This window comes from Dermacentor andersoni, chromosome 10 (assembly GCF_023375885.2).
Source record: "Dermacentor andersoni chromosome 10, qqDerAnde1_hic_scaffold, whole genome shotgun sequence".
Classification (NCBI taxonomy): Eukaryota; Metazoa; Arthropoda; class Arachnida; order Ixodida; family Ixodidae; genus Dermacentor; species Dermacentor andersoni.
This window is the reverse complement of record NC_092823.1, coordinates 69,934,490-70,006,361: the sequence shown is the minus strand read 5'-3', so window position 1 is coordinate 70,006,361 and position 71,872 is coordinate 69,934,490. Positions and strand designations below refer to the sequence as shown.

General features: G+C 45.9%; 3 protein-coding genes across 3 annotated transcripts; 1 reads left to right on the top strand and 2 right to left on the bottom strand.

Moving 5' to 3' along the window:
* Positions 1–40,905: 40,905 nt before the first annotated feature.
* Positions 40,906–47,336, bottom strand: LOC140213648 (BEN domain-containing protein 5-like). Its single transcript, XM_072284898.1, has 4 exons — positions 46,203–47,336; positions 43,773–43,843; positions 41,975–42,197; positions 40,906–41,102 (listed from the first exon to the last, which is right to left on the bottom strand). Exons 1-4 carry the CDS (start codon positions 46,228–46,230, stop codon positions 40,990–40,992), a joined length of 435 nt encoding a protein of 144 aa, XP_072140999.1. The 5' UTR covers positions 46,231–47,336; the 3' UTR covers positions 40,906–40,989.
* Positions 47,337–47,493: 157 nt separating this feature from the next.
* Positions 47,494–56,018, bottom strand: LOC129385509 (uncharacterized). Its single transcript, XM_055072135.2, has 8 exons — positions 55,746–56,018; positions 55,010–55,101; positions 50,291–50,606; positions 48,875–48,958; positions 48,026–48,076; positions 47,879–47,941; positions 47,739–47,798; positions 47,494–47,640 (listed from the first exon to the last, which is right to left on the bottom strand). Exons 1-8 carry the CDS (start codon positions 55,927–55,929, stop codon positions 47,498–47,500), a joined length of 993 nt encoding a protein of 330 aa, XP_054928110.2. The 5' UTR covers positions 55,930–56,018; the 3' UTR covers positions 47,494–47,497.
* Positions 56,019–57,578: 1,560 nt separating this feature from the next.
* LOC140213647 (uncharacterized) lies at positions 57,579–63,947 on the top strand. The gene is made up of 3 exons (XM_072284897.1): positions 57,579–58,705; positions 60,126–61,317; positions 63,286–63,947. The coding sequence occupies exons 1-3, from the start codon at positions 58,583–58,585 to the stop codon at positions 63,906–63,908; spliced, it is 1,938 nt and encodes a 645-aa protein (XP_072140998.1). The 5' UTR covers positions 57,579–58,582; the 3' UTR covers positions 63,909–63,947.
* Positions 63,948–71,872: the final 7,925 nt, after the last annotated feature.

The window sequence follows — 71,872 nt, the reverse complement described above, 5'->3', positions numbered from 1 at the left end:
TTTCATTTCATTTATTAATACTGTTAGCCCATCTTTGGGCCGTTACAGGGTGGAAAATAGTTGTTGCAATGCAGTAAATGCATTGGCAATCACAGCCTTGCAGACATGCAAATAAAAAATAAAGTTAGCGCACACAACCTGCGGTTCACAACAAAATACAAATGCGGTAGCAGAAGCACACACAGCAACATTCATATTTTCAAGTAGGTGAAATGTGCTAGAAACGAGCTGTCGTGGTTAATTTGGTAGGTCAAAGTAAAGGTGTATTGATTTTTCAAACAAACTGACAGAGTCTGTTTGCGTTATGTGCTGTGGCAACGAGTTCCATTCTTCAAATGTTCGTGGGAAGAATGAGTACTTGAATGTGTTGATCCGAGCTTGGAGGGTTGTAAGTTGTTCGTTGTGACTGCTTCTTAATGTTCGGGCCGAGCGCTTCGTTAAGTACAGTCCGGTGTTTATGTTAAAGAAGTTACCCCGCAAAAGATAGAGGTACTTAAGTCGAGCAACTCTTCGCCGCTCTAGCAGTTGGGGTAATTTAAGTTCTGACAACATCCCCGAGACTGAATCCGTGGACTTATATCTAGACAGAATAAATCTAGCCGCCCTTCTTTGTACTTTTTCAATCCTTGCTATCTGGTTTTTTGTGTAGGGGTCCCACACGATACAGCCATATTCCAAAGTTGGTCTCACAAGTGTCAAATAGGCGGTTAGTTTCACTGTAGTGGTTGCCTGCCCAAGTTTCCGGCGTAAAGTCCACATTTTTCTCTCGGCTGCACTACATAAGCTATGAATGTGCCTATCCCAATTTAAATTTTCATTTATTGTTATGCCTAGATACTTGAAGTAGCTTACTTTCTGTAATTTGTGTCCTTCAATTTCGTATTCAAATGGAAGAATATCTTTTATTTTGTTTGTTATTCTTATAAATGACGTTTTGTTATGATTTATTTTCATTTTCCATTTTGAGCACCAATCATGGATACTAGTTAATGCCGAGCTTAAGGTAATTTGATCTTCTTTGGATGTTATATGTGAGTAAAGCAGGCAATCGTCTGCGAATAACCGAACCTTAACACCTGAGGAAACTGTCTCTGCAATATCGTTGATATAACACAGAAATAAGACGGGACCGAGCACGGAGCCCTGGGGAACACCTGATGAAACACCCAGAATGCCGGATTTCGCGTTGTTGATTTCCACATACTGCGTTCTATTCTTAAGATACGATTTAATCCAAGCGACAATAGTACTATTAATTCCAAAATTCTTTAGTTTCTTTATAAGTTCTATGTGTGGGACCCGATCGAATGCTTTCGACATATCAAGACAAATTGCGTCTACCTGATGTTTATCGTTGATTGCTTTTGCTAACTCATGGACTGTTTCTACGAGCTGGGTGATCGTTGACAATTTTCGTCTAAAGCCGTGTTGATTAGGATTAAGCAGATTTTGGCCCTCAAGGTAATCGAATAAACTTGCTGATATTATATGTTCTAGTATTTTGCAGCACGTGGACGTGATTGAAATTGGCCTGTAGTTTTCAACACAATGTTTGTTTCCGGTTTTGTGGACAGGTATAACTTTCGCTCTTAACCAGTCGGAGGGCAATTTTCGCTTATCCAGGGACAAGCTGAAAATAACGTTTAAGTATTTAGACACCCATTCTGCATAACGTTTTAAAAACTCATTTGGGATGTTGTCAGGGCCAACAGACTTTTTTGTGTCAATGTTTAGTAAAAGCGATAATATTCCTTGCTCAGATATAGTGATATCCGGCATGCCTTCCTGTTCGTGGATGCTTTCTGCGCAGAGGTCTGCGCTTTGAACTTCAGGAGGCACGAATACAGAGTGGAAGAAATCGTTACCGCGAGGCCTTCTTACCGCGAGGCCTTCTTCTTCCATGACAGTGTCATTCTGCTCGGGCCTACTTAATGAGCGACATGCATATGCGATCACGTGTTCGAGGTCACGCTAGCGTTGAACTAGGACGGCACCAATTCCTGTGCTACTGGCATCCGTATGGAGTTCCGTCGGAGCTGAAAGGCTGAAGTGTTGAAGAAGTGGTCGTGACCTCAGCAGAAACTAGAACTGATGAAAACTATTTTCGCACTCCGGATTCCACTCAAAGGAGGTGTCTTTTCGTGGCAGGCATGTCAGCGGATACGCGACGTCGGAGAATTTAGGAATAAAGCGGCGGAAATAGGAACAAAGCCCCAGAGAACTACGGAGCTCATTGACAGAGCACAGCGCACTGAATGCTTCAACGGCTCTGTTTTCTGCGGATCAGTGCGGATGCCATTCTTATCGACGAGGCGCCCAAGCATAAGGGTTTGGAGGTCTCAAAAGTGGAATTTCTTGTCGTTCGAAACTACGCCAGCGTTTCTAATACAGTTCAGGACAATATCCAGACGCGAGTTGTGTTTGCTGAAAGTGCGGCCAAAAATGACGATGTCGTCGATGTAGCACATGCAGATGTTCCACCTCAAGCCGGGCAGAGCAGTGTTCATAAATCTCTTGAAAGTTGCTGGAGCGTTGCACAGCTGAAGTGGCATCACATTAAATTGAAAGAGCCCGTCAGGGGTTACAAAGGCAGTCTTCTCCTTGTCAGGGTGCATCGGAATTTGCCAATAGCCGGATCGTAAATCTACTGAGGATAAGTAAGAGGTGGAATGAAGACAGTCTATTTCGCCATCAATACGTGGGAGTGGGTACACGTCCCTTTTTGTGATAGCATTCAAACGGTGATAGTCGACGCAAAATCTCCAAGATCCATTTTTTTTATCAAGAATCACTGGAGCTGCCCACAGACTCGCCGACTCTTGTACGACTCCCTTTTTCATCATCTCGTGTACTCGTTCGTTGATACTCTGGCGCTCTGATCATAAAATACAATATGGTTTTTGTCTAATCGGGTTTGTCGAACCCGTGTTGATGGTATGGCGCGTTTGAGACGCGGTAATTGCATGTGTTTTGTCCTTCTGCGTAAAGTCGAAAACCGAAACGTGCTTCGAAAGCACACGCATTACACTTTGACGTTCACTCGTGCTGGGCTATTTATTTACCATCGACAAAGGGCCGTTTCCGAAGTGTGGTCATCAGGCTCTTCCGGCACATCTGTTAGTTTAGCCACTGATAAAATGCGTTTCACTAGCGAAGGCTAGTGTTATGCCGATTGGTACTATCACGGTACTCCTTAGAATTGGTACTCCTTAGAACAGTTTACGGTCCATCAGCCAGTGCGTCCTCCTTCTATGGACACCACACGTTGTGACACCAACACATTCTTCGTCACGCGGTTAAAGTGCTTCGGTTCTACGGTGGCATCGAAGTTGTCGGAATGTGCGCCGAAACAGACGACGGGAATACAAATGGTAGATGATGCATGTACGAGCGTATCACAACAAACACACAATGTAGTTTCGCTATCTACAGGGTTCTCCAGGAGTCCTGACGGAATCCTACCACTTATGAACACCTTCCCTGTGCGGCAGTTGACAGTAGCACCACACTACCGCAAGAAGTCCACGCCGAGAATAACTTCATGGGTCGACCGAAGAATAATTACAAATTCTGTCGTTTTTTAATTTCCATCCAAAAACGCGTCAGCACTACACACCCCGATAGGTCGCAACGGCTCACCACTCACTCCACAGAACTTTGAATCTTCGTCCCATTTAAACAAAACCTTGCGCCCTGACCCGTGCTCAAAAAACACACTCATGACCGAAATTGTTGTGCCTCTGTCCACCAAAGCCATCACAGGGATAATGTCCACAACAACACGCACTTTGTTTTTCAGAATCAACACAGGATGTATCTTTGTCACTAGCACGTCTCTGTCATCGACCGCGCTAGCTAGTTGTCCGGTGACGAAGGGGACTTGGTGCGACGCAGCGTTGAGGGAGATTGCAGAGCATGACGTTGCGGTGGGGGTGTCAAACTTCTGTCAGATGCCGAGGAGTGATTCCGGGAGCTGCTCGGCCAATACTCGTCGCCAGATGATACATGTGCTGGCCACGGGGCACCGTGTGGTCGTTCGAGGCGCGTAGAAAACTCTGACGGCTGGCCAATACCGCGAAACCGCAAAACCGCAATATATGACCCGGGACACTGCAGGAATAACACACACAGAGAGACAACACATCTCTTTAATTAGGAGTAATCGTTTGTCTCTGATCATCGTGCCGTGCCCCGGCATTCTAGCGCTGCTTGTATGTGATTGTTCCTCTGTATGTCTCAAGCTTATCAAAAAAGGTGATGTAGAGTTGAATTCGGCCCCGGTTTGACTATAGACGAAAAACTCGAACAGATTTTCCAAACGTTGAAAGGCCAGAGCAAGACGTTCAGTTGCATTAAACGTGATCAGAGAGTAGTTCAAAAAGAAGTGAAAGTAAATGGTGCCCCATAAAACATATTGAAGACCGCGTAGGTAAACTTGAGTCTTTTTGGAAAATTGACGACACACAGCGGACGGTGTCCCGTCTGATTGGAACAGTAACAGTGCTATCTAAAAAAGTTGACGATAAGGAAAATCGCCAGCGCCGCAATAACCTTATCATCTTCGGTTTCCCCGAACAAGACAATGAAACAAACGCATATTTATCGAAGCTGCTAAAGAAAAATTTATTTTCTGCGATTTGTACTTCTCACCGCAGCATTGAGCGCATGCACCATCTTGAAAACAAAGCAGTCAAAAGCACGACCATGTATTTTCGGGCTGTATGATTTCAAGGAAAAATAGCAAATCATGCCCAATTCTCCTAAGTTGAGAGGCAATCCCTAGGCAGTCTTGCAGTTGCGCGTGGGCTAGGCGATCAGTAGCGCATTGGCGACGGTGACCATGGTCGATGTTCGCCAGGAGTAACGGGGATTTGGCGCATGGACAAGTATTCTTCGATCTCTGCTGGCCGTTCACCGTTTCAGGAGCATGGTGTACTTAAGGGAAAACTCCTTAATCCAGCTTGACGGTACGGGCAGAACCTATACAGGTGACTCGCTTCTCCGCAGTGAAAACGCAGAGGCATGCGCTTGCGGTCACGCCAGACGTAACTTTTCCAGGCCCTTTGTTCCAAAAACTGAGGTGCACTGCGCACTGTCGGCGGGTAGAAAACGGACGTCGCAACTGCTCCACTACTGCATAGCGCGGGTTCCCTGAGTACGTCAGCGTACGTTCGGGTGCGCCGCATTGGCTGTTGCTGACGCTCTGGGTCGCGTACGACCTGCCTCACTTCGTGCCGGACGACGTCGACGATAGATAGTGCAGTTGGAGTCTGAGGTCTCTGCAACTTGTTGAGCTTTTCCCTGATCACTGACCGGGTGAGCTCCCGCAGTGCTTCAAGGTTGCTTGGCATGCCTCCCGAGAAGACATGGCCATATGCACAGCTTGCTTCACGGTTGTATTGCCGAGCCCCCTGTTCCACAGTCTTTTCGATGGTGGTTCCTTCGTATCGGAACTCGGCGACCGTGCGTGGTGGGTTGCGGACAAGAACTGCGAAAAGTTCCTGCTTCACTCCACGCATAAGACGGCGAAGCTACTTATCGTCACTCATGCTTGGATCAGCACGCTTGAACAAGCGGGGCATGTCCTCGATGTACATCGCCACGTTCTCGTTTGTGAGGTGGTTCCTAGCTTGAAGTGCAATTTCCGCCTTTTCATTGGGACCGTGCTGGCGTATGTTGCTAGCATTTGTCGTCAAAATTCCTCCTAAGATGACAAGGAGGGTTCGTGATTTACATACCACGTTTTTGCGAAATCCTCCGAAGCGAAATATACGTTACGAAGATTCTGTCTCTCATTCCATTCATTAAAGCTTGCCACTCTCTACAACAGTTCCAACTAGTCTTGCACGTCTTCGAACAAGTCGCCTTGGAATGTTGGCGGCCAGCAAGGTTGGGTTACGACCGGCTGTGCCGGTGTTACCTGGCTAATCATTGTGGCGGCGTCCGTTGTCTGAGTTTCCCTTGGTATGAAGAGAAGAGGGCGTAATTCGGGCGAGTCACCTCGAAGACGGCGGGTGGTCCGCCGCTGTACAGATGTCAGTTCCACGGGATGGATTTGCTGGTGGTCGGGGCAACGCTGATTCCGGCAGTGGGTCTTCGCCTCATACCCCGCACCTCCACAAGCAATGTAACGATGTTAATAAAACAATGATGTTTATTGAGGGCATAACTTTTGTCCACAACTAAAGTCACTGCGGTCGTGAAGAATTGCCTGGCAGTCGCTTTCTCAAACTGGCCTCGAACCGTCGGCTTCGGCCTTCTCGCGCGAACCCTCGTGCGCGTAGCGCATGCGAGTGATCGGCAAGACAGCAAGCCAGAGACAGCAGCAACGCAGATGATACGGCTTCAGGCGAGAGATCCGAACGATTTGGACGCTGCGGTAATGGCGGCCAATAGCCGAGCTAACAGGAGCAACGCGTTAGTTTGCTGCAGACGTTCTCTCAATCATCGTGCACGGGCCAAGATTCCTATGAAGGAAATAGGGGGAATTCGTCGCCTGGGCGGAACGAAATGAGACGACACGTGGCATCACCACGGACATTTCGTTTGTCTTGTATGGTCGCAGTGATGGCGCGTGCTGCTTCATGACATTGGGCGAAACGGGTGGCGAACTCTTCGGTAAGGGATGTGGATGGGACAGACAGCGCAGAGGGTTAAATGGTATACAGAACGAATGGACAGTGCATGATCGTACGCGAGCAATGTGGAGCTGTAATTTGGAAACTATTGTTCGATGAATAGCAATATTATAAGCAAACGTCCCGAAAAGAAGTATAGTGTCCCAGGTTTTGTGTCCAGCTTTAACATACGCAGAGCTCATGTCAGACAAAATTTGATGGAAACGCTCGGCAAAACCATGTATTTGGGGACGATACGCCTCTTATGGATGGTGTTAGAGGCCTCCAGGGCCATCAGGAAGAGTAGCCTAGCCACGGTCACTCAGAACACGAGGCGCGTCGTGGCGCAAGATTATGGCGCGCAGGAGAAACTCGGCGAATTCAGAGGCAGCACTAGAAGGAAATGCTGCCGTCTCTGCGCAGCGAGTCATATGGTCCGCGGCGGAGACAATCCAGCCGTGACTCGTGCGTGTAAGCAAAAGGAGTCCGTACAAGTCTATACGTGCCATTGCGACGGGAAAAACGGGCGCCACAATCGTTTTAAAGGGCCGGGGTGAGGAGATGTGGAACGTTTTCGGTGTCGACATGACGCGCAGGAACCGACGTACTTGGCAGCACTAGTGTACAGGCCAGGTCGAAAACAGCGACTCTTAAGGCGATCGTAGGCTTTGTTAAACCTAAGTTGTCAGCCGTGGCATCACCGTGAAATGCTTGTAAAACTTGTAGTTGAAGTTACTCTTTGGTTGTGAACTTACTCAAGTAATTATGCACCGTGCAATTTAACACGTGCAAGTGCGTTTCATAAGGGGATGTTGGGTGGACGGGATAGGCCAATGAGCCGGTCCATAATGCTGGGGCTGTATGTATCTGCACGCTGAAGGGAGCCTAGGTCCGCTGAGGAAAGAATGTCTACCGACGTAACGAATCTTATCCGGCCAACAGTCCTCCTATTGGTCGGTTGACTTTGCGGTGTCGAACACATGGAAGGAGAAACACGGGCGTTTGGCAACAGGGGGCAGCGCGACAAAGCGTCATGGTCTTGGTGCTGGCTGCCAGACCTATATCTGACTGTGTACTCATACTCGTGTAGACGAGGCGCCCTGCGGTGAGGAGTCCCGACGAATTCTTCAGGGAGAATAACCAACAGAGAACATGACGTTTTCGGTCACAATTGTGAAGTGGCAGCCACATAAATAAGGGCTATACTTTAGTAAAGCCCAAGGAATTCTTGTTTAGTGATAGCATAACATCGCTCAGTAGGAGAAAGAGTACGGCTCGCATAGCCGACGATTTGCTCTTCATCGCCTGGCTCCACTGCAGCGAAACAGCGCCGAAGCCATGGCCACCTTTGTCAGTGTGTAGAATAGGCTGTGGGATAAAAGGGAGGAAACACCTGGTGTAAGACGTCGCGGAAGAGTCTAAAGGGCGGCTTCATAGTCATCCGTACGGAGAGACGGTGTGGTCCTGGTTTGACGCTTGTGCAGAAGAGCTGCGATAGGAGCGATTTCACGGACAACGGCGGAAGTACTTTAGGTACTTACGCCGCATTTAGGTACAAAGCGGCGGAAGGTGTTAAGTGTTTGCGTTTGGTAAATGCAGTACAGCAGCGACATCGTTGAAAGCGTGCTCAATGCCATGTTTGCTGACGACGTCACGCATTGAGGCATTGATGCTGACGACGTGGTAGTCACGCAGTAGTTATGGGTCTTGCTAGTTGTAGACAAAGAATGACAGAATACAAGATCAAATTGAGGCGGTGCCAGCCTTTCTCTAGAGTTGAAAACTAGAGTTGAAAAAACGCACTTTCACTCGATTTAAATCACCTTAATAGTGTTCAAATATGTTTGTCCGCCCCGCCACCGCTATTACACACTACTGATCATAGTCCCCTGTATGCTATGGATGTTGAAGGGAAACTGAAGAAAAGTACTAAGCCGAAGTTTATGTGTAGATTATTCACCAAGAAGTCTCTTATTGCTTTTGTGTCCTATGATATGACTGTTGTTTGAAGAATTGCCACCCAAGGTCCCACTGTTGCTTCTCAGCTTCAGTTTATCATACCAAAATGAATGAGTTGACATGATGTCCGCGTGACCTTCCCCTTTGCCGATCTTCGTAAATCAATCAGTGCTTACGTTGAATTATTGGTAACATACTTGAAAATATTTGGCGTCACTCCAACTTTCCAGCTCCAATATTTTGACGCTTACATAAGCTCTGTTGGCAATCTGAATCATGAATTCTTTATTACAGGAACGTTATCTTTTACCCTAGCTCGACTGAATATTTTGCACAAGTGTCCCTTTACAGCTGAAAATTTATTATTATTGCGCATCTGAAGAATTGGTGAGGAGCATTACACAATCGGAGCGACTACTTTAATCTAGAGCCAGCATTTCCAGCAAGAGAGGCAGACCTTGAAAACGGGCAAAGGCTTTTAGTGCAGATGTGTTACAGAGTGCAGTTCGTCTCCGTGCCGATTGTAATGTCACAAATGAGTGTTTGTTTGCACTGTCGACATTCGCAGACTATTGAAGGCCTCCTACTAACCCACTTGAGTGAAACAGCAGAGCAATCAGTACGAGCGTGGGCACATTTTTCTTACCTTTTCTTTATTGAGTGCTCTCCGCATGCCACATCAGAAAAACACCTTTGTTTGCCACTGCAGTTATTCATAATTGCAGATAGCTTTTGCTTCCACGAACTTTAAACTAAAACGCTTGAGCTTAGTTTTATTGGCAGCTGTGTTTGAAGCTATCCTTTGCTGGCTTTTTCATTATCATGTGCATGTTCGTGCGTTTCTTCAAGCATTTTTGTTCGTTGTTGCCAGTGTTAAAAAGAGGTACCGTGTGGTGCTTAGTTAAAGTGGACCCCCCAATTATTAAATTTCTACCAACTGCAACGCAGTTATGTCATCAAGGCAAGCGGATTTTTTTATTGCATATGCGGCTGTGTGTCCTATCAGCCATTGTCTTTTTTATAGATAAACAAATGTTCCGGATTCCTTGACTTTATTACCATCTAGATCTCCCTTTTAAGAGTACTGTACATTGTATGCCTTTTTTTTATTGCGTGACATCTTATTTTTGTTTGAGGGTGTTTTTGTACGCCCGCAAAAGCAGCTACATCCTTATTTGCTTTGCAATCAACATGGGCATTAACTTTTTCGCTACAACACTTATTGTGTTTATTTTGCTGCATCTGTAGAACATAGTCGCAGGCTCTCGAATGGACACAATGGCAAAACGGCATCAATTTGTGTACCTAATTGCTCGTCCAGAAACATCGCAACATCTATCTTAACATGAGGTAGTTCATGACCAGATTACCGCGGCAGCTGAAGAGCACCTTCCCCTGGGTCGCCGCCGTCTCACCGCTCCACCCGCCTTGTCCTGCCTCCAGTTCAGTTTGCCCCTCGTCATTCCAGAACGTAGCTGCGCCGCTCTCCTAGGCTATGTGTCTCATTTTCCCTTTTCCCGCGTAGCTCCTCGTGCACTTCACTTCTTTTTCTTTCATATATTGTATTATTTCGTTCGGAAGCTGAATTCTTTCTGTCACTATTTTTTCCACCGACACCTCTTCCTTTCTTGTCATCTTCTTATCTTCTGCTCTTTCTTCTTCTTTCTTTCTTTATTGGCTCATTACACATTACCATTTGTCATGGCACTGTTGACCACGCCTGGCCTTATCGCCATAAAACACCCCACATCATTATACACAACGCTGGTATTTCAGTCCCTGGTGGCTATACTCAAAGAAGCATGTTACGGTGGAAAAGAGGACAAAGTCGTCGACGATAAATACGACAAACTGTCAACAGGCTCTCGGGGTTCGGTGCTGCTGCATATGTACGCGTCGTGTAAATACATCGTGTAAATAGTTTATACCTGTGACATTTTGGTGGACGTGCGGGGTACGTGTCTTCGCCACGGAGCTTCGCAGCGGACGTCTCACCCAGCCTGGGACCATGCTTCGAGTTGAAGGCACCGCGTGCGCAGCTACGATGCCGACCACGCATACCCAGTACGTTGCTCTACGTCAGCCACAAGACCCAGGAAAGTTCACCGGCCTCGAAGGCGTTGACGTGGAAGAATGGTTGAAGATGTATGAGCGCGTCAGCAAGGTGAGCAGGTGGGATCCTACCATAATGCTGGCCAATGTTGTGTACTACCTCGACCGAACACCGCGTACGTGATTTTACACACACGAAGGAGAGCTAACTAGCTGGGACTTTTTTAAAGAGAATCTGTCGGCCGTCTTTGGCAATCCGCCCGGTCGACAACTAGCTTCCAAGCAACAACTCGCCACGCGTGCCAGAACTGCTACCGAGTTGTATGTCTCATACATTCAGGTCGTCCTAGCCCTCTGTCATAAAATCGACACGTCCATTACAGAGGCGGACAAGGTTGGACACATTATCAAAGACATCGCGGACGACGCATTCAACCTTCCGGTCTTTAGAAACTTATCGACTGTCGAGGCCATCGTCAAGGAATGTCGCCGTTTCGAGCAGGCGAAGAGTCGTCGCATATACAATACGTTTACACGGCTTCCAAATACTGCAGCGACCTCTTCCTGTACCGATACCACCGGCCAATCTAGCTCGTCACCACCAAGCGAAAACGTGACCCGAATTGTACGCCGCGAACTCGAAGCAGCGTTTCCTGCCTCGCCTCTAATATCGCTAATATGAGACTTGCCAGCGCCTGCTCCTTAAGTCGCCCTGACACCCGCCCTGCTCCTATGCCTCGGTCATATTGCAGTCCACCTCACAGTGTCCGTCATCCCTACACTACCAGGAATCCATCGGACTGGCGTACACCTGACGACATACTGATCTGTTTCTGCTGTGGCCGAATCGGTCTCGTTTCCCATCACTGCCGGAGCTGTTGGCCATCCCCTCCTCCAAACACCTTCCGGAATGCAAGTTCGCCCCGAAGTTCCTCACCCCGTCGCTTCTATGAAGCTTCCGACGCCACTACGTCGACTCACCGCTATGCTCGCTCGCCCTCACCTCAACGTCGTCAGACACGTCCGCCCCAGCTTCACCGCTCGCCGTCGCCGACCTGCCCAGGACCGTCCCAGCAGGAAAACTAGGCAATGCGGCACCTCGAGGTGGTGCTGCAATCTCGCATTCGTCGCAAAATCCTCCTTTGACGCTGTTTACGAGATATAACCTTCTTGAAGTACAAGTTGATGGCACACCCGTCACAGCACTGATATATACCGGAAAACACATATCCATTATGACCAGCTGTTTATGCCGCCATTTAAAGAAAATTGTTACGCCTGCCCTTACTCGGTTCATACGAATCGCCGACGGTAGCACGGTAACCGTGGTCGGAATGTGTACTGCACATGTGAGCATTTCCGGCCGCCATACTGTCGTCCTTTTCACTGTGCTTGACCAATGCCCCCATGACCTCATACTCGGCCTAGACTGCGTCTCCGCCCATTCAGCGCTTATCGATTGTTCCTCAAGTACTCTGCGTCTTGACCTGCCTCTGCTGGACGTTCCTCCGACACCACATGAAATTCGCCTAAGACTGATTGATTTTGTTCACGTTCCACCACAGGTCTACACATACATTGAAATGTCGCCTTCTACGCCAGTTCCCGATGGTCATTACATCTCCTCTCCCATAACTACCATCGTTCTCACCCACAACAGACAGTAGCACGTATCTCCCTGTGGTGAATTTCGGGCTCGCTGAGCAAGTTCTGCCGAAAAATATCACCCTGGTTACAATCACTATTTTCGAAGTTTGTTCTGTTGACACCTTCACCGTCGATGCTACCTGTGAGCCTTTCCGGTCTGCTAAATGTACTGACAACGACATTACGATAATTATCGTCCCGGATCTCACTCCTGCAGAGACTGAACAGCTCTGCAGTCTAGTGCTTTCCTACAAGGATATATTCCACCTGAACAACCGAGCCTTAGGCCAGACATCACTTGTCAAGCATCGTATACATACAGCCGATAATCCACCCATCCATTGGCGACCCTACCGAGTGTCAGCTTCGGAGCGTCATGTCATCAAATCCGAAATTGAAAAGATGCTAGCGAAAGACATCATTGAGCCACCGCCTGTAAGTCTGGTCAAAAAGAGGAACGGTTTATGGAGGTCCTGCGTCGATTAGCGCCACCTCAACCGCATAACGAAGAAGGACGTCTACCCGCTACCTTGTATCGATGACGCCCTCGATTGCCTATACGGGGCACAGTATTTTTCGTCGATCGACCTGCGGTCCATACATTGGCATATCGCTCTCGATGATCTAGATGGTGAAAAGACCGCCTTTATAACGCCTGATGGTCTTTACCAATTCAAAGTTACGCCTTTTGGGCTATGCAACGCTCCGGGTACCTTTTAGCGTATTATGGACTCATTACTCCAAGAATTCAAGTGGTCGACTTGTCTTTGCGACCTAGATGATGTTATTGTGCTCTCGCCCTCATTCAGCACACACTTTGAGCGCCTTTCAGCTGCACTTGCCGTTTTTCGCAAGGCCGGTCTGCAGCTCAACTCAAAGAAATGTAACTTCGGCCATCGTGAGATTACTGTTCTCGGACATGTCGTCAATGCGACTGGCATCCGACCGGACCCAGAGAAAATTCGCGCCATGAAAGTGTTCCCTGTCCCACGGTACGCAAAACATGTCCGAATTTTCGTGGGCCTTTGCTCTTATTTCCGCCGCTTTGTTAAAGATTGTGCCACGATAGCACGCCCTCTCAATGATCTCCTGATGAAAAGTGTGCCATTTGCATGGGGATCCTCTCAGGCCACCGCCTTTTCTCGCCTTATCACCATCCTCACAACCCCACCGATTCTAGCACATTTGGCTATTTCAGCCCCTACAAAGGTGTGCATCGATGCCAGTGTCCATGTAATCGATGCCGTCTTGGCACAAGCTTAACACGGCCATGAGCGTGTCAGCACGTACGCTAGCCGTCTTTTGTCACCTGCGGAGCCGAACGTCTCTATTACCGAGCGCGAATGTTTGGCCGTTGTGTGGGCAGTGACGAAAATTTGCCCCTTATTAATATGGATGGCTATTTTTTATTGTAACGGACCACCACGCCCTCTGTTGGCTTTCGTCCTTAAACATCCCACAGGAAGGCTTGCACGATGGGCTTTGTGTCTACAAGAGTATTCCTATTCGGTGGTGTATAGGTCTGGACGCCTGCACAAGGATAGCGATTGTTTGTCCCGTTATCCTGTACACACGCCCGCCAACACCGACATGGACGCATCCCCAAGTGTTCCTTCCATTTCCTAGCTTTTGGAAATGGCCAAGGAGCACCGCCATGACCCTACTTTGAGGACCTTAATTGACCGTATGGAATCTGCTCCTACTCATTCACCGTTACGGTGGTTCATTATCAACGACGGGATATTGTACCGACGCAGTTTTTATCCTGACGGTCCTCCCCTTATCCTTGTCGTTCCTCAACACCTACGCTCAACCATGCTTCAGGAGCTTCATGACGCCCCAAGTGCGGCACACCTTGGCTTTGCTCGCGCTTACGACCACGTGCGCCGCCGCTTCTACTGGCCCGGCTTCGCACGCCCTGTACGACGCTATGTAGCTGCTTGCAAGCCCTGTCAACATCGCAAAAAGCCAGCAACGCTTCCTTCCGGGTACATACAGCTGATCGCCATTCCACCTGAGCCGTTCTTTGGCGTGGGTTTGGATATCCTTGGCCCTTTCCCCGAGTCCTGCTCCGGCAACAGGTCGATCGCTGTGGCTACTGATTATGCGACGCGCTATGCCATCACTCGGGCACTTCCCACGAGCTGCGCAGCCGACGTCGCAGATTTCCTACTCCGGGATATCATTTAATACATGGCGCCCCGCGACAGCTCCTTACCGACCACAGCCGCACTTTCCTCTCCCAAGTAAACGCAGGTATCCTACGATCATGTTCTACCAAGCACAAACTGACCACCTCCTATCATCCCCAGACCAACGGCCTTATTGAGCGACTTAAGTAAAACTCTTGCTTGGGCTAGTTGGTTCATGCTTGAAGTAGGTAAAGGCAAGGCGCAGAAGACCAGGACTTAGGAAGAAGAACACAAACGACAAGACGGGCGCCCGTCTTGTCGTTTGTGTTCTTCTTCCTAAGTCCTGGTCTTCTGCGCCTTGCCTTTACCTACTTGAGCGACTTAATCGGACTATTACTGACATGCTATCGAGATACGTTTCAGCCGGCCATAATGACTGGGATGTGGCACTGCCCTACATCACGTTCGCCTATAATTCATCTCGCCACGATATTGCTGGGTATTCCCCCTTTTACTTACTTGTCGGTCGTGACCCAGTATTACCACTGGACGCTTCCCTCCCCTGGATACAGGATCCGAGGACGGAGTATGCAAGCGGCGCCTTCGCCCACGCTGACGGTGCGCGCCAGCTTGCCCGTACGCATCTGTTGGCATCGCAGGAATCTCAACGACACGCTTACAATCTCCGCCATCGTGACACATATGTTTCACCAGGCTCTCTCGTGCTACTTTGGTCCTCTTGCCGCCGAGTGGGCCTCTCTGAGAAGCTGCTCCCGTGCTACAAAGGCCCTTACCGTGTTCTACGTCAAGTGACCATTGTCACTTACTAGATCATTCCCGGGACCTCCGTCATGCCACACGCTTCCACATCACCTGACGTCATACACGTCTCTCGGCTTAAGCCGTACTATGCCCTTACCGATGGTCCCACCTGAAGCACCGGGACAGTACTTTTTAAAGAGGACAAAGTCGTCGACGGTAAAGACGACGAAGTGGCAACAGCATCTCGGTGTTCTGCGCTGCTGTTTATATACGCATCGTGTAAATATATCGTGTAAATAGTTTATTCCCGTGACAATATAAAAAAATTATTTAAGCCACAGTCCACTACGATACATGCAATTAGGGCACTTGAACCAATCACTTTTTGTGGCACTCTAGACCACGACCTGTGATGTTAATTTGCGCGAAGTTTCATCATCATCGTCAGCCCGGTTACACCCACTGCAGGGCAAAGGCCTCTCCCATACTTCTCCAACTACCCCGGTCAGGTACTAATTGTGGCCATGTTGTCCCTGCAAACTTCTTAATGTCATCCGCCTATCTAACTTTCTGCCACCCCCTGCTATGCTTCCCTTTCCATGGAATGCGTACCGTGACCCTTAATGACCATCGGTTATTTTCCCTCCTCATTAAATGTCCTGGCCGTGCTCATTTCTTTTTCTTGATTTTAACTAGGATGTCATTAACCCGCGTTTGTTCCCTCACCCAATCTGCTCTTTCCTTATCCCTTATCGTTACATCCATAATTCTTCTTTCCATAGCTCGTTGCGTCGTCCTCAATTTAAGCAGAACCCTTTTCGTAAGCCTCCAAGTTTCTACCCCATTCGTGAGTACTGGTAAGACACAGCTGTTATACACTTTTCTCTTGAGGGATAGTGGCAACCTGCTGTACCTATTTGAGAATGCCTGCCAAAGGCACCCCAGCCCATTCTTATTCTTCTGATCATTTCAGTCTCAATTCCAGATTCTTGATCACTACAGAGACAACGTCTAGCTACCACCCTCCTACCAACGGCCTAACAGAGAGATTTCATTGCACGCTGTGCGACATGTTCTTCATCTATATTCAACCTGACCATCGTAACTGGGATGCGAGTCTTCGATTTGTAACATTTGCATGAAACACGTCTATTCAACGGACCACCGTATACTCTCCGTTTTTCTTAGTATACGGCCGCCACCCAACCTCATCACTCAACGTTTCTTTCTTCTCTGGCCCCTTCACCGCTTCACCATTCATTTGCGACCGGTTTGTGTCTCGTCTTGCCCAATGTCGTCGTCGCGCCCGTATGCACACTGAAGCCCGCCAAGACGATCGCAAACATCGGTACGACGCCTCTCACCGCGTTGTTTGCTAGCGTCCTGGCGACGATGTTCTCTTATGGACACCTGCACCAACACCCGGTTTGTGTTAGAAGCTCGAGTCTCGATATACTGGCCCCTACAAAGTCATAGAGCAGACCTCGCCGGTGAACTATCGCGTTACACCTGTTGATGCCCCAACGGACCGACGCTGCCGCGGAACAGAGATCGTGCACGTTTCCCGCGTGAAGCCCTTTCACCTCCGTTCCACTGTCTTATGTGCGGTCAGGCTGGCCGCTTCCGTCCACGGGGGAATTTAGTGTAAGCCTTTATGCGGACTTCATCTGCAGCTGTACAACATCTTCAGCAATCATCGGCTCGTGTTCGTTTTCGCATCGACGCCATTTTTCCTTTTTGGAATAAAGGGTCGTCTCGACCGTGGTATTCCAATATATATACGTATATATATGTATATATGTATGTATATATATATCTATATATATATATATATATATATATATATATATATATATATATATATATATATATATTTATATGTGGGTGTGCGCGTGTGTGTATTATAAGACAAGGTTTATGCAGCCAATCTTTTTATTCTTCCGAGTGAGAGCCCCACCACCTAGCCCCAAAACGGTGATTATGAGTATGTACTGGTGAGAATATGAAGCGCATGAATAATGCTCACACTAATTTCCCCGCGCGCGCGAGCGGCCGGGCAGGCCGCGACTTTGCCCAGAGGTAAGCGCCGAACCAATTGTTTGAGGCCCGAAACCACGATAGCGATGGTCCGAAGAAACGCCTACTGTAGTAACGCGATTGTTCACGGGGGATGCTTGTTCAATAATAATGTAGGCTCGAAGGAAGTGGGATTCCAACTGCTCACATATACCGCGCGTACGAATAGGCGTTCAAAGGACCACTTCCTCTGCAGGACGAAACGATATGTCGTAGCGAGAGTTGTCGTAACGTTGCTTTGGTGTAGCTGACTGACTTCTGTGCTGAAGCGAGTATGTCCACGGCATTAATGAAGTCTTGAGACGAACTGTTCGGGTATACTGGTCGACGTGTTAGTTGGGGCATTAGAAAAAGCGGCGTTAATGTTGAATGTCGGTGAATGGCAGTAAACTAGGCAGAAATGTAAGTACCCCGTAGTTCGTTGGATACCATTATTGTGCGCAAACGTCACAACTGTAAAAGTTTGTCCCAGTTGTCATGATCTGGCCCGATATACACTAATATCATATCTGTTGTGTGCGATGAAATCGTTCTATTATGCCATTTGTTTGAGGGTGATATGTGGATGTCGTCTTATGAACTGTGCCACAAGCTCCGTATACTTCTTTGATCATTGCTGACATGAAAGTCTTGCCGCGGTAACTTAACAGTGCACGAGGTGCACCATGATCCAGCACAAGGGCATCCAGAAAGAAGGTAGCAACGTGTAAGGCCGAACTAGAGCGTAGAGGCTCTGGCTAACGTGGAGCTGTTCAACAGCTTTCACAATCCATCGCTGACCTCCCGGCGTCATGGGCAGAGGGCCTATCAGGTCTACCCAATGATGGCAAAGGGTGTGTCGGGACCTGAGATGGGTTATAAAAGCCCAGCACGATGCGAAGTTGGCCGTTTGCGCCGTTGACGCTGGACGCAAGAAGCGACGTACGTTTTTGTTTTTATTTTTTATTTATTTATATTGGTATTTTTATTTATTTATTTATTTATTTATTTGTCCACGGTGCCACAGTGGCATTACAGTGGAAGGGTTTTGGTTGTAAAATTAAGAGCAGTCACAATCACAATGCAAACACTTCATTGTCAGTAATATTAAGAAGAAATGAAGACAAAGCATACCATTTTTGAACACTGTAAGGAAAAAACTACATCTTGAAGATATTCGTTTTTGACATGAATTCGCGCACTTTATGATTATGATGAAGCCGCTCGGATCTGTAACGTGGATGTAATATGTGCGTCTGTCTAGGAATAGCTATGCTGTTGTAGTATATATTATAAAAAAATTAAGCCTAGCTTTCTCCATCTTACTTCAAGGGATTCCCATTGTAATTGCTGTTTTATGCCAGACACACTAATGTATTTACTATATTTCCCAGTAACATAGCTGGTCGCAAAGTTCTCGATTGTTTCTAATTTTTGTCTCTCGGACTTCTTCGGCGGGTCTCACACAGTACAAGCATATTCCAGCGTGGACCTAATATGCGTTTTACATAGTAATTCCCTAGAGTCCTGCGGAAACAGTCTCGTGTTACGGCGCAAAAAAACCTTGTGCGAGCTTTCCCAGCAACATAGCATGTGCATGCCAACATAGCTTTGAGGTGATGTAAACTCCTATATACTTAAATTCGAGAAGAGTTTCCAATAGGTGCCCGTTTATGTTATGGACGTATTTAGGTACACTTTCTTCCTCGTGACACATATGTACACTGTTTTTCGGAAAGATATCTTCATTTGCCACTGTTCCCATAACCAGTGCAATGAATTTAGGTCTTCCTGCAAAGCAAGTTAGTCCTGGAAATTTTTCACTTCTCTGTAGAATACACAGTCATCAGGGAAGCGTCGCATGTAGGAATTCGTATTATCTGATATGTCATTAATGAAAAAAGAAAAAGCAACGATCCGAAGACTGACCCTTGTGGGACGCCTGACTTGACGAAAGTTGCATTTGATTTGACTCCGTTTATTGTGAAACACCGACACCTTAAAGTTAAGTATTCCCCAATCCATTCAACAACATTAACAATAATAATAATCTTTATTTCCATCGGGATGATGGAGGAGGTTGTGGGTAAAAGCTGCTCGTAAACGGCAGCTTTCCCGTTCTACAGGGCAACAACAGCAAAGCAGGGAAAGACACACACAAATATGCATATAATCTCTTCGCAATTTAGCAGAGCCAAAAATAACAGGATCATTTCATAAATGAAATAGAAACAAAGAAAATAGAACCACGATCAATACAATAAGTGCAGAGGGTATAAAGCTGCACAATAAACACAGGATTAAGTATACACATTATAGGAATACAGGTGGAGTTACTAGGAATGTGTTCAATGAATCTGTCGTAATTCACGTTTAGATATTTTAAGTAGGTCAGTCCCGGATTTTTTGCAGTTGTTTAATAGAGTTGGAAGTGTGAAGGATAATTTTTCCATTGTGTAATTGGTTCTAGGAATTGGTACAATCCACTCCTCTTTATGACGGGTAGTGTAAAACACAGGGCTCTTTTTCAGTAATGACAACTTACGCAGATATTTAAGATGATTTTTTAGTTCGCGCTGGAATGCAAGTGCAAGCTTAAATTGTAAAGATTGAACACTGGTATGATGCATGCTTTGGAGAAAAGACCTTGCCAGTGACTGTTGTGTGGTAGATTCAAAAGTACTCTGATAAGCTTTTTTTGAAGTATAAAGATCCTTTGCAAATTTGTATACGTGGTTGTGCCCCAAACCAAGAAACAGTAATTAAGATGAGAGTAAAATAGGGAATTATAAAGCAGGATCTTTACTTGATACGGGGGATATGATCTGTAATGGGAAATAATGCCGACTGCTTGAGCTAACTTAGAATAGCATCAATGTGGCTATCCTATAGCATGTTCTGAGAAAATGTAACACCCAGAATTTTAATATTATTTTTTATTTCTATTGGTGCGCCACCATAACTTAGTCTTACATGAGAATTTAGCTGCCTCAATTTAGGTTTAAATATTACAGCTTTCGTCTTATTAACGTTTATGTTCAGATGGTTTACTATTGACCACGTTTTAAGCTTAGTAAGGAGAGAATTCGCGTCATTGTGTAAGATATGACAGTCTGGAGCAGATAGAAATATACAAGCGTCGTCGGCATACAGAACACATTTAGGTTTAGTAGAGAGGTTAGTGAGATCATTGATGTAAATGTTAAAGAGAAGCGGACCAAGAATGCTGCCCTGAGGAACACCTTTAACTATGGATTCTAAATCAGAACGATACGTTTCGATTTGAACGAACTGCGGTCGAAAACTGAGATATGATTTAATGTGTTCAAGAAAATGACCTCGGATTCCATAAATTTCCGGTTTCTTCAGCAAAGTTAAGTGATGAATACAATCAAATGCTTTAGAAAAGTCGACATAAATACCTAGTACAAAGTTCTTTTTTCCAAATTCGGACAAAACAAATTCCTTCTGTTCCAGCAAAGCTAATTCGGTCGATTTGTTCTTCCTAAATCCATATTGAGCATCTGAAATAAGTTTGTCTAAATCAAAGAACGAGCAAAGCTGATAATGGATAAGCTTCTCCAAGCCTTTGGAAAATATGGGTAAGACAGAGATGGGTCGGTAATTATTGATATCATTAGGATCCTCCTTTTTGAAGAGCATAGTTACTTTAGCGATTTGCATTCGCTTTGGAAAGCATGCACTTGTTAGGCAAAGGTTAAAAATATAGGTTAAATATGAACCTAAGACATCCAACACATATTTCACCGGACGTGTCTGAATTCCTTCAGCGTCGCAACTTGAACTATTATTTAAAGAAGAAAAAACTGATGTAACTTGATCCTCTGCTACAGGGCTTAGAAAAGCAGATGAATTATTTCTAACGGGCATAAAATTGTGAAAATCTACTAGTATACCTTGATCAGAATAATAAAGTAAATACTCATTAAAGGAATCTGCAAGGGCACAGCCAGACACTTCACAGTCATTTATTGACAACTTCTCGATTCTAGGTGAAAGTTTCGTGCGTTTAAAAACAGTGTTCAACATTTTCCATACGAGGTCACTTTTCTTTAGGCAACTGTGGAATTCAGAGTAAATGTAACTAGATCTGCTTTTTTAACCTCCTTGTTTAATTTATTTCGGCACGCCTTAAATTGCTTTAAGGTATCAGGATCTTTTGTTTTAATAAACTGATGGTAAAGCATATTTTTCTCGTTGATTTTCCGGCGCAGTTCTGGAGTTATTGAAGGTTTGCGGATTTTTTTACCTAGCTTAAAAGCTTTTATTGGAAAATGTCGCTTATAAACCTGCAGGAACTGGTTGATAAATTTTTCTTACCCTTCGTCGGCATTTTTTATCTTCATTACCCATGTAAAATCTGACTTAAGTAGTTTAGTCCTGAAGCTGTCTAAATTTGACAGAGTAATAGATTGAAAAAAAAATGGGTGGTCGGCTTTTCCATCCTTCTAAATTCTGCTTCTTTACCATAACAAACATCGGAAGATGGTCGCTAAGACCACATGATATAGCTCCTGCTGTGATGTCTGTATTATCAAAATTTGACACAAAAAGGTCTAGCAGTGTTTTATTGTCTTTCGTAATTCGGGTCGGTAGTGTGATTGCATTATCGCATCCATTTGATATAATAAGCATTTTCATGTTTCTTTGTTCGTTAGTGCTTGCTAACACATCTATATTAAAGTCACCGGCTGACGTGACAGAGTAACCATTCTCATTCACATTTAAAGAACGCAACTTGCGGACTAAGCGACCATGACCGACTACGTCAAAAGCCTTATTAAAATCGATGTATATGCAGTCAATGGTGCTACAACGGTCCAAAGATTCGCATACCTCACGAGCAAACTCGGTTGCTTGAGTAACACAGTAAGTTCCCTGCCGGAAGCCGTGCTAATTTGGATTTAACAAGGGATTGATATGATTCATTAGGTTCGTATATAGGATGTGCTCAAGACTTTTAGAGACATTTCTTATTAAGGATATAGGACGGTAATTAGAGACTAATTCCAGATGCCCGATCGTATGTATAGGGACCACGCAGGCAACCTTCCAATATGTAGGAAGAAAACTGGTGAGCAAAGATTTATTGAATAGGAGACTTGGCCACAAAGGATGACATGCCTGGCCAAAAGAAACGGCTCCTAACGTGGTGGTATGTTTTGTGGAAACTCAAATGACAAACGCGCACGTCGTCCTGAAAGGCTTGAAGGAATTGTGTACGCAGCGGACCTGATAGAACAGGCACCCAGCGGTGTCCGTCGGAGCTGTGAATGTAGCGGTGCTGTACATCGTTGTCGAGCTTAAATACTCGCAGTAGTCTATATATTGTGGCATTTGGTGGAGAAGAAGTATCGCAAAGGCGTTGGATAATGCTGTTGCAGTAGGGATCAGAACATTGACACAATTCGAGTTGAGTGACGCGGTCGGAGTATAACGTGCCTCAACCTCATCATCATGGGACGGGCGATGGAGAGATGTACTCGAAAATAATAGCAACAGGGGGCAGCGAGAGAGGGCATCTGCATCTTGATATTTTTCCCAGACTTGCAGACAACGTCGAAATCGTATTGTTGCAAGCGGACCACCCCGTGACTAAGGCGTCCAGACAAATTTTTGATTGACGACAATCAGCATAGGGCGTGGTGGTCGGTTATGACCGTCATGTGGCGTCCATAAAGATATTGTCGAAATTTTTGTGTCGCTCAAACTACTCTGAGACATTCCTGTTCTGTGATCAAGTAGTTTTTTTCGGCATTCGTTATTGCGCCACTGGCATAGGCACCAACTCTCTCTCGTTAGGTTTAGGTTGCCATTCTCTTCTTTATTCATCCGGGTGAGAGCCCCACCACCAGGCCCCAAGACGGTGATGATGAGTATGTCAGGTGAGAACATGACGCGCATGAAGTATGCTCACAAGATATATATATATATATATATATATATATATATATATATATATATATATATATATATATATATATATATATATTGGCACTCAGAAACGCGTCCGGCTCAGTGGAGCGTCAGACACAGAGCGCACGATGCCCTCTTCATCAGCGGGCCGGCGATGATTGTGCGTCCATAGGGCGCGCCAATCTTCTTCGCTACAACTGCCCCCTGGAGAAGAAGGAGCCATCCTGGCGACTCAAGGAGAAGTGAGGACAAGCGGGTCGTAATAGTGTTTAAGCCTCTGGACGCGCACTGTCTGGTGTCCCCGAGGACCCATGTCAATAGAGGGCGTTGGCGGCTAGAAGACGCAGTTGACTGGAGGAGTTTAGAGCATAGACCAGAGTTGCTTGAAGGTATCCACAGCCAGGCTAGTGAGTCCGGCTGGTAGGTGCAGGGAGGTCGGTTATCATCACGACGTAATTTTTGAGACTGTTCTTCCGCCATGAACGAATGGGCCAGCTGACGGCATTCCTTGGCATACTTGGAGGCTTGAGATAGAGGCGTGCGCTTTGATGGGTCAGGTGGGAAGGGGAGAATGCTGTCGTGCGTACAGGTAGGTTTACTGCCATATACGAGAAAGAATGGCGAAAATCCCGTTGTAGCCTATGAAGCGGTGTTATAAAAGTACGTAACATATGGCAAAAAAGGTCCCACTTGGTTTGATCAGATGTAACGTAAATGGATAGCATGTTGCGCCAAGTACGATTGAACCCTTCGGTTACGCGGTTCGCTAGCGTCTGATTAGCTGTAGTGGTGCGATGGACGGTATAGCACGCGGTATAGCACGGTATTGCACGCGGTATAGCACGCGTAATTTCGACGATAGAGAACGCCATCCCTCAACTCAAAATGAGAAGCTTGGTGGAGGATAGCGCGTGAAGGGTGTGTTGTTGAAGTGTCAGAAATTCAAGCCATAAGTGCCACAATCTAGAGGTCTGTGTTGCTCCACGGCCATATTGACGTGCACAGGCGACGAAGGCGCCGATTCTCTGACTGAAATGCAAATCATGTCACTTGGTGTGGGCGAGCGAGAGAGGGCATCCGCGTCGGTGTGTTTACGGCCAGACCGGTAAATCATGCTAATGTTGAAGTCTTGTAACCGTAGAGCCCATCGGCAAGGCGACCACATGGATATTTTAAAGCCGATAATCAACATAGAGCATGGTGATGTTTAACGAAGTCGAAGGGGCGGTCGGAATTTTAAAGGTCCCAGATGATAGTCAGGCACTCTTTTTCATTGACGGAGCAGTCTAATTCTGCTTTCGTTAGTGTTCGGCTTGCGTAGACTACTACGTATTCATCGTACCCACTTTTTCACTGTGCAAGTATAGCCCCAAGTCCTACGCCGCTGACGTCAGTGTGGACTTTCGTGGGGCCGTGCGGTCGAAATGCCGCAGTACGGGAGGCAAAGTGAGCAAACGTCGCATTGTTTCAAAAGCATTGTCGCAAGCTGTGGCCCAAGTCGAAAGTTCTGTATTGCCGCAAAGCCGCTGAGTCAAAGGAGCAGCGATAGAAGCGAAATTTCGGATAAAACGACGTAAGTAGGAGCAGACCTCAATAAAGCACCGAAGTTATTTTAGGGACATGGGATTCAGGAATTCGGCGATGGCGCGAAGCTTGGAAGCAATAGGTAGTATGCCATCTTCCGATAAGACCTGTCCGAGTATTGCAAGCTGCTTGGCTCCAAAGCGACATTTCTTCAAGTTCAGCTGGAGCTCTGCCTCGGTGATGTCCTGCAGGACTTGCTCGAGACGGTACAGGTGTGTGGGAAAATATGGAGAAAAGACGACGACCTCGTCAAGGTAACATAGGCATGTCTTCAATTTTAGCCACCGAGGGAGATTTTCCGCCATTCGTTCGAATGTAGCCGGGCGTTGAACAGCCAAAACGGCATAACGTTGAATTAATATAGGCCGTCTGGCGTCACGAAGGCTGCCTTTGGGTGATCGGCAGGATTCATAGGCTTTTAACAATAGCCTGAGCGTAAATCGAGCGGAGAAAATTACTCTGCACCTTGCAAACAAATCAGAACATCGTCGATGCGCGGTAGATGGTAGACTTCTTTGCGAGTTATCTTAATAAGACGGCGGTAGTCGACGCAAAATCAAATCGAGCCATCTTTTTTTTAACGACGACTACAGATGACGCCCAGGGACTATTAGGAGACCGAACCACTCCACGCTCAACTATATCGCTTACTTTGTTTTCAATAACACGGCGCTCAGCGGGTGAAACATGTTAAGGCATCTGGCACAGTGGTGCGTGGGAACCAGTGTCGATCTCGTGACGTACAGTCCATGTGCGGCCTAGTGGGGATTGTTGACAGTCGAACGCAGATTGGTATTTCCGTAGAACGCTGCGTATGGCTCAGGAGGGCATGTACTGAGCTATGAAAGACGTCTTGCGTAGGCTGAGAACAAAGCAACCTGTAATAAGTCAACGAGTTCAGGTCTGAACACGTGTTCTCTAGAGGGGCGTTAAGGATAGTTACTGAGTCGGCAGGCTGAAGACGTCCAAGGCACTCGCCACGACGTAAGACGAGGGGCGTGGCCTTAGAGTTGAAAACTAGCATTCGCGTGCAGCCACCTCTGACAGTTAGTACAGCGAAGGGAAGGGAACATCATCAGCGAACAAAAATGTCCGATTGGAAAAATAGGGGATTAGTGTCAGTGGCGAAAGTGGAGCAGGCATTCGCAATAACAGAAGAGTGCGGAGGGATTGTGGTGTCCTCTATAACGACCACTTTGCCGCCAAAATTTTCAAGGTCACGTAAACAAAAAGTGGCAAGCAGAGAAAATTCAATTTAGGTGCGAGAACAATCATTGATGGCCTGATGATAAGAAAGGAAGTCGCACCCCAAGATTACGTCGTGTTAACAGGATGAGAGGACGTCGAACTGGACTGTATACGTCTATCTTTGAGCGACGATGCGGGCGGTACATGCGGCACTGGGGTAATGCACTCAGAACTAGCTTTCCGGAGTTACAGCGCAGACAAGTGCGTCATTGCTTTTTGAACCTTGCGGCAAAGTTGTGCCGTAACTACTGAAACGGCGTCGCCTGTGTCGACTAATGCCAGTGTGGTGAATGCTTCTACAGACTATTCGATTACGTTCGTCGGAAGGGAGCGAGGCTTTGTGTGGTTCCACTGGAACGCAGTTCCCGCCTCTTGAACTGCGGTAGCTAGTTTTCCTGCTCCGATCGGGCTGGACGCCGCAGCATTCGGGATAGGTGAGCGGAGACGAGGAATGGCGTGCGACAAACACAAGCAGAAGGAATGACGTTGCTCGTAGACGGCAAATGGGAGTCATTTGGGGGCGTCAATGACGAGAGAGAGAGAGAGACAAAATGATAAATGAAAGGTAGGGAGGTTAGCCAGGACTGAGCCCGGTTGGCTACCCTAGGCTGGGGAACGGGAAAGGGGGACGGAAAGATTAAAAGAAGAGAAAGTCCACTGGAGATATCAGTCGGTCACTCAGTCCGGATCACAGACGCTGACTCAATCCGGTCGGCTTCAAATATCGCAGCAGCGCTTTTGTGGCCTTTTGTAGCCGCGATATGCGAGGCCATGGTCCCAAGATCTTTTTTAAGCTGAACAGCCTTCCATCTAGTTGATTGAGAGCTGTGCATGGGTCTTGCCTTTCATTTTCAAAAGATCGGCAGTAGCACAGTATGTGTTCTATGGTTTCCTCGACACCGCAGGCATTGCACTCGGCGCTATCAGCCATTCCAATCAAAAATGCATAAGCGTTGGTGAATGCGACGCCCAAACGTAAGTCGCACAGCACTGTTTCCTCATTTCGCTGAAGACCTGGTAACAGCCGCAGTTGCATAGAGGGATTGAGGAAATGCAAGCGATGTTGAGTGAATTCAGGTGTGAACGAAGCTGGCGAAACGTAGGGGCGGACAAGTTGGTCATTACCTTGAAGCCATAAGCGACGGCGACAGTGCCATGCCACGTGACCAGGCGTTGAACAGAAGAAGCATACAGGCCGGTTGCCGGGTGTAGGCCAGGGTCCCGTGCTAGCTGGAGATCTGGTGGTGTGCACTGGAGGGATTGGACGTGGCTGTGCAGCAAACGCTGGCGTTGAAAAAGTCGATGGAGGTGGTCATGCTGCAACCTCGGCGTAGCTTAGATGTACACGCAATGGTGGCGCTGCAAGCGGGGACTGAATAGCTTTGGACGCTTGTTCGTGGAGCATCTGGCGGAACGTAGGAGCCAAGGACGGCGTAGGCCCTGGGACGGCGGTGAACAGGGTTAGCTGGCGCACCGCTTTGGAGCGTATAAATTCCTTGATTTCTCTGAGCAGATGGTCGTTGTTAGTCACAGCGGCTAAACATGCAATAGAAGTATCGGGGATCGAAGAACGTCGAGTGAGTAGACGTTGCCTCCTGAGTTCGTCGTAGCTTTGAGAAATTTCAGAGACTTCGACCAGGGACCGCGGGCTTTTCGAGGGGAGCATTTGGAATGCGTCGTCCTCTATGACCTTCATTAGTTGACGGATCTACTCAGACTTAGTCATTGATGGGTCGACACGCTTGCAAAGATCCACAACGTCTTATATGTACTTGGTGATGTTTTCACCGGGTTGCTGGGAACGGCTGCGCAAGCGATCTTCGGCGCGGAGCTTCCGCACCGCATGGTGACCGAAGACTTGCGTAATGCGCGCCCTGAAATCTGGACAGGTGCTGAGGTGGGATTCGTGGTTGTGGTACCACACGCTAGCGATACCTGTGAGATTGAAGTTCTCATAACTGAGCTTCGTTGCATTGTCCCATTTATTGTGGGCACTCAGCCGCTCATATATCGAGAGCCAATTTTGTACGTAGTATTCGTCGGAACCGCAGATGGGAGGATCGCTTTGATGCACAGTGCCAGGTCAAATCAATGTTGGCGACGCCGGTGGAGTTGTTTGGCTGGTGCCGTCAGGCATGATGTCCGGCAGTGTTCGATTACGTAGTTACAGGGTGGTTGGGAACTATTACCCAGCACAGCTCCACCCAATATGTAATGCGGTTTAGTGAGCAATAAGTAACGCGACCGTCGCAGACGAGCGTCAGACACCGAGAGCCTGAGCCCCTCTTCGATGGCGGGCGGATAAAGATAGTGCGTCCATAGGGCGCGCCAGTCTTCTTTGCTACTATATATATATATATATATATATATATTATTACGACATTATGGGTAGATACCCGAGAGACGAGCCGCTGCGAGTACGACGACGAAGTGGGCCTGTGCCCTTGGCGTGAGAAAATATCGGCCTGGCGCTCTGGCGCCAGCCAAGTGTTAAGAGCCTGTAAATAGCCTCTTCCTTCTGCGGCTTTCTACACGTAACATTCTGGTAGAGGTGAGCGATCCCCGTCCTCGCCACGTAACTCCGGAGTGGTCAGTACATCGAGCTTGTCACCATGCCTCCCGGTGACGAGGCCACCTCTGAAACGGCTTCGGCTTGTCCGACTGCTCCCGACGTCACGGTTTCCCAACATCGCGACCCTGGTGTGTTCTCTGGCCTGGAGGGACAGGACGTTGACGAATGAATCAAGCTATATTAACATGCCAGCGCTAATACCAGGTGGGACCCAACCATTATGCTCGCCAATGTCACCTTTTATCTCGGCGGCACCCCACGCGTGTGGCACCAGACGCATGCCGACGAGATGACCAGTTAGGACAATTTCAAAGAAATGCTCAGGGAACTGCTCGGTGACCCCATTGGACGCAAGGTTGCCGCGAGAAAGGCTCTTGCGTCTCGTGTGCAGACATCTATAGAGCCGTACGTTTCATACATGCTCGATGTATTGGCTCTATGCCGAAAAGCTGATGACGCTATGTCCGAAGCAGATAAAGTGTCACATGTCCTAAAAGGCATCGCCGACGACGCTTTGAATTTGCTTGTTTTCGGCAACGTCTCGACAATCGACGCCATCATTAAGGAATGCCGTCGCCTAGAACAGGCTAAGAGCCGCCGTATCACCCACCATATCACGCGGCTACCCAACACTGCGGCTACGTCGACATGTGAGGGTCGACCACGTCAGGCTACCACCTGTGACGACGTCACCCGTATTGTTCGCCGCGAGCTCGAGGCCGCCTGTTCGCCAGCTTTCGCCGCGACGCCTCCCGATCCGCCAGCAACCACGTTTGCAATGATTCAGGCCGTAGTCATACAGGAATTTGAGAACGTGGGTCGGAACTCCGTGTGTACAACGTTTGAACCCAACGTCCCCCAGTTTTCTACTGGCCCTCCTCGTCCCCGGCAGTCCTTTTCTGCCTTATCTCGCCGCAACCCGTCCGAATGGCGTACCCCTGATGACAGGCCGATCTGCTTCCACTGCTGTCGCATCGGCTACGCCGCTCGTCTCTACCGCAACCGATGGATACCACCTTCTCGGACATACGCCGCCACTTATTCCCTCACTTTTGGACCTTCTGTTCCATATGACAAACGCCATGAACCCACTGTTGCGGCTGCCCCTGCCCCGAACCTTCGCTACAGCCGCTCGCCCTCACCTCGACGCCATCAGCGTCGTTCGCCCCAACCCCGCCGCTTCTCTTCGCCGCCTATCACGTCCCGGACCCAGCCGGAAAACTAGGCACTGCAGCTTCATGAGCTGAAGCTGCGTTGTCGACCCTGCACCCAAATCCTCTGCTCATGTTACCATCGAACCAAAACCTTCTTGACGTTAACGTTGACGGCTATCCTGTCACTGCACTCATCGATACATGCGCACATCTTTCTATTATGAGTGCTGCCTTCCGACAACGACTCAAAAAGCTCCTCACCCCAGCGTTGGCACGCGTCGTGCCCGTTGCGGATAGCGGTACTGTGCCTATCGTCGGCATGTGTACGGCACGAGCCAGCATTGCCGGCCGCTACACCCCTGTCATCTTCACCGTGATTGCCCATTGCCCCCACGACCTAATTCTCGGCCTCGACTTTCTCTCCGCGCATTCTGCCCTTATTGACTGCTGTGCCAGTACCTTTCGCCTTGAGTTGCCGATTCTCGTAGAAACTTCTGAAGCACCCCAGTGCCGCCAACGCCCCACCGGCTTTTTTCGCCTGCCGCCAAAATCAATAGCCTATTTTGAACTCTTGTCTTCCCCACCAGACCCTAATGGCGAGTACCTCGTCACTCCTCTGCCCGACATTCCACTACAGTATGACGTCACCGCGCCTGACAGTATACTGACTATTACTGCGAACCAGACTCGAATGCCTGTTTGCAACTTTGGATTGGCAAAGCAAAATCTACCGCAAGGTATTTGCGTTGCCAACGTTGTCTCGGCGACCATCACGTGGCACCGTTGTCAACAGATGCTTCCTGCGGGCTTAACAGGCCCATCGTGCCAGCCTCGGCCGCCGATCCCAAGATACAGAAAATGGTTGCGACGGACCTGCCCTCTGCGTGGGCTGAATACCTTTGCCAATTGTTATCGTCCTACCGTGATATTTTCGACTTCGACGATCGCCCTTTAGGCCGAACGCTAGCGGTCAAGCGTCAAGCTGCGCACCGCGTTCATCACACCTGATGGTCTATATCGATTTAAAGTAATGTCATTTGGATTAGGCAACGACCCTGCCATCTTTGAGCGTACGATGGACTCTTTGTTCCAAGGTTTCAAATGGTCCACATGCCTCTGCTACTTTGACGACGCCATCGTCTTCTCGCGAACGTTCGACACTCACCATGAGCGTCTAACATCTATACTTGATGTATTTCACAAGGCGAAGCTGCAACTTAACTCATCCAAATGTAGTTTGGGCCACCGTCAACTTACTCTTCTTGGCCATCTCGTTGACGCTTCCGGAGTACAGCCTGATCCCGAAAAAACTCGCGATGTCCGACATTTTCCGGTACCGAAGACAGCTGCAGACGTCCGATGTTTTGTAGGACTATGCTCGTACTTTCGTCGTTTTGTTCCAGATTTTGCGACAATTGCTAGACTCCTCACTAATCTTTTGAAGAAAGAATACAATTCTCCTGGGGCACTTCAGAAGCCGCTGCCTTCTCTCGTCTCGTCACTCTTCTAACCTCAACACCCATTCTCACCCACTTCGACCCTGTTGCCCCTACAGAATTGCGTACAGATGCCAGCGGTCATGGCGTAGCTCAGCGTCAGCGGGACAGGGATCGCGTTATTGCTTATGCAAGCCGCCTCCTAGCACTATCGGAGCGCAACTATTCCATTACGGAACGAGAGTGCCTCGCTGTTGTCTGGGCCGTTGCGAAGTTCCGTCCTTACCTTTACGGTCGCCCTTTTTCCGTATTTACTGACCATCACGCCCTCTGCTGGCTCTCATCGTTAAAAGATCCTAAAGGCCGGCTTGGTCGATGGGCTTTGAGGCTACAAGAATTTTCATATTCCGTGGGCTACAAGTCTGGCCGCCTGCACCAAGACGCTGAAAGCTTGTCGCGTTACCCGGTTGACGATCCTTACTCCTCCGATATTACCAGTGCTGCTTGCGTATTCTCTGTATCCCAGCTGTTTCATTTCGCCGACGAGCAACTTCGTGACGCCTACTTCAGAGCACTCACCGACTGTTTTGAACACTTTCCGGCCGATCCCACTCTACGCCTCTTCGTCCTCGACGACGGTACTCTGTACCGTCGTAACCTTCACTCGGACGGCTCTGAGTTCCTTCTTGTCATACCTAAACACCTCCGCTCAACCGTTCTAGAAGAGCTTCACGACGCACCAACGGCAGGACACCTCGGCGTATCTCGAACCTATGCCCGTGTACGTCGCCGTTTTTTCTGGGCGGGCCTTGCCCGTTCCGAACGAGGTTACGTCGCCGCTTGTCAAGTTTGCCAACGACGCAAGAAGCCTTCCCAGCTACCCTCTGGTTACCTGCAGCCGCTCGACATCCCTGCCGAGCCCTACCATCGTGTTGGCTTAGACCTTCTCGGCCCATTTCCGGAATCTACATCACAAAACAAGTGGGTTGATGTCGCGGCTGACTACGCGACCCGCTACGCCATGACCCGCGCTCTTCCAGTACAAAAATGATTGTTGATTAACCACTGAGATATCTTTGGGCAATTGTTGAAACAACGGACTTCAACAAGTTTTCAAGGGCAATTAAGTTCACTCAAACCTTGCACAACAATATTACCATTGAGTGTTCTCTATAAACAATTTATTGGGTAATTTGTGTTGATTTTTCTAGTTGTTCTTTTGTTCTGTAGCAGTTGAGTCCAGTATCTAATAATTAGGACTCGCATATGAAGACATTCCAAACCTTTGTTGCAATTGCTATCACCTTGTGGCAGGTTGGTTCTTCTTTCGCCACGCTTTCATTAAAAGAAAATATTGTGTGGAATCAAACGTCGGCCGTCGAGCCCGGTACTCTCACCAATAGGCCACGAGCGCGCGCATACTCCTCTCATTCGAAAGCCAGTAAGCTCTGAAGTGCTTGGCGTGTGCGCCGCGTGCCACTTCCTGGTACTGTCGCTACAGCTGGCGCTTTAAAGCGCCTATCTCCGGGACCGCCCCACTTTCGTAGCCATTTTCGCTACGTAAAAACTGCAACGTTAGACTAGATTCATGACCGCCCAAGTTCATACCGATTTATTTCTTCGCCGGTGTACAAGTGCCCATCGTCATTTTAACATACACTAGATGACATAACAATTGGTACGATCCGAAATGAGCACGTTTCGGGGAGCAGAAGAATGCGAAATTCACTTGCAAACAGGGTGAATACGCGCATGTGGAGTTCCCCAAAACTAGACACGGCGGCAAAGCGGCCGGCGATAAGACACGTGCCGACAGGCGACGACGCTACCTTCGAGCATCGGACGCGCTGTGGGAACCGTAGGATGCAAGCGTCTTCGAATTTCCTGCGACGTACCCTCTGTCCGTAAAGGAAATATAGTTTTTTATCCAATGTCTGTGGTACTAGAGATCAAAGAACGAACGCGCTTTGAGATCGCAGCGCGCAGCCGCTATAACCATTGACTTCAAAGAGCTTCGGATTCAGCAACAGCCGCAACAGTATCACAGCTAATCGCTGTATCTGCGGCTGCTCCCGTCTCTCGCCTTGCAAGAAGCACGCGATTTATTTGAGCCTCGCCGAACTGTCTTCTCATCTCCTAAGCCTGCAGGTCTCGTATGTTCAGTTAAGAACACCAAAGGGAAATAAAAGAAATATAGGTAACGGACTCTTATCATACTTTACTTGTCACCTCGCCATCTGCAAAGGCGCTAGAAACTATATTAGAACCTTTATTTTTGTAAAAATAGCAAAACTAGTAGTAATGTTTGTTTCTAGGTGGCGCGACAAACGTCAAGGTAGCGTTCGGGTGTGTATGTGTGCGCGCAAGCGAGTGCAACCTCACTTGGTTTTGCGCACTTTAGCAACAGTACACAGGATTACCGCTAGTTTCGTAGCCGAATTTTTTTGGTCGTACTATGTATTGTCTACGCTACAAATAAAGTTGTTCTGAAAAATTTATGAAGGTTAGTTGATGAAAAATATTGCTAATTAATTAGCGGTTTTTAAGTACCGTTATATTGTGTTTGAAATGTTTTATAACTGAATACGATAGCGAAGCTGTGAACGGCTTTCGGACTCAGTTATTCGGTTGCAGTTGTGCGGTGGTTCACGCCTTGTGCTGTTTGATGAAAGTATTTTTTTTTTCTTTTCGCAGATCATGACGCACATTTTAGGTAAATGCTTTAGCGACGATAAGGGGGACGTTTATCCGTTGAAGTGGTTGGCTCACCCAGCTACTAGTCTTCTACTGATGTGCGAGCCTGGTTGTTTTGATGAGTTGCGCGACAGAGGTCATGATGCCTGTTGGAGAGAAGGCACCCCGAAACGGTCGCAGCCACATTTCTGAAGATAGGTAAGTAATCTCGTTTTTCTTGGGCACGTAGCCTTTGTTTCTATTTCCACATTGACGAGCGTGAGATGTTAAGCACACCGTTCACTTTCTTCAAGCAAACCGCATGCCCGGAGCAAATGCGCGCGATGCTAACTCTCGCTGCCGCCGTCACTTCGTTTGAAACAATGGTAGGCGAAGAGGCAGCGGCGGCCCATGTGCGTAAAATTGCATTGCTTCACTTGTTCCTGTCTAATAACGTTTCCTTCATTTGTGTGAGAGAACCTTTGTATGAGAGAACACAATTGGAACATAAGGATCGGCTTCTCTGCGCAGTCTTTATTTTCTACAGTGGCCACGTCATCTTTCATGGGGGCTCACATGGGCCGTCTAAGCGCTTGTTATCGCGATCCGATACGTGAGAGGCGCGCTGCCTTTCAAGGTATTTAAGCAGCTACTACGAGCTTAGGAGAACCGCGACAATTAATAGTGCAGCAGGTGTGCAGCTGTGCTACGCTTGTACCACACTCGTACCGGAAGGCACTGTTCCTCTTCACGCTTACGCATTTCGTAACTATGGTGGCCGCCGTGGCAACTATGGTGACCGCCCCGCGGCGGCTGCATTCCAAAGGAGCGGAATGCAAAAACGCCCGTGCATTTTGCATTGTATGCACGTAAAAATTTCCAGGAAGTCAAAATTATTACGGAGTCCCCAACTACGACTTGCCTCATAAGGAGATCGTTGGTTTGGCCTGTGGAACATCGAAATTATTTTTTTTTCCGTAGTGGCTCATCGTATACCTTACGGTTAGTGGGATCACCTCTTGTGCCATAGCGGTTAAGGGCGCCTCAATTTAGGTTGCGGCTAATGATGCGGCGCACCGCGAAATATATTTCGCACCTTTGGGATTTGCGGAGAACGGCCAACCGATTAGTCACAGCTTGCGCGCGGTGACTGCACACGGATACACAGCGCAAATGAACAGAGGTGTGGTAATGAGGTCGGCAAAGAACACAGCCGCCGACGGGCTCACCTTATTGCCTATCACCGCCTAAACTACCGCAGTAGGCATCTTTACCCGCCGTGGTTGCTCAGTGGCTATGGTGTTGGGCTGCTGAGCACGAGGTCGCGGGATCGAATCCCGGCCACGGCGGCCACATTTCGATGGGGGCGAAATGCGAAAAGAGCTGTGTGCTTAGATTTAGGTGCACGTTAAAGAACCCCAAGTGGTCGAAATTTCCGGAGTCCTCCACCTCATAATCAGAAATCGCCTCATAATCAGAAAGTGGTTTTGCCACGTAGAACCCCATAATTTTTTAGGCATCTTTATCTAGCGCGGTGGGTTGCCTTTGAAAGCGTACGGTACAATTTCTTCAATTCCTTCAATTTTAATAGGCGATAACCGAATCATGCCACCGTTCTCTGCTGCCTCTTTGAGTTAGACCGATACGAATGTGCGTTGCTTCCAGAAGCGAAAGGAGCGCCAATCGGCGTGTTGTCGCCTCGAGCTAAGCGTCGCACTCGAGCACCGTTTGCGCAGTGAAGAATGACGCGTGCATGAAGCTAGCTCACTGCGCGGACGCTACCGCGCTAAACACGCAAGGGCGTGTACGCGACGTTCTGCACACAAATCGCGCGGGATGATCGGAGCCGCGCCGGTGCGGCTAGCTTCAAAGAAGCGGTACATGTTCTCACTCGTACAGGCGCGCTCACGCTCGCATCGCTCTCGGCTATCTTTAAGTCATTCCTCCTCCTGGACTTCTACCCAAAGATTCGATGTCTGCTTGGTATCGGCTAGGCACTGTCGCGAGGTCTTTGGTTCTGCGAGAGAGCCGGGAATATTTTTCCCCGCTGTGAAACATCGGTGTGCGTGTTTTAGCTAACATTTACCGTATCAACCCATTTCTTCTTTTTCTCGACGGCACTCGCAAAGAGTCGCAAATTTTTACTTGCCTGTATAGTGTGTACTTCTATTTCGTGCGTAGCTATGTGCAGTGTGTGGCAGATTCTTAATCGTTGTAATCTCAATTTCTGTCCACATTCCCTTCTCACAGGTTATGCATGCGGCAAATTCCCAGGTGCTAAAGTGTTCTACGCCAAAAGCACCTTGGCGTCGTGCAAGAGACGCCCGTTGATATGTGGCTGATTCACTGGCAAGCTCGCATCTCTGTTGCCACTCTCAATCAAGTGGGATTTTCAACAATTTTTTTGCTGCTCTGTGGTGTACTAGCTGCCGCATGGACGCTGTGAAGGCTTACTTTCGATTTGCTCTGGCGTTTAGTAGTCAAGGATGGGCTACCTTTTGAGGGGAGGTATTTACTTTTGTTTGCGAGAATGTTTACCAGCCTAACTAAGTGATACGTGCGTATTGCAAAGAGCAGCCCGAACAGAGGCGGTCGACGGACGACGAAATAGGTAGGAGCACACACGAGCACACCCAGTCAAGAAACCCAACAGGCTGTCAGCCTGTCAGCTTGTCGGCTATACGTAATTTTGGCTTGTAAGTCTGTCAGCCTGTAAGTCTGTCAGCCTGTAAGTCTGTCAGCCTGTAAGTCTGTCAGCCTGTCAGCCTGTAAGTCTGTCAGCGTGTAAGTCTGTCAGCCTGTAAGTCTGTAAGTCTGTCAGTTTGTAAGCCTGGCGGCCTGTAAGTCTGCTGGTACCTACTATTGGCTGCCGCCGCCTGAGGCAACATTCTCCGACGATCACATTGAGCGATAGCTTCACTTTTGCGAGATTTCACGATTCAGCTGTCAAGATTCTTGCTTTTGCCCGACGCTTGTGTGCAGCTGTCCATTGTTGATCCTCGCAAAAGTGAAACTACCTCTGAAAGTGATCTTCTGAGAATGCATCCCTATAGTGGTCTGCGTACCAAGCATGCTTGACTACGCTGATAGTTGCTGTATAGAAAATACACCTTTGATTGATCATTTCAAAGTTTTATTACACAGTAATACACCCGGCCTTAACAGAACTAGCATATTCATATATATCTAATACAGTTGAATCCCGCCACAATGAATATACCGCTACAACGAATAATTCTTAATTCCCCGTCAGTATCCCATAGAAATTATAGCCCCAAGTTTCTCTGCACGAGCCATTTTTGGCGAGCGTTTCCGCTTCAACGAAATTTTCGCAGTCAAAATCAAAACCAGAACAAGTGTTATTGGCAAAAGTTTAAGTTAAATCCAAAGCCATAGTAAGCACGAAATCATGTGATTGCAGTTTCGCCATTTTGGGTGTGTTTTTTTCCGTGGTCGCGTCACTCGCAGCGTCTCTTCGACAACTAGCTTTCATCCATGCGTGGGAGGAGATGTCAACGCAAAACCCTTTCCCTCAAGCAGAAAGCTGAAATCATCACCCAAGCTGTGAGTGGAAGGAAGGAAGTGGCAATCGCTGAAGACTTTGGGATTCCGGCCAGTTCGCTGTGTACGATGCTAGGAAATAAGGACAGCGTAAAAAAGGCACATCTTCCAAGCACAAAAAGGTGACGCGGCCCCTCCATGAAGTGCTGGACAAGGCTGTGCATGCGTGGTGTGTTGAAGTAAGAGGCAAGAACGTCCTCCTCAATGGAAGCATCATCCAGCAAAAATCCATGAACCACGCCTGCCTACTCGGCATTGACGATTTTAAAGCCAGCGTTGGCTGGCTGAACTGTTTCAAGGTCCTCCATAACATCATCGGAAAAGTGTTGTGCAGCAAATCGACGTCCGCAGACGTTGACGGAGCTTTGAAGGTGAGCAATGTGGCCGGCATTTTAGGCAACTTCACGCCAGCAGACATCTACAATGCCAATGAGACTGGGCTATTCTACGAGATGTTGCCGGCCAGGATGCTCGACATTAAGGGGCAGCGCTGTCACGGGGGCAAACAGCAAAAAATGTGTGACGGTGCTGCTTTGCACAAACATGGATGGCTCCGACAAGCGTCCTCCATTAGTCATTGGAAAAGTGCCAAGCCACACTGTTTCAAGGGATCCCATAGCCTACCTGTGCAGTACAAGGCGAACAACAAGTCATGGACGACCCGCGCTATTTTCACAGAGTGGGTGGTGGCATTAGACTGCAACATGAAGCGGCAGGACCATAAAGTTTGCTTGCTTCTGGACAATTGTTCAGACCATCACTCCGAAGAAGTCAAGCTCACTAACACGGAGCTGATGTTTTCCCCTACAAATTGCACATCTGTCCTACACCCTCTCGACCAGGGTGTGATTCTGAGCCTGAAGCGCGCTTACCGCGGGAGGTTAATTCAGCGGCTGCTCTTCAACAGTAAAACCGGCCAAGACACGAAGGTGGACATGTACGTGGCACTGCAAATTATGTCTGCTGCCTGGAACACACTGGGTCACTCAATCATTGCAAACTGTTTTAGGCACCCGGATTTGCCGAAGATCTATCCTTAGACTCTGACGTAGTAGTTCTGCGGAAACCCGCAAGGTGGAGAGAAGGAATAAAGGGAAAATGAGACATCCACCTGTTCGTAGCAATTGCTGCAAAGGAAACCCATACGGGTTCCTAAAAAGAAAAGCCTCATAGTTGAAGAAAAAGTCCCTGACCAGGACGAATTTTTCTTCAACTATGAGGCTTTTCTTCTGAGGAACCCGTATGGGTTTCCTTTGCAGCAATTGCTACTAACAGGTGGGTGTCTCATTTTCCCTTTATTCATTATCCTTAGACTCTGCTAGCGCAACACCGACGAAGAGGCGTCAGCGGCACTGGGGATCACGGCCGCCTGGAAAACACTGGAAAAAATGGGAAACGTGTTGCCTAATCTCGAGCTTGATGAATACATCGGTGCTGACGATTGTGCTATAGTTCATGAAGAGGTGAATGATGAGCAGATTATCAAAGCCGCCTGCAATGATGAAGAATGAAGACTCTTCTGATGTCGAAGATGACGTACAGGATGTGCCTGCTGAGGCAACTGCCTCACAGGTGATGGACGCTTTCGATGTAATGAGGAATTTTGTTCATGTCCGAAGCGGTCGCAAGTACGGGCTCCCACGTACCAAGATGTGAAATCAGCTTTACTTCGCTGGATGCAGAAAGCAAACGCAGCCCACCTTCCCGTCAATGGGACGATACTGCGGGAGATGGCCAGCGATTTGGCTCTACAACTTCGGCACGCAGAGTTCAAGTGTAGCAATGGATGGTTCAGCAGTTTTAAAGAGCGCAATAGTTTGACCTTCGTAGCAGTCTGTGGCGAGAGCGGCAGCGCAAACAAGAGGGTCATCGACGCCTGGAAGGAACACACGTTGGCTCCATTGCTTAGCGAGTACGGTACAGACGATGTGTACAACGTTGACAAGGCAGTCATTTTTTACAAGATGCTGCAAACGTTTGCAGTGAAGGACACCGCGGTCAAGGGTCAAAAGCAGGGCAAGGAAAGAATCATTGTTCTGTTCGGTGCGAACATGTGTGGCAAACACAAGCTGCCGCTACTTGTAGTTGGAAAGAGTGGGAAGCCTCGCTGCTTTAAAAATGCACGGCTGCCGCCAAGAGATGAGCTTATCATACCGGCACAGCAAGAAAGCTTGGGTCACAGGTGCAATATTTGAAGATTATGTTCGGCAGGTTGGCCGCAAGTTCGCGGCCACAGGCAGGAATGTACTCTTCTTTGTTGATAATTGCCCAGCGCATGGCGTCACCCCACACCTGAAAGTTATCCGGATGGTATTTCTTCCTCCGAACACCACGTCGATCTCGCGGCCAATGGACCAAGGCGTCATTCAACACACAAGGAAGATTTACCGCCACCACCTGCTCGAGCGCATGCTCCTTTGCTTCGACAACGGCAAGGAATACTCCATCGACCTCCTCGGGGCCATACGTGTTATTGTGTATGCATGGAGGCAAGCGGAACCCACTTTGGTCATGCGGTGTTTTGAACACGATGGCTTCTCGAAGGAAAGCACCGTCGATGCTGACTATTCACGTGCACTTGATGAAGATGGAGCTGAGTATTGTGACCGCATCAATGCACTCTGCGCAGAGATAGCGAATCCAGTGCAGTTGGCTTCGCCGAGTATCTGAACTTTGAAAAATATCAACAAACATGCTACTCAGATTTGGAGTGTGAAGCTACCGCTGATGCGGCCAATGTGCGATCACAGCGACAATAGCGGCGCTAACGAGCCCTTCCGAGCACCCGCTCTCGGGGAAGTTATCGGATCGCTGAATGTTATCCGCAGTTTTGTTGAGTGCTACTGTGGAAATTCTCAAATGCTGCATGTAGTTGGTCAACTAGAAATAACATGACCCTTGGAGCCTCGAACTACAGGACGCGGCAAACTGAATTTGAAGATTTTCTGCGGTCCCAATGACTTCGACTTAACGAGGCATACCATTATCATTGAAAAAGAAGGTATACAATCAGTGCATTTTATCAGCGATGACATATGGGGAAGAGACTTGGAAACTGACAAAGAAGCTTGAGAACAATTTAGGGACTGCGCTAAGAGCAATGGAACAAAGAATGCTAGGCATAACTTTAAGAGACAGAAAGAGAGTGGTTTGGATCAGAGAGCAAACGGGTATAGACGACATTCTAATTGAAATGAAGAGAAAAAAATAGCGCTGGGCAGGTCATGTAATGCATAGAGTAGATAACCGTGAAGGTGATAGAATGGGTACCAAGAAAAGGGAAGTGCAGTAGAGGATGACAAAAGACTAGGTGGTGCGACAAAATGAGGAAATTTGCGGGTGCTAGTTGGAATCAGTTGGTGCAGGACAGGGATAATTGGAGATCATGGAGAGAGGCCTTCGTCCTGCAGTTGACATAAAATAGGCTGATGATGACTGTACAAGGACTGCCCCAAAAGTTTGTGCAGTTCATGCCACCACACCCTCTGCTGCATTTTTGCTGACTCACTTGTGCAGTGAGTCAGCAAAAATGCAGCAGAGGGTGTGGTGGCATGAACTGCACAAACTTTTGGGACAGGCTTTGTAGCTGTATCAGCGGCACTACTTCCTTTGTGCATCAGCAAGTTTTTGCGCCAGGTGCCTGCGTACACTCTTCATTCTTTTTTTCTCGTCTTCTGGCGTCACATCGCTGCCCATGAAGATCCGGAGGAGGCCTGCACAAGAAAAGCAATCACAGCTATAAAGTAATGAAAGCAGCTAAACAAATATTTCCAGCATGAGACTGCATGTTCCCAACAATATACCGAAGGTTAAACGAAATATTTTATCATAGCTACGTGCTTAATATGGCAACAAAATTACAGGCTACTTCTTGCCTAGTCATTTGCATGCCTCAAATTCTTTTTAGAGCTTCAACATGAAATATTTCAGTAGCAGATTATCACAACATGGTGCTTTAGCACAACAGCTTCGCTGTTACTGTGGCCTTTCGCGTTTGCCATCTGTATGGCACCCGTCAGAGTCAGTAAGGCTAAAGGTTAATGATAGGCTAAAGCATTCTGATCAGCATTGCAGCTCTCAATTGTGAACACGTAGCCTTGTTGGTTTATCGTCTGCCAGAAAGTAGCGAAATTACACAAAAGTAGCACTCCTATACATATGCATTCTTTTTTGCTGATGTAATTTCACTGATATTATAAAGCTGTCGATATCAAGCACATTGGATAGTGCTGCTATGTTTGAGCTCAGCACTACATCCAGACACCATAAAATTCTAATTTATTCAGAATTAGACAACTACCACAACTGAATGTGGAATAATAGTAGGCATGTTTTTTAATGTCTCCGTTATGTGAAATATTAATTGAAATGAGTTACTAGATATGTTTTCTGTATCAATATTTTCAATAGCAAGCTCACTACTATGAGGAGTTATTAAGGATTTCAGTTTCTTTATTACAGGATGGCACATCAATGCAGATTAAGCGCACTGTTTTGCGAAGCACAGCACCACCTTCAGTGGCTGTATCAAAAAATACTGCTGCTACATTTTTTTCATTTGAACAGTATGTTCAATTGTGCATACTTTTCAAGGATGACAGCTTCTCTGGTGTTACAGCTTGTCTGGCCTCCGTCCTTCCCATGGACCGCGACTTGTTTGACAAGGTTCCGGTGACACTTCTGTTCCGGAGTTCATCAGGCGTCCAGTAAATAGTTGAAGCCATGCGACAAAACATGGAGTCGCCCGACGCCCGGAACAGTGTCCCCCATGCTGCCTTGTCAATCCACTTCCCGGATCCAGCATACATCTGCAATACATCATACATACAGAGCTAGTAGCTAACAGGTTTTATACTGGACGATATACACTGTATTTTCTCAATTCTGCAGTTTGCTGGCATTTTGGCACATTTATTTGTGTCATTTGGGCCGATACCTGCATGAGCGGAACTAAATTATCCAGTAATATTTTTATACATCTTTTAGACCCTCCTACATAAAAATCTCCTAGGCATCAGTAGCAAGCTCTAAACTTGGAAAACTGACAATTATCTGCGAGAATATTCACTGCTACAGCTTGATGAAATCACTGAAATCTATCTAGACATTGGGTAGGCGAATTTCAAATATGTTCCATGTAATATCTGTACGACCACTCTTTTCCACAGGTTACTCTGTGCAGTCACTAGAGGCAATATAGAAATCTGCACCAGCACTGTGGTCCAAGGACTGCATGATTACATAATTATGTTAATGTACACAAACCAAAAACTTCACTTTCACTGTGATCATGTAAAAAGAGGAGTAGGCCACTAATTAGGTTTTTGAGCCCCATTTTCAAGAACAAAGTGCAGAGGCAAGCACATACCAAGGTCAGATATTCTACTTTGGCACTCGAGCCAACCAAAAGTGGTTACAGTAGTGTGCTGTAAGCTCACCCCTTTTCATTTATTTTGATATGCCTGTGGTGTGGCAAGCTGATGAGGATGGCGCCGAGGGGGTGACTGTGCTTGGCCAGTTGCGAATTGTGACCATGATGCTGTGCAGCATAGCTGATCGACATAAGCTGCCTATCTACATAATTTATAAGAGGAAGACACTGCCTGCTAAGGAAGCCTTCCCCAGAGATGCTGATACCCAGTTGAAAAGTGCCATGTTTGGCTAGTGGATAAGAATCACGTGGCAACACCGTTGAAGAACTGTCTCCTTGTCCTTTATCCATACTTGAACGTACATCGCTATCATTCCAAATGACATGATGGGCCAGCCTGAGTCACTTGACGTCTGCATCAACAAGTGTTTCGAGGACTGCCTGCGGAAATACTTTGCGATGTGGCTGACTGATGAAGCGTGTAAGCTAACAGCAAAGGTTGTATCAAATGCAGATCACTAGAGCAAGTGGCGAGCTGGGTCACTGCAGCATGGGACGACATGCCACAAAGCTTGATTGCATGTCTTCAAGGAGCGCAGCAACTAAAGTGCCCTAGATGACACCAAATATGGTGTGCTCTATGTGCTGACAGTGATACGGTAAGCGACAAAGCTAGCAGCAATGATGACATCACATGATCTGGGGCAGGTTCGCAGTTAAGAAATGCTGTTTGCATTTTGTGTCTGTCATCCTTTCTTTTGTCCAGCTTACATTCAAGAAAAGTGCTTTTTTTTGGTCTGACTTTAGACCTTCAGGTGTTAATTTAGGAGCAGGACTGGTCTAGATGCATAAATCTAGTTAATGGATCATACACAGTTACTTACATTCGGAAAGAAAAAACAAAAGGTGCATAACTCAGTAAATTTCTTCAACATTCTGAAATGTATGAGCACTTTTAGCACCTAAGTGTAACACGGAGCCTTAAAGAACAATTCTGTGACTTAAAAATTACCTTTCCATCATCTCTTGAGGATCCAATTACCACATCGACGGCCTCTTCTTCAGCGAACAGGTCAATGTCAGCTGCAAAGGAAAATGCACAACTTTTCCCTTGAACTGCCAGGTTTGATACTTCAAAAGCAATATAGAGGAGTTCCATGCTAAGGAAAGAGTACAATGTAACCATTACACATTACCAAGGAATGGAAACCAAAAATATCAGTTGCTAAGAACGCTGTGTGGGACATGCCACACACTGCTATTGTAGGCTCTATAGCCTCCAAAATAGGGAGATGCATGCTTTCGACAGAAAGCGTGTCAAATTCTCTGGTCTCACAGGTGCCCCCTATTTCTTGGCCGACAAAACGCTCCCAGGGACAGTGTTATTCTTTCTTTTTTCAGTTAGCACTATCATTATAATCACTCAATGCAGGATAGATAGTTCTAAAGTTTCAGTTGATTTGTGCATGTGGTGTGCACATATAGGCTTTCTGTGGGGTGTCTACAGAGCAGGTGTGTCTCGGAGACGTCATCGCATCTAAAAAAGCTGTTGTACGCGGCGCTCTTTTGATTGCAATCAAGCCCAATCCAAATCTAATTTCCCAGTCGCGATTGGCTTCTTTGCTCAATCTGTGGAAGAAAACTAATCGCGGTCAGTCTCAATTGAAAGTGGCCACGTGACACCGGTATAAGTTTCGGTTGCTTTCTGCAAGCAGTCTCTACAGAGCAGGTGTGTCACAGAGACAATGTCGCATCTTTGTGTGTACTTGTGTGGCCTCGCATTTGTGTGCACCACCTCATGTGCCTTCGCGAGAGCCAAGTGGTGCGAAGGAACATGGCTCATTTCTTCAATCTCCGTGGCGACCCTGGCAACGGAAATCACCAATACAGTGACGCTCTAATCAGATCGTGTATGGAGATGATGTCACTCTTGCACAAATCCAAGCAAATCTGATTGCCTCCAACGTTGTATGAGGCAGGGCATTATTAGAGATTTCTTAAGCTGCCCGAAGCCTAATACATTTATTTAAGAATTTAATCAAAAATCTAAAATGTAATAAATTTTATTTTGGGGGGTGAACGAATTTTTCGGACTATTTTTCGGTCCCTGCGAGGCCCAGAACATCGGTCAGCAACTGTACAATGTTTAAACTGCCATAACAGCAGCAAAGCAGAATAACATGTAAAAGAAATCAAGGAATACTGTGGCTCTGCTTTGCACAACCCTATTTATGTAATTATCTATAATATCACAGAAGTGTCGACACAGTGTCTGAGCTGTTCTGGTTATCAACTATGAATATGGCATGTGGGCCCTCAGTAAGGCAATCCATTAATTTTAGGAGCAGAGAAGGTCATGCACACTCTATATGTATTGCTACTGGCCACACATACTTCGATGTATTGCACACTTAAGGAAAGATTTCTGGCTTCAGCATGTGACGGAAGTATTGTTTGTTCTCAAAAGAGCATTCAATAATTCAAACATAGGTCCTGATCCCGCTAAGCAGAAAAGATTATGCGGCTCGTAAACCATTATGTGCAAGGCAGTGTTTGTATGGATGACTGACTTATTTCCATGGAATTGCGCATGCTTTCAGCAATCAAAGCTGCAATGTTAGTATGTCCAAAAGCAAATGTACTTAAAGCTGAAGTTGACGGCTCAAAGATCTCAAAGGGCGGCTTCTGTCAGAGGGACTCTTCACCACTTTGAACCCTCACCACCCTGTAATATTCTTGCTAGGCTCACATCGTACTCGCAGATTCAACAGTTTCAACTAGCTAAGTACCCGCAACATTAATAGCCTGACTGTAAGCGCAACAGGAAAGCACAGCGGCATTGTACTGTCAGTTCCGTGTACATCATCGCATGCAGTGTAGTGAGAAACATTACATGGACACACACCAAAATTAGGGACGTGCAAATACTGATTTTTGACACCCGAGTCAAATACAAACCAAATACTGCCATAGCGAACTGAATCGAACCAAACAGTTTTCAAATAGTTTGCGAATAATGAACAGTTATCACAATTGATGTAGAACAAGGTTTCCGTCATTACATGGTACATTATGAAGTGTTTATTAAATGCACAAGTGGACCATTAGAAGCAAGAAAGTACTGTCTTCGCATGCACAGGGCTCTTCAGAGTGAGCAAATGATCACTGTATAGCCTGTAAAGTTTGGCAACCTGAGCAACGTAGCCTGCTCCACTATGAAATATGGGGGCGAAAATTTACAATACCTTGGCTCCAATTCTATGTTCAGTTGGGCATAGTTGGCGTTTTAATTTATTCAAAAAGTATTAGAAAGAAATTCACATCTTAAATAGTGACTATTTGGTTCGAAGACCGAATCGAAGGGACACTATTCATTATTTGAAAGGTGTGAATATTCGCACACCCCTAACTACAATTAATGTGAAACAAAATATTTTCCTACCGAAGTCATTTGGCACCATGCCTGGCATCTCGCTGATGAAGCCATCTTCTAGCACTGAAAAATTAAATGTTGAAATCACTTTTACAATATCGTAAAACCTAGCATTTCTCGAACTTTATATGCCATCTTTCTTTTAAAATGCCAAACCATGCAACCCATTTTGTTTACATTATATACAGTACATGATAATAATAATAATAATAATATAATAACAGTTGCTTGTCATGTTCTGTTTCTGCTGCTTCACAGATACCTCCAAATTTGGAAAAAAACACTCCGCATGAAAATTAACTTTTACCAGGTGGTCTGTGGTAGTGTTTTTCAGGTAAACTGCTAGGTTCTGTCAAAAGCAGAATTCAGTTTTGTGTGCCCACCATAACTAATTTAGTCAAGAAAAGAAAAAAAAGAAAAATATATAAACCACTTCTATTCCGTGAAATTTTGGACATGACTTGGCATAATGTTAGCACGAGTAGGCATCAGTGACATCATAAAAGCAAATGTGAAAAAGTGCAAATGCATGATGAGCGCCTGTAGGCACAAATGAATTTGTAAGGTAGTGGCAGTGAGTAAGCACTGCTGAGCAAGAGTGAATATCAGTGATGTTGAATTCCAATGGCAGATCGCGAGCGCTTGGCCAGATCACGAACGGAGCAAGTCGTTCTGACTGAGATCTTGTCAAATTTGCAAATGGAATGTGTGCGTTCCCATGGGGTACTTAGTACAAGGAAATCAAGTGAGAGGACGCTAACCTAGAGGTGGATTGGGTAGGCCTCATCACCATGACCACCTGGATCATCCCGGCATTCCGTGCGTTTGTTTTTCTTCCGCATCAAAAGAATCATCACTGCACTTAGGAATTTATAGCATCCGAGTCTGAGCTGTCACTATCAGGAACAAAAACGCACGGCGCGACGTAGCATCCATATTTTTAACGTCCATAGCCACCCGCGACCGAAAACAAGCGACCATGACAAGAAGCAGAGGTGGGTGAAGGAAATATGTCACGTGGACTTCCGGTCAAATCTGCCAATTCTGGTGGAGAAAATATTTCTGCTCCACAGACTGATCCGGAATCGGTGGCTGATCCCAATCTGCCATTGGAACACACAACTCACGCTCTCATTCTGCCATTGGAATAGGATTGCTCCATGCAGAGCAGAAAAACTTGATTTGGATCTACCATTGAATTCAACATGTGTGAAGTACTGCACTAGTAAAAAAAATTGTGCTTGGAACTGAACAGTGCTGTATAAAGAAATACAGTCTTACCATGCTATTGTGCAAAGCTGCAGTTATAATTTCTTTAAAAATTGCACAATAAAATGAATGCAGACATGATAGTGCAACTTGAAGATGGAACCACAGAAGAATGTCTCATTACCTGGCTCTGGTGTCGAAGCCCTTGCAGTGCTCTGCACTTGTGTGCAGCTTGTACCTGCAGCAGGAAATTTGTTTGGTGACAGAACTGCCAAGACTGCAGAAAATATGTCCTGAAAGATGTAATGAACTGCCACAGAGAAAAATGATCCTTACTAGGCTCTGACATGCAGTCCACTGCATTTGGCTGGCTTGGAGCTGGGGCAACAGTGGTTCCTGATGACAAAAGTGCAATTACCACACACATAATCTTCTGAAAGATTCACTGAACTGCCACAGAGAAAAATTATTCTTACTGGGCTCCGACAAGTAGCCAGCTGATAGTGGCTGTACAATTGTAGCCGGGGCAGCAGTGGTTCCTGAAGGTAAAACTTAATGACCACTCACATATGTGATATTCTCAAAGGTTCAACAACACGACCACAAAGAAAATGTATCCTTACTGGGCTTTGCAGAAAAAATTGTATGGCGCGGCTGAACCAGAGGTACGGGATCTGTGGTTCCAAGAGATAAAACAAAAATATCCAAATTTAGGTGACAGATATGAGTGAACAAGTCATCCACCAGATTGCAAAAATATATAAAAGTGCCAATGGCTAACAACAGTGGCCCTTTGTACTAGTTGCATCAAATAAACATGTGAAGTCAAACTTGTGGCCAAACAAGCAGTTCATGCCCTCTGCCAGTTGCCATCAAAGACAGGAGCGCATATCATGGTGATAAAGCATGACTCAGGATAATCATTTTCTGTTATGCTCTCTTTTTCCCCTCGCCCCCAGTACACCCCATGCCTTCTACGTGCCATTTGCATGAATAGCACACAGAACAAGAAAGGCATAGAGGGTGTTTTTATGAAGACTTCTAGCATTACTTAAAAATTGCCATTATGAATAAACGGTGAGCTCTTATGAGGCTGTGATTTTTGCAGAAAGCCCAATTGACAGACGCCCATAAAGATATGTCGTCATCCTTCAAATGGCTGTGGTCATTAAAAATAGCCTCTTAATGTATTCCACTTCTCAGCAGTCACAGTGCATTTTACAGACCCTAGAAACTCGCATTATGGAGTGTTTCCCAAGAGTGAGCAGCCGTAATAAGGAACATTTTTTGCCAGCTGACGGGCTGAAAATTTGCATTTTTTAAATGTTCTTGCATATTCAAACAGAACACGCTCATAATTTCAATTATAATTTTTCCAAAACCTTATAAACAAAAGCCAAGTCAAGACTTTTGTACAATGATAGAAATATTAAGCTAACAAAAATGACACAATTACACACTTTACAACTTACCGTTGGCTCCTTGTGCTCCTGTTGGTACTGGAGGACCTGCCACCACCGAAACTCCCAATGACGTGGCGTAGATAATCCTGCTCTCTGAAATTTTTGCAATACATCATGCTACAGATGACTGGATTGCTTCCACAGAATAGAATGTAATTTGGTACAGTTGGCTGTGACCTATGGTAGACACGCACATGTAGCTACCAATTTGCTAATACAGCTTCACAAGCACTCTAATGAGTATGCAAGAACACAATTTTATTTAGGAATGGAACGTACACCTGCAGACACACTAAAAAGCAAATAAAATTGCTCGTTGACTGAGGTTTCTCCACTATCTACATTAGCTTTCAATAGTCTGAAATATTTCGAGTATTGCAATATTAGAAAAGACAAAGGGGTTCAAAAAGTCCACCTCACCTTCACAAATGTTTTTGTTATTCTTCTCTTATGTTTTTTTGCATAGGCACTCAATCATACTTCATGTGATACAAACTTCACTGTTACTTTTGGCTAATACTGCACAATACAGCTCCGTCTCCTTTCATTAATCAATCAGAATAAACTTCAATCATCTGCTGAAACAAGCCCACAAATTTTACTTTATATACTATGATGCCCTAGCAGTTATTTCAAGACTGAAAAATTACGAACTAATGGCATGAGAAACAGGTACATGTGAATGTTGCCAAGGCCTTTTAAAGATATGACTAATTCCCATCAGTAGACGAGTGAAAATTCCAGGCCTAGATTAACTAACAACCAGACATATTTAAGATGGTTAGGATACTAAAACGAAAGGGCCAATGATGCGAGCAGTACGAGCCAACTTACGGGCTCACTTGGGCCGAACTTCTGCTAGGTGGAAACGAAACCAGCACAATCGTCAAAATATGCATTACTGCAATGGCACCACGTTACACATTTAATGAACATTCTTGGACCCAGAAGATGGGTTACAGCAAACACATGTCCATGTGAGGGCCATGTCACACATTGTCATGCTGCAACGTGGCAAGCCGAGTCAAGTTAGCACTTGCCTTGCCAAGCGTATAAATGCATGGGCTGTCTTCCAGAGCATTGCTTCAGTTCAGTTACAGCTTTCCATGTACATTTTAGACAAGCTACCCTATCTAAGCTAATGGCAGCTGCTGCCAGGGAGTATCCATGGCAGAGACTGGTTGAGGACCGTTACTTGGAAACAAATTGTGTGATAGAGTTTAGTTTAGTTGCAGTGCTTTAGCGAGAGTGCTTCGTTATGTTGCATTAAGGTATACCTGCAGAGCACAATTTCCCTGCAGAAGTGTGCGATCGCGCCAACAGATCGCTAATTGAGCATTGCTGCTGAATGCATTAATTCTCTGCCAATTCTACTTGCACTCGAGTATATTTAATTCCACCTTCAGCAAACGAACGCTTACTCACCACTTGCTAAGACTTTTGAAGCCAAAGCATCTTGCAGATGTGCATTTCTGTTCTCCAAGATGAGCATCTTTTCCTTAAGACTTCTTAGCTCTTCAGCGACGTCTTCAAACTGCTTGCTTTGTTCCTCAAGCTGCTTGCTTTGCTCTGCAGTTTCTTTTTTGCACTTCGCAAGTTCTTCGAGAACAACACATCCTTGGTCACAGCATGTGCACTGCACATGCTGTTGCGGGCATGCAGCTTGGATTTCTGCGAGAAGTTCCCTTTCTACACTTCGTTGAACTTCCACTCTCATACTTTTTGTAGCCTGTGTGCCCTGCTGTTGTAAACAAAATCAGTTTTAAGAACATGGCAAGAACACAACAGAACTCATCTTAAAATTCCTTCAGTGCAATCTTGCAAATGTAAAACACACAGTACATGCACGAAACATGCTTATATGATAATTTTAGGCAAAATTTTGCAGTTGAACAAAAATTTGTCCCGCTCCCAGATTCGAATCCCAAACCACGACAAATCTTTAGGGCACAGGTCTTAGGCGCCTGTTCCTGCAGCAAGCGTCAGCACTGTCACTTGTAACCAGGCGAACAAGCACAGCAAAGAATGAAAGAGGGAATGCAGAACGCCGCAGGGCATGAAAGAAGCGAGGAGCAAAGCAGAGAGGAGGGTGCAGCAGAACCATGAGGCAGAAAGCGGAGGGGGGTATGGTGAAAGCATGAGAAGCGCAGTTTGGCGACGATAGCTACAAAATGGTGCCAGAGTAGCATGCGTCATCTGGGAGGTCTGGCGGTGGCGGCTGTGAATCGCGCCCACGCGCTGGCTCTGATGATCTGAAGATTGGCGAAGTCGTGCCACACTTTGCCCCATTTGCAACATGTCACACGAGACAGATTGTCTGTGTCAGCCAATATATTCCAAAACAAAAACACGTACAGAGTTGCACTCAAATTTCGCCTTAGGGAGCATCGCAATTGTTGAATTTTCTTCAGCTGCAAATTATCGTTTTAAATTATAATTTAAGAACAGTGAAGCCTTCTGTCTGTGTTCCTGTCGGCGGTTTCTGCACTGAGGGGTGTTTTAAGATCATTCACACATCAGCAAAGCATGGCTTCCTTCAAGCTGTCATTGAATTTGCTCTTGAGCTTCCGCATGCTAGCCACCTGGTTAGCTCGGTTGAGCAACCACCCCGGAAAAGCGGTGGTTGTTTGTTTAACCCTGGGCAAGGACTAATTTTCTTCGCCTGTGAAGCCTTATTTGAATCTACAGAATGCATGACAGCACAGAAGTTCACTTTCATACATCCCAAATAAAAAGATCTACTGAAACTCAAGCATGCTTAAATCTTATTAGAAGAAATTTACCGCATGCCAAGCTTCCCTGAAAACGCAATGCAGTGAAGTACAGTGGTACCTCAGTTTATAAGTCTAATTCCATAACTCAGGTAGCATCTGAACTGATCACGGATTGAACCACAGTTTCCCATAGGAAACAATATAACTGTGGTTTATCTATTCACACTCAAGGCATCTTTAAAAAATTGCAGACTTATAACACCATCCAGCATAGTCAAGAAAAAAATTATTGGGTTTTACGTGCCAAAACCACTTTCTGATTATGAGGCACGCCGTAGTGGAGGACTCCAGAAATTGCACCTAAATCCGTGCACCTAAATCTAAGTACACGGGTGTTATTCGCATTTCGCCTCCACCAAAATGCGGCCGCCGTGGCCAGGATTCGATCCCTCGACCTCGTGCTCAGCAGCCCAACACCATAGCCACTGAGCAACCACGGCGGGTGAGCATAGTCCAGAATTGTACTATTCAATTTCCTAAGCATTTTATAATTTTCTGTAAGTTTATTGCCATGTGGCAACAATATTAAGCACACAGAGGTATACGCACCATATGCAGTACTGAACAGAAAGATATATTTTGCATTTGGGTTCTATGAGGTAAACTGCTCAGAATGTTGGTGCTGTGTTATGCCGGACCGCTAGCATAGAGGAACGGTCTCTTGAACACGTACTGCCATTGTACTTTACTCACACAGCACAGCCAGCCCACCATGTCAATAATTTGTGTATTCCAATAATGTACTGCAAGAAAATATCAAACAGTAGTCAAGATATGTGTGCACTGGTGAGAGAAACATTAATGATAGGTGAGAGGTTAGCCACACAAAAGGCTTAGTATGCTACTACACGTTTAATATGTAATGAGATGAAAGAATGCGAGAAAAGAAAAATGCACACGCATTCACTCACACAAACTCTAAAGGGAGCAGCAGTGAGCCCCTTGATGTCAACAAAGTGGAAAGTGGAGCTTATAGCATCACCAATAACCAAAATGTTATCCATTCTTGTGGTGCAGCCAAATGGACCGATATCAATAACATTTCGTTTATTTTGGGTGCCACAAAGCTCCCCTATCTCCATGTTCATTTAATGATGCTCATTGCTACCCGTTTCAGAGTTCCTACAAGAGTAGATGCATGTGCATATTTTTCTGTATTCACACAAGATAGGCTGGATCCTGAACCTGCCGGCCAAAAAGAAATATGGGGTTTTACGTGCCAAAACCACTTTTTGATTATGAGGCATGCCGTTGTGGAGGACTCCAGAAATTTTGACCACGTGGGGTTCTTTAACGTGCACCTAAATCTAAGTACACGGGTGTTTTCGCATTTCGCCCCCATCGAAATACGGCTGCCTTTGCCAGGATTTGATCCCGCAACCTCGTGCTCAGCAGCCCAACACCATAGCCACTGAGCAACCACGGCGGGTGCACCTGCTGGCCACTTTGAACAAGAACAACAAAGTGCATAGCGGTATGCGCGCTCTCAGAGTATAAACCATTATTAAAAGAATGTTTTGCCAAGGCCTCGCTTGTTAACTTTGTGGCAATGTATTGAACCTGTAGTATCATTCCACACCTTTTGTTCGCCTAATCTTTCCATCCATCATTGAAATTTATCTCACCAGCACACACACATTTTCACTACCGGTTGATATTACGGTTTCCTTGAGATAAATTCTTGGACTACAGAAATTACGTACACAGCCATGCGGTGTGAATAAAGTATGACAGAAGTGTGTGTTCAAGAGACCTATTGCACTAAGCTAGCAGTCTGGCATAATGCAGCACCAACATTCCGAGCAGTTTGGCTCACAGGACACAAACGCAAAATATATCTTTTTGTTTACTGCTCTACCCTGAGCAGAGTAGACCCTGTGCTCATGAAGATGGCAGGCATCTAGTAGCTGTGACCTCATGTGAATGACGTCAGTTTCAGTTATGATTCATCGTCAGATTATTGTTTGTATATCTTAGCATAATGTCTAATCATGATTTCAATTTGGATGATAGAAACCTGCAAAGCGCAGACCATCGTCAGCTGTTCAATGGCCGATGACATGAGTTAATACAAAATAAAACATATCAACCGTATATCACTGAAGTGTAGTCAGTGAGCCTGATCAACAACCATAGCAGCAATGTGGGCTTGTAGGTATGGCATCTTGGCGGGAGTGTTTTAGCGTGGATAAGACTGGACAGTGGACACAAGAACACGCACAGTACACACACAGTACACACGCAGCGCTACACGAATTGCCGCATGTGCCTTTTGTGTGTCATGTTGTTCCCAGTCTTATTCGAATAAGCGCCAGAACACTCGCACGATGATGATGATTTATTGCCATCCCACCTGAAACGAGGCGGTGACAGCCTAGCTGGCTTGAGTTAATCAGGTGTGCTATATTTTTTCTCCTTCCTCAAAACTTCTCCATCTGCCTTGCACCGTTATCTATGCCTGTAATGGATCCGTTCATATCAATCTCTTCCCTGCCTTTTTTCCACCAATACTCCGTCTTTTGCTTATCTCAACTGCTAACCAGTTGATGCTCCCGTCCACTCTAAGTACCAGCGCTTCTGGAAGGTGGACCTTACCTACGACTCTCATTGGGTGAATCCCTTCGGATAACCATGCCAAGAGCCTGATCAACACTCCCTTGTGCTGAGGCTAGCAAACTAAGTCGTATTAATGCTGCATGCATAAATAGAAATACGTGTACTGTAAAAAGAACAAAGAGGTGGTAAACAGCAGACTAGCTTAATTTAGAGACCATACTCTTACACAATCCTGTTTGTCACTTGAGGCAAGTTTCATCAACAGAGGTAAGCTTTTGGAAATGGTACTGTTAGTGAACAAGAGCATTCATGAAATGAGATAACACTGTTGTTATACAAGGTGTCGCTGCCTACCACAGCGCCATGAGAAGGCGCGTGGTTGGAGTCGCCCAAGGGGGAGGAAAAAGAGGATGGAATAAAGGCAGAGAATGAGTAATGCCACCATTGCTGTCGTACTGAGTAATATGCACGACATAACAACTGTACAATGTTTAAATGACAGCATATTGAGGAATTTTTATGAAAATGAACAAAGCACAAGGAAACAGGTGTTGGGTGTTTAGTTATCTATGCTGAAAATCACAAGAAACAGTGCGTGGGAGGATGTAATATATGCTCTACATGATGTCTTCTGCAGAGGTCATTTCCCTAGAACAAAGGCGCAATGTTCTTGTAAGGCCTTCAACAAGCCTAACTTGTTTAGAAAATGCTAGCAAGTATACCAACATTCTTTCGCTCATTAAAACATAGCCACATGACCCAAATCAGTAGTAACATATAAAACTAAAATCCTGTTAACTATAAGTTGCCATACCTTTCCTTTGGCCCTCTTCTTGCCTTTCTCCAAGGAGACTACAGGCTTTCTGAGCCTTTTGGACATATGCGTTCGCATATCTTCTTCGGTTTCTGCATTGCATTTAACAAAGTATTACAAAGCTGACACTGCTGACAGACAGCAATGTTAGGCGAGAAACATGAAAGGGTCGTAATGAGAAATCTGGCCAGTATACTAGTTCCTCTGGCATTACTCTCGTTTCATCTTTTCATAATTGCAAAGCATTTGCAAGTGTGGCTCCCACGTCCACTGCATGACAGTTATCTGTTCAAGCAGTGGACAGGTGTCATCACATCCCACTAAATATGGAGTCAATGAACACTATTTAAGCCCAAAATTTAGTGTCGAAACAAAAAGTATACTGGTAACTGACAAAAGCACACATTTGCGCTGATGGCTCCTGCGAAGCGGTGTCCGCATTGAGCGCCCGAGGCAGGACGTGCTGCACCCACTCCCCATTTCTTAACGCCAACCCTTTCAGGCATGTTGCAGACAGCCCAAGACTCTAATCAAAGCCATACCCAGAGATACGTCTCGGGCGGACCTGTGTGCAGCCGCATCGAAACCCCTAAGCCTCGTTACGAGATTCCGTCGGCCGTTTGCTTAACTACTGCACAATGAGTGGGACAAAGCACACGCTGGTTAAGATTATATCGTTCGAAAGGCGCGTCGTATAAGCTTAAGGTATGCTTAATGAGGAATGAGTGGTACTTACCAGCCATGTGCAGCACTCTGGCCTTATAGTATCCTCCCGACGTGGTGTCGTCCCCATTCCACCACACGTCGTAGCGGACGGTGGGATCGAAATCCGCAACATTCTCAGGATTGAAGTTTTGCACTGCGGTGTGCTCCAGAACCGCAGTGGTCATGTCCACCTCATACTCTACTAATACGCGCATCTTGATCAAGGAGGATATGCACAATCTGCTTGATATCGACGAACAAAAAGCGACACAGTCGTATCCTTCAAGATGACAGCTGTGTAGTCTATGGATATGGATTCGCATGCGACTTCGCCAGGACCATAGCAGAACCAAAATAAGAAAATAAGAATAATGATGTAAAACAGCAGCGGGGTCAAAGTTGTACAGAAGCTTAATGATAACAATTTTCATAACTTCATTAGGCGTAAGCATTCATAAAATGACCACGCAACTCATATGAGAGCAACTGTAACTGCGTTACAAAAACATGGGTTATACTTAAGCAAGAAATCAACAACGCGTCACATGAATTAGATACTCTAAAGTTATATCTAGAGCATTGGGAGCGATATTCTGCGAAAAATAATAAGGACCACAGCAGAACCAAAGTAAGAATAATGCTGTAAAACAGCAGCGGGCTCAAAGTTGTACAGAAGCTTAATGGTAATTTTCATAACTTCATTAGGCGTAAGCGTTACTAAAATGACGTCGTAACTCATATGAGAGTAAGTGTAACTGCGTTACAAAAACATGGGTTATATTTCAACAAGAAATCAACAACGTCATATGAATTAGATACTCCAAAATGGTATGTTATATCTAGAGCATTGGGAGTGATATTCTGCGAAAAAGACATACATAGGGTCAACAGCGCACGGTCAGTGCTGATTTCAGGGGGAAAAAAAAAACACATTTCCTTTTAATGTTGCAGTAATGCAGCACAGGTATAGCGAACACAAGAGCTGATCAAATACATAGATAAGCATGCATGTGCGTCCACAGAAAGGCTGTATTCGAGACGAATATATGTAGCAATTTCTGCCGCAAACTATTAAAGGAATGCTGATCGCCATGACGCTATATATATGATGGTCCAAGCTTGTGCATATATTTATCAGATCTTGCAAAACGACACCGCCGAAACAAGGAAATTTGCAACAGCTTGATGCTGTTCAGAAACGGGTAATCGTGCATGCAATTTAATTAACAACGCATTGGCATTTCTGCTCGAGGAAAACTGAAGACAGCTTGTATGCACCAAAGCTTAGAAAAAAACGGGCACTGAAATAAAGATCATAAATGCTCAAGAACCACAATCATACAAAAATAACTTGTTCTGATTGGGGTTGCAGAAGTCGCTGGGTGTGTGAGCGCAGAACCAGCGCCGCAGGACTCAGCATCTCAGCGTCACAAGTTGGTGGCTAATATATATATTTGTGTATACGTGTGTGCGTGTGTGTGTGTGTGTGTGTGTGTGTGTGTGTGTGTGTGTGTGTGTGTGTGTGTGTGTGTGTGTGTGTGTAATGTTTCATTATTGCGTATGGCAGCGCCTCTAGGACACCAAAGTGGCTAATGGGGCACCGAAGCTAGAACCCGGACATGGTCCATGGGTTGGGGCTCGCCAAGGCCCACGGGCCGCCCTGCTTCTAGCATCGATCCTCCCGCTTTACATAATCTCAGGTGCTCTATAAGGCCTCCCGTTTGCCGGTTACATGTGCCCTCCTGTTACTTGTAAAAAATGAAATATATCGTCGAGAGGAGAATATAGCCGCCTGCAGCTTCTGCAACACGGATCAGAGTTTTGACGGCTAATTGGCTGTGGTTTACTGAAGGGGTAGGCTGTGCACGCCGCTTTTACAAATGTGCTGCAACACCAAGATGTAGTAGCACTGCGCGCAAAATATGCAGGGCCGTCGATTATGCTTGGATCAGTTGACAAAGCACAAAATAAAGTTAATCTAGCCACTTGCTTGTCTGACATACGTGCATGTGCTTGATAATTCACGAGCAAGCACGAGTAAAATTAAGATATAGTATCTTCTCGGCTGCGATATTCAGAATCTCACTTCCGGATCCTTTGTCGTTTTGCACTAGCTTGGTCAGAGCGAATCTTGTGCTAGCATAACCAACCTTATAAGAAGAAACAGAAGGACAAAGGGCGTTTACCCTTTCGCTGTCCCATCAGTAAAACATTTATTCAATCAGTCAATCATTCGTATACGCATGCGTGCGTTCCATGTTTTTTTACGTGTGTGTGTATGCCGCAACCCTTCAAGGCGGTTTTCCGAACCCTTCATTTATAAAGTGATTCACAATAAACAAGCAACTAATCAGTTCGTCATTTTTCTTGAACAATGCTTTCACTAGGTCACTCTAGCCATGTCTAGTGTTTCTAGCTTTAACCAACGTTTCAGGTATGGATAAGCCATACAGTTTCCTACAAAAATTGTAGGAAACTCTATAGGATAAGCAGTTACAAATTTTCACAGCGGCCGATATGCAGGTTCCGAGTCGCATTTCAAGCAGTAACATTTTTGCTTACGAGTTGTTTGGCTGTAATTACGGCCAGCAAATAAATTGAAACTTTTTTTTTTTGCATTTTTAGTGACATAATGTACTTTACAATATATAATTTGACATTGGCTTGGCATCACGTGATTTCGCCAGCAGAACGTGATTCTGACTACTCACACGAAGCCAAGCTATGGCCAAGCTAACAGTTGACATCGTGCATCGTGTGATCGTGTGTGAATTCAGTGTTGCGCCATTGCTTACGCTTACATTGTCACATTAGACTGCCTCGCGGTGTTCGCCACAGCGGAAAGTTTGGGCTTTCGAACTTTTAGCAATGTCCCAAAATCAGCGGAAACGCTACAGGCAGTACCTGCAGCCGGACTCGAACGTTCAAGTGCCACGGCAAACTCGAGAGTACGTGCTGAAAAGAGCCAAGTCATCCACTGCTGCAAGTCAGGTACGTGTCGTTGTAACTTTCAATATTCCAATCTACGATTAACAAAAAGGAGTAATGAGTTTTACTGCAAGAGGGGCAAACTATAACGCGTCAGAGACGTCGGTCTCCTTCCCGAGCCATTTGTCCAAAAAACGCTTGTCTTGAGTGCTGCCCCGCATATCGATCGGTCTCGACGCGAGGAAAGCGAGAATTGTTTCGTGCTGGTACTCGATCGGGATGCGCACGTTTCTTCTGAGTGCGGTTACAGCCAAGGAGGTTTCGTTACAACGTGCCCCGATCGAGTCACGGTTGCCGCCGCACATAACTTTAGCGATCAGTTTTCTCTCAGAACGAAGTTCACGAGGTATCCTAATCGTGTAGCTACTGTATTGTTTCCAAATTTCAGTATCAATAATTACTGACATTGAATTATGCAATTTTACTGACTTGTTAATTCAGTGGCTTAGAGGGAGACATACTTTAATGCGCTGTGGTGCATGTGGTGAATGTTTTCTGCAACTGCTGGCAGGATAACTTCTTTCCTTTTTTTTTTTCTATGCGGTATTAGGCATCTATACGAATTGAAATGGATTTTTGTGAGATTGAGCATGTAGACACATTGCAACACTTCTATTTCAATAACCCAGTGAAATATTGGTTCTTTAAGGAGCATTGTTGTGGTAGGCATTACTGTGAGTACGACAAACTATGTGCAGAGTTGAACACTTGGACACATGGATATTGCATCTGGATGGTTTAACTTTTAAACATGGAACAATAGCTCGCTACATATAGCCAGCCATGTTTAGCGGATTTCCTCTTGACGTCCACATTTGTTGCTATAAAGTGCAGGAAGGGTGTGGTGATGCTCATGAAACAAAGTGACTTAGCAACGGGGGATGCTACAAAAACACAATACTTGGTTACATTGACATTACTTCTCGGCACATAATTGGCTGTCATAATTACTTCTGACCCTTGTGCTTAGACCTAAGCTGACCTGCTATGCCGTGCCAACACTATCTGTAAATACAAGGCAGGGTGCTTGCAAAAAGGACTTGGCCAGAGGTGGCTGATGACAGAATAGGCGAACTCCTAGGAAGCACATTTTCACAGGGTTTCGTTAACTGAGGTAGGGTTGGTAAACTGAGGTAAAATTCTGGAAACATTGCTATTTGTAAAGAGAACCATTCTCGAATGGAAAGACCCGTACACCTTGCTGCTCCTTGGGACGTACACTGTCGCACCCATAATTCAATTAAATATGTATGTAGAACAACACGGTTCTTGTTTGTGCTGAATTTTAATCAATGAACTGGCTTTGCACAGGAGAGGTAATCGCACTGTTACCACTATGCCCGATGTATGTGTCTTGTGAATGCGACACTTGTTTTGTCAGTGTTGTCCCCAGAAGATAAAATTTATTTGTTTGCTCTTTCAGACGAATCTGGCAAACCTGAGCAGCCCTTCTGCGGATCTCACTAACATTGATTCCAACGAGAATGAAGCAGATCATCTTGGGCAGACTGATCTTGCTTCTGAAAGTTATGCTCGTGAAAGCACAAGTGCCTATGTCAGCAACGTAGAAGGCACTAACGAATGTGCAAGCGAAATAGGCAGTAGGGATGAATGCAGTTCTGCCTTCGAGTTGAACAATGATGATGATGCAGATAGTCAACCAGAGAATGCTGCTGAAGGAAGCGAGCATGAAGCCCTTGAAGATGATGAGTTTGATATGTACTTCACAAAGCTTTCAGAGGAGTACCTTCCAAACCAGACAACAACTAAAGCACAGGCTCTTCTCCTTGTGCTGGCATATGTTGTTACTTCTGGCCTTACATGGACACAACTACAAGGGCTTCTTACTTTAATAAATGCTCTGTTTGGGGTGCAAGTTGTGCCATGCTCTACATATTCTGTGAGGAGGCTGTGGAAGAACAGAAAAGAAGCATTAAGGATCCACCTATACTGCCAGAACTGCCATCAATATCTGGGAAAGTACAGCGATCTCAAAGATGAAGACACCATCACTTGTGCTTCTTGCAGCAGTGAGAAGAAGCTGCAACATTTAATGAATTCCGCAAGTTTTTTCCTAATGTTTAACATTAAGCAGCAGCTTCTGGTGCTATTGAAACAGGTTGGCAGTACCTTGCTTTCCAATTTGCAGAAGATTGCATCTGTTGCTCATGTGTCGGGTGTCTACTGTGAAATCACGGATGGCATTCGTTACCGCAGTGTTAGAAAGCAGAAGAACATGACATGGTGCGACATCACTTTGACCATGAACACTGATGGGGCGCCTGTGTTCGATGCTAGTAAAAACTCTATATGGCCAATCCAAGTGATGGTTAATGAACTGCCAGTTTTAACTCGGTGGCAAAATGTGCTAATTTCAGGTGTCTGGTATTCGCATGTTCACCCACCTATGCACCTCTTCATGAAGCAGTTTGTTGAAGAAGTCAACAGCATAGGAAAGCTGGTGTGGTCACACGCTGGAAGAACTATTGAGTCAGCAGTGCACGTTATTGTGTGTTGTGTGGACTCCCCAGCAAGAGCCGCTATCCTGAACAGGAAGCAGTACAATGGGTATTTTGGGTGCAGCTGGTGCTTGGAGCAAGGCATCACTATAGATGGTAAGTGAACTCACTTAAACAGCAAACAGCTATTGTCAAGTCTGTGAGAAAAACAGTTTGTGCTCTTTGCTTATGCATACTAGTATGCTTCGAATGTATTGTGCACAACTGAAAACAGGCTGTCAAGAAAGCTTTGTGGGTTGCATGTTTATCTGATCTTTGTTTTAGTGCATGTGCTGCACATTTGAAGAATACCAAATAGCTCTTGTCAAATCTCCTTACTTTATTTAACATTCACAGCAAGGTTTGTAGTAATTAACAAAGCTATCCCCGTACCATACTGCTTTTTGTTTTGTTTGGTGCATTAGCAGCCTTGGCTGACTATGCCTGATGTACCTTATATTGACTGCATACTTTTTATACTATTCTATAATGCAATTATGCGGTCACTAACCTTCAGTCATTTTCCCACTAATTATTTTTAACCTTTGTTGCAAATCCGACAATTTTAATACCTTAATGATGTCGCGTTTGTTGTTGGCAGACAGCAGCTAAGGGGTGTGCCTGCATGTGATGACAAGTTTGTGCAGAAGGTGTCCTTAGCAGGATACTGCAAAAGAAGTACAGAAAGCTTTTCCAATTAGGCTGACTGCTGTACTTATAAATCTAGAAAACAGCGAAACTATTTGAAGCTTGGACTAAATTATGGCAGTTCAGCTCACATGCATCACTTTTCAGTGCAATTTTTTTTCTTCTATCTTTGAAAAACTGACAAAGAATTCTGCTGTATGGTGGAAAGAAAAAAAAAGTAAGGAGACACTGACTTTAGTGTTGCCATAGGGCGAGTGTTGTTTCTCATTCAAGGTCAGTAGCATAAAAGGCAAGCACAAATTCATTATGCATTACACACAGCAGCGGTGTGTAGTGCCGTTGTTCTTGGCCTTTGATAGCTTTTGCATTTTTTTGCCATTCAGACATACGTTTTTCTAAATAGTATTTGACACTCCTTGCACTGTGGCATGGGTAGTAACATGATTTGCTGCCATCTGCTTCTGTGAAATCTGTGCGCAGGCTTCTTTTTTGTGCCTGCACAGCTATGCTTCTGTTCACAGCTGTGGTCCAAGCCACGGAAGCTTACCTGTAAATTTCTCTTCGAACAGAAACTGCAGGGCAATGGCGTTATAGACCTTACACAAAATTGGCACACCATATTGTAGGAATGTACCCATCACAAAGCTGAAAGAACCCGCCTAGGACCATCCAAGACTTGCAGTAATTGTGAGCCATGCCAAATAGCCCTAACAAGACCACTTTGCACTGGAGTGATTGTGTATTGTCAAAATTTAAATTTTAATCGGCAATGCTCATGGGCCACTCCAAACATTACAGTGCACTGTCGTTCACAGTGTTAATTCATGCCTTAATTATGTGTAGTTCAGGACGTTGTGCAACTGTAAGTTGTTTCAAAGAAACTTGTCACGATCATAAACGGCAAAATATGGTAAGCGTTCGTTTCTGTGCATAAAAATGCATAGTGTAGTTGGATCAATCATATCTGACTTTAACAGTAACTGCATACTGATGGAAAATCTCGCAAAATAGGTTGTGGATAAAGTGCTGCTCATGCTGGCTGCTTTTGTTTCACGATATATATGTGCAAGAAAGAATACTTGCATCCTTTGTTTCTAGCTGGCACCCAAAAATTCTATTTCATTACCTCTTTAGTCAAAGTCAAAAATGAACCCGGGAAATGTTAGAGCTATCTTGCATGACTCATGCAAACCACAAGTCTTGTACTGTCCTAGGCAGGTTCCTCCACTTAGTGGTGGGTGCAGTATTGCAACATTGCAACTTTTCACCACTTCTGCGCTGCTGAGAGATGCCATCAATTTTGCATAAGGGCTATCTGTGAAATGTTTTACTCGGAAGTGTTTTAAAATCTTTCATATGTTCACTGCAGTGTCCAACTGAACATTCTAAATGCAGATATCATTCTGATGCTTAGTACAAATGATGCTTTGCCTGCAGGCACAATGAAGTACCCTTTCAACAGCCAGAACGCCCCTGACAGGACTCACAGTGGTGTGCTCAAAGGAATGGTTGAAGCAGCACAGCGTAAGGAACCTGTCTGTGGTATCAAGGGACCATCAACTCTGGTCAAGTTGCAAGGCCTTGATCTTGTTTGGGGGCTTCCACCTGACTATATGCATTGTGTTTTGGAAGGCGTTACCAAGCAGATAACTGAATTGTGGCTGTCGTGTACTGGTTCCTCGTGGTATATAGGCAGGCACTTGAAGCTTGTAGATGCAAGACTACGTTCACTAAGGCCACCTATAATTTTCTCAAGGTCAGGACGGCCCTTATCAGACCGGGCATATTGGAAGGCGGCTGAATGGCGCTCTTGGCTTTTGTTTTATTGTCTGCCATGTGTGTCCAGCATACTTCCACGAGCCTATGTGACGCATTTTGCACTTCTTACACAAGCAGTCTTTCTTTTGTTGAAAGACATTGTCATAGAAGCTGAAATCTGTACTGCTGAAAAGTTACTGTTAGCATTTGTTCAGCAGACTGCAAAGCTATACGGAGAAAGTGCAATGACATTTAACATGCATCAGTTGTTGCATCTTTCAAAGTCAGCACGGATGTGCTGACTTTGAAAGATGAATGGTGCCGAATGGTGCCTTAGCTTTTCCAAAACCGCTCCCTCAGTCCAGATCGGGTTCCCTCCGAAGTTTCGAAAGAAAAATGCTTGTCCTGCAACAAGTGCTCTCGAAACTGTGTTGCATATGCAGTTGGTATGGGTTTTGTTCGCTTTTGCTTGGGGCTGAATGCATGGGTGCTGTATACAGCTCGTGCCCGAACATAAGTGCAGCGGTTGTTTGCCCATTGATGTGGAGACAGTGGTGTGTTGCCTTAGCAAGAACTGGGCCAGCCTACACAGGAATGTTCTGTCCTTGTTTTTGGCGAATGCTCGTTTCGTTTCAAAAGCCATACTTTCTGCTTGACCATTCATTAGAGGGTGACACGGTGCGCTTGTTGCATATGTCACCCCATTCTTCTTTAGGAAACTCTCAACTTCTACTGAAATGAAGGAAGGTCTATTATCCTCGCAAGCTTTTTGGGAGCCCAAATATTGCGAGACAGTTCAGGATTTCTTCAATCAATGTGGCAGACTGTATGTTGGCCATAGAGCACATTTCGAACGATTTGCTGTATGCTTCGCCAATAAACAGCATTCAGCCTTTTACAGGGCCAGCAAAGTTTGCGTGAACTGTGTCCCAAGACGTTAATGCATATTCCCATTCGGAGACCGGTGCCCTAGTTGGTGCCCTTAAGTGTTGACAAGTTGCACAGCTTTTAGCAAGCCTTTAGATGTCTGTGTCAAAGCCTTGCCACCAAAATTGACTGCATGTGCATGGCTACAGGGCCACAATTCCACAGTGGTTTTCATGCGCGAGTTCAAGAAGGTCATTTCTCACCTTTGTTGAAATTACCACCCTGGAGCCTCTAACAAGGCATCCCCTTTTGCACTGAAAGCTCTGTCTCAAGTTTCCTGTATGATGAACACATTTCCTTTGCCAATTTATTCACTCGGCCATTTGAGTGGCCTCCAGCACCGAGGACAAAACCAAGTCCTCTTGGGTCAGTTGCAAGAGTTTATGTGGTGAAAGCTCCAAGCTGGGCATGGTATTTAACATGAGCACTCCTCCCGGGCAACAAAGCTCGTCAGCTTGTGCCAGTATTGGAAGTCTGCTGAGAGCGTCGGTGTTTTGGTGCTGTCAGCCAGGCCTGTACCCCAACTTGTAATGGTATGTTGCTAGTTTCAGGCACCATCGCATAATCCTTGCAGAAAGGACCCAGGGTACTTGCTTTGTTTCACCTATGATTTTAGTCAGTGCCTGGTGACCTGTTATTATGGTCATGTGCTGGCTAGCGATGTACTTATGAAAATGACATGCCATAGGTTGCTGCCAAACCGTTGTCGAGCTGGGAGTACTTTTCAATGCGTCACCGTGTTCGCAGTGGAATACAATGGATGCCTCTCAGCCAAGAGAATCTTCCTGAGCGAGGACAGTGCCGACACCATATGGCGATTCATCCACGAAAGAAAAGGGGGGGCTTCATCTTGTAGTGAACGAGTACTGTAAATGTGTGGATCACCTCTTTAAATGCCTCGAAAGCGGCTTGATGCTTGCTGTCTCACTTCCAGGGTGTGTTATTTTCTAGAAGCCTATACAATTCAGCAGCTGTTGCTCTGTCCTCTAAAGTGTGGTCATTCGTAAAATGAAATAAGATCCAGAAAAGTTCTTAGCAATGTCTTGTCAGATGGTTTGGGTGCTTGAAGCATATCCTCAAGCTTTTTCTCAGTGGTGTGAACACCAGTGGCATCAATTTGATGTCACAGATACTCAACTGACGCGATTCCAAAGTGGCACTTTTCTTTCTTGAGGCGAAGGCCTCTCTCACTTCACCTCAACAGAACCTGATTCAGACGCTGTGCATGCACATTTGCACCCTTCCCCTTAACAATGATGTCATCAAGCTAAACACTCGCCCCTGGAATTCCAGCCAACATTGTTTCTATCAGGTGCTGAAAGGTAGCTGGTGCGGTGGAAATTCCGAATGGGAGGCATTTCACTTTGAACAGTCCTTTTATTGTGTTGACTGTGAGCAGTGCTGCTGTTCGACTTTCAGTTGTTGATATGCTTGATATATATCCAGTGTTGAGAAGGGGGTTTCACCATGTGGGTTTGTGGACACTTCATCCGTAGTTGCTAGCGGGTATGATGCCTTCTTCACTGCTGCGTTAACAATACTCCTGTAGTCACTGCAGACACATAGTGTCCTGTCGTCATTCTGAATGAACAAGTGTGGTTGCCAATTTGGTACGCTGCGTTAGTTTTAGGATGCCGTGTTGCTGTAGATGATCAAGCTCCTTTTCCATTGGCCCTTGCAGTGCCGGCAGAACTGGACACTTGCAAAGGTTCACAGTCACGCCATTTTTGGTTCCCAGGTGAACCAAGGGAGCTGTGTAGCTCCAGATGTTTTTCTGGAATACACCTGGGGGCCGTCAGAGAACCTCTGTAATCTCCGACATGGCTCTCCTATGTAGCTGATCCCTTTCACCTGATTATGATTATGCATAAAGTGCCGAAAACCAGGCTTTTCCTGGAAGGTCGCACTTGGTACCCTTCATAACCAGCAACAGCAGCACATAGTTCTTTTATTTGAACTTGATCTGAATTTGTGCAGAGCCCAGGATGCATATCTTTTCACCTGACCATGTGTGAAAGTCCAGCAGCTTGCTTGAAAGCCGGAGAGCATTTTTATTCTGCATTTCGTGGTATTTGTCGTCAGTTATCAGGGAGCAAGCTGCACCTGCATCTACCTCAAACTGGAGCAGCTTCGCCTCCATCCTCAAGTCCGTGAGGAACTTGGAGGAGTGTATTCATCCACTCGCTGATTGTAGCTCATAGCAGGACTCACTGCCAGGTAGTGGGTTGGCACTTGTTTTTCTTTTCTTTTGAAATGCAGGCATTCTCGATGTGACCTTTCTTGTAGCAGAAGCGGCACTTGGCTGTCTTGAATTTGCATGTTTCAGGGCAGTGTGAATCATCGCATCGATGGCAATTTAGGTCTGATGAATTCTCGCTTCCTTGCTTGGTTTGCGACATGCTGATAATTTCCCCTGAGTTCGCCACGACACACTTTCCGCTGATGAGGCTAAGTCTAGAGTGCATTGAAGTGTCAACACTTTTTCCACGAACAGTCTCTGCTGAAGATGTTTGTCCCGGATGCCGCAAACAAATCTGTCACAGAGCATCACATGTTGTGGTAGCATGGTTGGGTTTGCTGCTGAAGTGCTTGTTTGGCTGTCAGGTGACGTCAATGTTGCAGCCATTGGCAGCACTCCAATGTTGCAGTTGGCTGTCAAGTTTATGAGAGCTGCAATGTAGCTGCTGATCGACTCATCCGGCCTTTGGTCACATCTTTGAAACACATACGGGCTGTAAAGCTCGGAGGGCCTGAGGTCCATGTGCAGCTGGCGAAGTGTGGCTAAATCATTCGTTCACTTCTTCCGGGGTCTTCGCTGTGACCGGTGTGTACACAGTCTCGAAATTGTCGGCCCCACAAAGCCAGAGGAGAAGTGTCCATTTCTTTGCTTCGCTTCGTTGCTGATGTCATTTGCCATGAAGGAAAAGTCGAGATGCTGGATCCATGATGCCCATGATTTTGCCAGAGAAAAGCTCGATGGCATAGTGAATTCCTCCTATAGCCATGGCCTTAACTTCAAAAACTTATCCGCTTCGCAACTCCTGCCTTGTCAGCAGTTTTTCATGTGGGGTCGAGCCCCGTCTGTGAAAGGAATGCTCATCGGTTGGTGGCAGAAGACAGGGTTTATTTTCTACAAAAGATGCAGGCAAGCACCATATGTGTTCGACGGGGCCAACCCTCGACCCTTGTTCGGTCCCTGTCCGGTGGCCGAGATGCTGGCGCAACGGAAGATTCTTGGAACTTGACTCATGGTGGGACTGCTTCCGGTTTCTGCTGCACTGGTGCTTCCTCCAGCTGAAGAGCGGTGGTGTGTCACTTGTACACAACCCTTTTCTTGTGGCATCTGCATTACTGTAACCTAGTTTGGGGAACTTCTCCGTACACTACGGCTTTAAGAATTGCCGTCAACCAACCTTATGATCACCCCTCCGCAGACCTCTTCAAAGACAGCAATATACTGTGAATATTCAGTCTTTTCGATATATGTCTGTGCTTATACTACAAACAGGAAATTCTGGGCAATGTTTCAACTCTGTCAGAATTGGCTAATCTAGAACTGTTAGCGGCGGCATACCCATTACGCCATGAATCCAAGGCACTACACTCTTAACACACCACGGACTAACTATGGACAACAGATGCTTAAATATTATCTTCCAGCATTATTGAACTGCCTCTATGATGCGTCCCTTGATATTAACAGGTGCAGTAATGTCGACCTCCGAGCGTTCTTTCAATAAGTGTTTTTCTCATTTTTTGTATGGTTTGGCTCATCCTTGCGGAATTCACGGTTAAAAGTGAAATATGTAGCTTGCGGAAAGAGGTGGTGAAACTGTGTTGTAAGTAAGCATCCTATCTTGATCATGTGTGCTTACAACTCAGGCTGAGTTGGGAGCATCTTGTTATGCTTTTGTATATTGTCTCCATTTTTTACACTTGTGTATATAAAACCTTGTCATCGCTTTTCTTTTTACCTAACCTTACAGCCAGTATTTGCTACAATGAAATTAGTTTTGTTATCCCTGTATATATTCTTCTAAAGTTGCGTTCTTCAAACCCTTAATTTTGTATTTTATTTGTTGTTTTGTGTGTATATCTTATACTGCTGTCTTTCTTGGTGTTTTTTGTTTAGTAATACAAAAGTGCTCCGTTTTTTACTGGAGTCAATTTTCATGTTCCTGCATCCCGTCTTTGTGCCACATGCTCGATGGTGTCATTGTCAACGAACCTTGTGGGCCTCGGGAGCTAGTCAAGCTACGGCTTTTTTCCCGAGGTCCACTGCTCTTTGAATGCAGCAGGAAATAAAATGAAATGTGAAGTTACTATAGTGCACCATGGTGATAGCCAGCAAATTCAAAGTGTCACAGCAGACATATGGTGCTGATGTGTATTTGTGTGTTCATATAATGAGAAATGCAGGTTTGACTTGAGCAAGCCACATATGTTATCTAATTTCAATAATTCGAAATGTTCTGATAATTCGACTTCGATACACAGTTGTTGGAGTTGCATTGGTGCATGTTCATTGTACTTGGCACATTATTATACTGGCTGAAGACTGGCAGGTTGCTGGATGGAATTGAAAACTATCTAGATGCCTGGAAGCTTGGAGACAAATCTGTAGCTGACACAGTAACATGAATAACTGTATAGTGGCAGTGGACTGTGCAATAGCCCCAGCATCAGATGTTCCCAAAACATTTACAGTGTATTGAAATGCATATGCTTTTGTTTGGGACTGTATGGCTAGAAATAAGACAAATGTACTTTGCTAAGAAATCGGGTGACTTCCCCCTAAAAATTGCATGTTTTTATGAATTATTAATACATTCAAACTTGCCTTAATATTGTCTGTATAAGAAAGATATATAAATGGCTGCTGCAATGTTAAAATCACTTTTAAATTTCTTTTTTGTTTGTCAATTTTTGTACTAGGAGGCTTATAAGATTACTGCAACCATGTGTACTGTGTGTTCATGCTTATTCAGTCCTTATTTTTTTTTTATGCAGTAAACATTTTCTACGAAGGAATTTCTCAAGTAGATTTATTTCATCACGATTAATGTACGCAACATATCTTGACTGCGCTTAAGTAGCATCTGTTCACAAAATGCACGATAGCTTTAGGGCTCAAACTGGCAGGTTGATTGAAGGTGACTTCCCTCGTCCAGTGACCATGGCCGTTATGAATCGATGCTGCGAAAGGGTGTGAAAGGAGCGAAAGACAACACTTGATTGCAGGTGTGAGTGGCCTTAGCTATTGCTTTATGTCCACTGGGTGTTCTACTCTTTGGAGAAGGTTTCTAACCAATGTCACTCGTGCTCTCAGCCTCGGCAAAGCCAGCATATCTTTGCTGCATCAGTAGACAAAAGCAGCTGCTCGAAACTAAATTCAAAATGCCCTTTGTCAGCTTTGCTGCTGTTGCGGTATACAATGCCACTTGCATGAAAGTTTTAATAGGCAATGGCTGGATGCTGTCTTAATACCTTTGTCACAGTGGTCATTTTAATGTCATTAGATTTGAATGTCATTCAGTGCAACAAATGCCATTCAACTCATGGTGGTGCTACACAAGAAAGATTAAGTGTCATTCAGTCATGATATCGGCAGCACTCATGCCAAAAATAATTTGCAAGAATAGAACAAGGTGTATGTGAGCGTCTGAAGAGTCTATCTATTTTAAAATAAATATGGAGCATCGCTTCACTGAAATGACACGAACATAAAACTTCTATTTCAGAATCTCTCCACAGCCAAGACAAGGCTTAGCCAGCTTAGCAGTGAGCCGATAAATTGAACAAAAATGATATGAGTGACATGGCACCGCTGAACGAGGACTTGCATTTGTGTACCAGTTGGTCCTTTCAAGTAACGCCTAATCAACCCACATGGCATCATCAAAAACCAAAGAGAAACAAAAAATATGCAGATCCCATGCACTGTGGGAATCGACATAAGTGAAGCTTTCTCTGCTGGTTGCTTTGATTGACGATAACTACTGGTGATGTTGGCAGCGAAACCTTAATTTCTTCAACGTTTAGTCTCACACAAGAGTTGTGAGTTGATGTTAAACATTACCTTGCATTCATCACTGCTGTTTGTCTGCATATGTATGTAGTACACAGAACACACAGGGAGAGGTGTTTGCTTGAGGCATTGTTGTGCACCATATTTCATAACCTCTGAGAGGGCTGAGCATTGTAATTGCCTCACATGGCATATTGCATCATGGCAGAAGTATTAAACTTGAATTGGATTATGGGCCTATACGTGCCAAAACCACAATGGGATTATGAGGCACACCGTAGTGCCGGACGCCGGATTAATTTTGACACCATGATGTTCTTTAATGTGTCCCAAAATCTAAGTGCATGTGCGTTTTCTATTTCACCCCCATCAAAATGCGGCTGCCGCGATCGAAATCAAATCCACGACCTCTAGCAATGCCATAACCGCAAAGCTACCGCGGTGGGCACAGAAGTGCTGATTTCACGGTCAACTACTTCCATAGTGTTGCTTGGGCCCTGTGGTGCAGTTTATTTAGAGCAGCTCTGCTTCTGGCACGCCCTGTGTAATTTGTCCACTTGAGATATTTGCACGGTGTTTATTTTTCAGAAATAGCAGATACGTGTACCATAGCTTGAACTTAAGCTTATTCAGTTACCCTGCAACCACTGTCGTATAGTAGTAGGGTTTCCTTGCCTTCTCACGTCGCCTTCCCCCCATTCCCTTGTATGGGAACTGCCTCTTCTCCTTGCTCTCTACAGTTCTATGTCCCCTCTGGACTTGCACGTTAGTTGCACTGCTTTTGAGGGGGACCATGGATAATTACAGCTGTCAAGGGACTGGTGTGGCAATGCCCAGAGAGCTCCAGAGGGCATTGTGCACATCCAACATGGTGGGGTCCAAACGAGTTTCCTCTTTCCCTCTTCTCTCTGACTCGCCACTGTCATGTATACACACGCTCTGAACCACGCCCTAACGCCATGGTGTGGCAGACAGCAGTAGCCACAGCAACAGCAGTGGGAAAGTCAGAGAAAGCTTTGCTTCAATACAGACGCCCACACCCCGACCTTGTAGGGGAACAGGCCAGAGACTGGCATCACATACAGACAAGCACATATCAACACCTCCAAATACGTCCATGTAACTTGGACATGTAAACTAAGGCCCCCAAATTCCAAATTTGCCCCTTATGGTGGAGATGCTGAGTAAAAGGCAGTGAGTTTCTCAAACTCATTCGATTGCGAAAGTAATTTGATTCTAATCGCGTTAAGTGTCGCTGTGTAGCAGCCAAATAATGTCATTCGATGCTAATGCTGTTCACTTTGAGTGACA

Bases quoted from the DNA above. Each gene is read 5' to 3' on its own strand.
- LOC140213647 (XM_072284897.1), top strand. From the start codon at position 58,583: ATGTCCCAAAATCAGCGGAAACGCTACAGGCAGTACCTGCAGCCGGAC. The intron at 58,706-60,125 runs GTACGTGTCGTT...TTGCTCTTTCAG, and splicing joins CATCCACTGCTGCAAGTCAG to ACGAATCTGGCAAACCTGAG. The intron at 61,318-63,285 runs GTAAGTGAACTC...CTTTGCCTGCAG, and splicing joins GCAAGGCATCACTATAGATG to GCACAATGAAGTACCCTTTC.
- LOC129385509 (XM_055072135.2), bottom strand. From the start codon at position 55,929: ATGCGCGTATTAGTAGAGTATGAGGTGGACATGACCACTGCGGTTCTG. The intron at 55,102-55,745 runs GTAAGTACCACT...AATGCAATGCAG, and splicing joins CAGAGTGCTGCACATGGCTG to AAACCGAAGAAGATATGCGA. The intron at 48,959-50,290 runs GTGAGTAAGCGT...CAAAAATTTCAG, and splicing joins TTCAAAAGTCTTAGCAAGTG to AGAGCAGGATTATCTACGCC.
- LOC140213648 (XM_072284898.1), bottom strand. From the start codon at position 46,230: ATGCCAGGCATGGTGCCAAATGACTTCG. The intron at 43,844-46,202 runs GTAGGAAAATAT...TTTCCTTTGCAG, and splicing joins CATGGTGCCAAATGACTTCG to CTGACATTGACCTGTTCGCT. The intron at 42,198-43,772 runs GTAATTTTTAAG...GATGTATTGCAG, and splicing joins CCTCAAGAGATGATGGAAAG to ATGTATGCTGGATCCGGGAA.